At 37.0% G+C, this 72,089-nt stretch overlaps 1 pseudogene; it reads right to left on the reverse strand.

Annotated features, from left to right (window-relative positions):
• Positions 1-2,611: 2,611 nt before the first annotated feature.
• Positions 2,612-53,749, reverse strand: LOC126696161 (LRR receptor-like serine/threonine-protein kinase FLS2; annotated as a pseudogene).
• Between the last annotated feature and the right edge of the window lie 18,340 nt (positions 53,750-72,089).

Consider the following 72,089-nt stretch of genomic DNA (forward strand, 5'->3'; position numbering starts at 1 on the left):
TAAGCAATCCTAAATGCACAATTAATGCATGAGCCTGGACTCACTAAGTAAGGGTCCAACCCATTCTTCAACTCCTTCAAAACCTCTATGTCCCCCTAAAATGTTTTTGATTCTGCTGTAAACGAATATCGGTAGGTGAAAGGAGAAGAAAGGGGAATTTTTAGGTAATAATTGTGCAATAATTGTTTAAAGATTTAGTTGAGCAATTATTGTGGTCAATGGTAAGCTTCAAAAAAAGGCTCCAACTAAGGATGATCAAACCCATTGGGTAATGGGTATCCGACCCTACCCAACCCGAAAGTTTCAGCCGATATTATTTATTTAGTTTTTAATGAGTATAACATAATGAGGTTGGATTTTATCCAAACTCGAACAAAAAAAAAAAAAAAAAAAAAAAAACACAAACACACACACACACACAAAAACACAAAAACAAAAACAAAAACAAAACAAAATAACACAAAACGAATTTGAAGCTGGAGAATACATAATCAGATAGAGGAAGTCATGGACAACACATACTAGTATACTATTGGACTACATGCTATGCAATTATTAAAAAAAATATGTATTATAATACCACTTCCTATTTTGTATAGAGGAAGTCATATACCATTCATTAAGAATATATATAATTAATAGCAACTTCCTATTAATCAAGAATACATACCCTCTAAATGTGTCATTAATTTTTAAAAATCAGGAAAAATCTGAAATTTATAGATTTCTAAATTTGTTCGTATAAAGATCTTTCCTTGAAATTCAAAATTTATAGATTTCTAACTTTGTTTGGCCAAAGCTCTCTCCTATATATACATGTATGGAGAAGAACATCAACAGTAAGGGTGCAAAAGTAAACAAAAAAAAAAAAAAAAAAAAAGCTTAGCAATTTTATACACAAAGACATAAGAGATGGAGAAATATTCCATCAAGTTGGCTTTTTTAATTGCCCTCTTAGTTCTTGGCTCTTGTAAGAATCTCATCCTATATTTTTACTTAATTTTTTTTTCTTATATGTATATAGTACTATATGGCCTTATGGTTCTTGCAAATAATTATAAACTTTGAAATAATTCAGTATTTTAAATAGGTTTGGTACCTCTAATATGATATAAATTTATGTAAAAATTAAGAAATATATACTTCTATTCATCACAAAAAATGAATGGTAATTTTAATGTTTTATATATATATATATATATATATATGCAAAATTATTCATTATTCAAGTCTGTGTCATAGGATAAAAAATTTTAATTCATTCACTCAAGTAAAATTTAGATTCCCTCTTACTCACATTATTCTACATTTAGGTAAACAATTTTGTATACAATTATTTCATCTTTATTCATTTAAGAGAGAAAATGAACATTAGTGTTTCTAACAAAGATTTGAAAAATGCATAATATTTGGATTAAAAAAAATTAACATTAGTTATCATTCACATAAGTGATTAATTTTTTGGATTTTATTTATTCATTTTTTTTTTTAATGTACAACGATACCTTGTTTTATATATATATATATAACTAGTATAGTGGCACCATTTTATAATTTTAATGATTTTAAATGTTTCCTAGTTAAATAAAATTTATATAATGCAATCATTAACAAATACAATAATTGCAGGTTTTAAGTTGGATGTTGATGGACTTAAACAAGTTAAATGCAATACTGTTAAAGAGTGCAGTGATCCACGATATTGTTATTGCCACCAGGTTTTGAAGTTGTGTTTCTGTGATCCCCCCGCTAAACAAGAATTTGTAGATAAAGTCTTCAATAATCACTTGGAAGGACAAAATGAAAACTTGTTGCATTAACTTCAACCCTTTAAGTTGTATTTCGGAATAAATTGTAATTCTCAAGATATCCTATTATACAAGAAAAATAAATCAAGGATCCTGTTAATAAATGTAATAAGGGCACAATTAAAGATTAGTAAATCTTCAATTATTCAAAAAGCTAAAAAATTAGCATTAAACTCTATATATTTGCACATTTTCTTCCATACTCTTTTACTTTAAATCATTGACATAATATGATGAAATTTGTTGATTTATACGATATAAGTTTTTATCTATACTAGGATCATGCATGTTCTAGAGAACGATCAAGCTAATTTCCCTAACAACCCCTCCCCCCTCCAAAATGGTAGATATATGAAATTGAATCATCAATTTCAAGTATCGTTGTTCAAAATAACAAGAAAACTTTAGTTTAAAAAGTGTTGTTCAAACACGTGTTTAAAGTATTCATAATGCAAAAAATGTGTTTGGCACCTTGTTTTAAATAACATATTTTAAAATATAAAAAAGGATAATTATGTTTGGTATGTGTTTGCTTTTTTTTTTTTTAAAATCTTACAAGCAAAGTAAAAGCATATTTATTTTATTGGAAGAGAGAGAAACTCCCTCGTTACCAATGCACACCCTTTCCTTCTCTCTTTTCTTTTCTCCTCTATTGCTCCATGTTTCTTTTCTTTTCTTTTTTGTGTCCTCAAAACCCATTGCTCGACCCTCTCTCTCGATGGTTCTAGAAAATAAAACGCGGTTGAAATTTCAAAGGTGAGAAATTTCTTGGGTTTTGTTTTCACTATTGACATGCCATTTTCTCATTGATTTTTCAAATAAAATCTCTTCACTGATACAGGAAAAGAAACCATGTGAAATTTCAAAACGAGCTGTGAGATGTGGAACTTTTTCATGGGTTCTGATTGAGTGGAAAATATCCTTACTTGTTCAGTTTGTTCTTTTGTTCTCCTTGTTGACATGCCCTTTCCCCTTAATTTTTTGCTTAGATTGATAGCTATGAGCTCGCTTTGTGTGCCTAAAGAAGCTGGGGCTTGTATGGAGGAGAACTGGTTGAATGAGAGAGTGAGTTGTTGCAGTTATAGGAGGTCGTAGAGAAGGGATGGTACTGAGCCACTGAGTCGATTGTGACTTATATTGATTACTTGTAAATAACCCAAAGTTCTGAAATTCTCTGGGATTATTGTTCCTTCTAAGCTATTGTTTCTCATGGAGATTTGAACCAACGAAGATGGAAAAACCCACGGGATTTTGCCAGAGATGGCATTGTTGCTAGCATCTAAAAAGGAAAACTTTTTCAAAGAACCCAATTTAGGAAACTTGCATGTGAGCTTGTTTGATTGGAGTTCGAGTCTTTTTAAGCTCACAAGGTTGTTGAAACTCGCTGGAATTTCTCCCTCCAGCTTGTTGTTATCGAGGTAAAGCTCCACAAGCTCAGTGAGTGAGCTAATCAAGATGGGTATTTTGTCGGAGAACGAGTTCATTGAGAGACCGAGTCACTGCAGACGAGTCAGGTTAGGGAGTGAGTCAGGAAATGGATTAAAGAAGAAGTTGTTGGAGCTGTCAAGGGTGTAAGTAAGGGAGGTTCCAAGAAATGTGATAGGCCAAGAATGTATTGGTCCCTTGTGATGAATTAACCAATTAATTTAGCCAAGTGAATTAATTAAGTTAATTAACATGCAAAATGCGTGGTAGCACAAACAAATCACCAAATAACTAAATACAGCGGAAATTAAATTGACATGGTGATTTCTTTACGAATGGGGAAAACCTACACGACAAAAACCCCACCAGGTAATTTTAAAGTCACCATTCCCGAGAATCCACTATTATCAAAACATATGGTTACAAGTAAGTGAATCACAGTACCTTATTCCAACCTACAGTTGAACCTTTACCCCAATACCCAATTAGACTTATTCGGTAGTGACAATCTCTCCTTTTAATGAGCGGATCCTAGTACGCGACTTAATCACCAACTTCAGAAGAATGTTGGCTGAAAAGTTCTTTACTTCATCACACGATGAAGATCATGAAAGCTCCTTGGTCACAAAACCCTACAGTGCACAAACACAGTAGCTTCTTCAAGAGAAAGATGAACTTGGGAAAAGTTTTGTCTCTGTTCACAATTTGCATAAACAAGACTTTGCTTCACACTTGTGCAACTTGTATAACCTTTGATGGCCTTTAAAATAATCCTTATATATCTTTAGGGTTGTGAAAAAAGAAAGTCTAAATACATATTCATGGATTGGATGTAAAACAGCTCTGAAAAACTGAGTCTCATAAACCTCGATAGATAGCCATCAATCGAGCTAGCTGTCGAGCCACGGGCTTCAACAGCTTTTAAACCTTGATAAATGCTAGCTGTCGAGTTTTAAATTCCAGCACTTTCTTACTTGATTCTTGGACAGACTTGCATAGTTTTAACACTTGAATTTGAAACCTTGTTCCTTGAAGTATTAATCACATCCTAGATCTATCCAATTACAAGTAAAGTGCATTTTGTCAAAGGATTAGCCAATTACATAAAATAGTGACATATGGTCCTAACTTTGAATCACATATGTCTTAACAAAACGGAAGAGAGTGAACTGTTGTAACCCGCCTGGTCTTGACCGTGTTCGGCGAATCAGCTCGTTTCTGAGACATTGAGGTCGAAACGAAACCCACAAATGAACCAGTTGCTGAAGAGGTTGTTGCATGGGTAAACATTGACGTCCCAGGAGTTAGTGTCTATTTGGGAGTCTCGAAACTGGATCTCGCGACTAGCAAGTCGCCAGAATGGCACACGTGAGAAGCATACAGGGGGAGCTGAAGGGTCACACTAGCTGTTGCACTACAGGACAAAACTTCTGGTCTGGCCAGGCAGTTAGTTCATGACTCAAACTCGCGACTCATTCCAGTCGCGAGCTCGAGTTGCCAGAATGCCCTGTTTGGTTGTAATTGACTCTTCGCATTCCTCATACACCCTGCTATAATACCCTTATACCCATGAAATGTAGAGAGCTTCCAAAGAGAATTTTGGATGAGAAACCTTAGTGAAAAACAAGATTGACTCATCCACAATCTTCATCTTTTGATTCTCTAAATTCGTCTACTCTCACCCTCTCTATTGATATATCCTTGAGAGGTACATTAGCCAAATCCTTATCTCACCATACCCATATCTGTGAGAAGCTATTTTGGTGCTTGGGAAGTAGTTTAGAAGGAAGCAATTCAATTTGGTTGATGCAATGGGCTATTGCGGGATCTGGTAAGATAGGGAAGACAAGGTTCGGTGTAACCCTGTTGGAGCAAGAAGCTCAGAGGGCTTAGGTGAATTGAGTAGATTAGGCTTAGAGGGTCTTCTACTATTCATGTATCCCAACTTCATTCTCTAGTGGATTATTGACCGCTTGGAGGGCGACGGAGAGGTTTTACGCCAAGTACATTGGTTTCCTCTTCGATAAAACATTGCCGTGTTATATTTGTGTTTGCATCTCTCTTCCCTTTCTCTTTACCTTTTAATTACTATTGTGATTGTGATTAATTATGGTTTAAAGTGTTTTACACGTTTTGGTTTAGCTTATATTCATATTCCGCACATATATTGTTTGATTATAAGGTTGTATTGATAATTTGTGTAAGGTTGAATTTATTCAACCATCTAATTGGCTTTATTCCGTGCCAAATTTGCTTGTAATTCAGCATTTAGTAACCCTGTATTTAGGTGGGTTTTTTGTAAGGGTAGTGAGTGAGATAGAGTGAAGTTTGCTCAAGAGTGTACAAGAAAACAGAGACTCGCGGCTGGGACTCGCAGATGGACTCGCGGCTGCAAGCCGCCAGAAACTGCACACGTGCCAAGCATGCTGGAAGATGAACAGTCATGCTAGTTGGAGCACTACAGGACAAAATAGGACAACTGGCCATACGGTTAACTCGCGACTGGATCTCGCGACTTGGTCAAGCCACGAGGTCAAGCCGCGAGCCACCCCTGTTTTGTAAAATCTAACGTTTCACATTCCTCTCCCACTCCAGTATAAATACCCCTTTAACCCACGATTGAAAGAGAGCTTCCGGAGAGAATTTTGAGAGAGAAACCCTAAAGAAAAACCAGATTGCTTCACCTACAATCTATACCTTAGAGTCTCTTCAAATTCCCTTACTCTCTTCCTCTCCATTGTCAAATCCTTGAGAGGCATTATACCAAACCTAGTTCTCACCATTATCATCTCTGTGAGACAGTTGTTTGGAGTTCTGGGAAGCAGTTAGGAAGGAGCCAATCTTCATTGGTTGATGCTACGGTCTAGTAGCGGAATCCGGGAAGCTAGAAAAGAAAAAGGTTCGGCGCAACCTCGTTGGAGCAAGAAGCTTGGAGGGCTTAGGTGCACTGGGTAGATTAGGCTTGGAGGGTCTATTGCTGTCCTTGTATCCCAACTATATTTTCTAGTGGATTGATTACCGCTAGGAGGGCGGCGGAGAGGTTTTTCGCTGAGGACTTCGGTTTCCTCTTCGATAACACATCGCGTGTTGTCTTTGTGTTTGCATCTTCCTTCCTCTCTATCTTTGCCTTTACATTATCTGCTGTGGTTTTATTTTGTTATGGCTTAGATAGTTTATAACCAATTTCATATTATAGCATGTGTTAAGTTTCCGCACACTAGTTGTTTGACATATTGCTTGAGTTGGTTAAGTTGTATTTTGGGGTCTAAACGTTCAAAGGTGTTTTATACACGTTTTTGAACTTTCAATTCGTATCAGAGCGGGTACACTTGTTGTGGTTTTATTACCTAAGTGTGATCCTAGACCCCTGAGTTGTGATTGTTGTTTTGGGTTATACCATGCTGAATTGTAGCTTAAGTGTTTGTGAAAATGACTCTATGCATATGTCTGAAAGGTGTCTTACTGATGATCTTGTAGAGTTATTAAAAACTAAGAAACATGCTAGAGTTATTGTTCACATGCTGGAATATCTTGAAAATCAGAATCTTGTCTTACACAGTAGCATATCTGAGTCTAAATCATTGATTAAGAAATATAAAAGAAAGAATAGAATGTTGTGTGAGATGATTGAGAATCTGAAAATGAAAAATCAATCTAAAAGAAGCAGGAAAACTGATGATGAGTGTGTGTTTGAAGGTCAAGAATGTCTGTCACATGTGAACCTATTTGTGCATACCTCATTGAAGGTGTTCAATGCATGTTTGTGGTATCTTGACAGTGGGTGTTCTCGCCATATGACAGGGGATAAGTCACTGTTTAAGTCACTCAAAGAAAAGGTTGGTGACTATGTGACCTTTGGTGATGGAAGCCATGCTCAAGTCCTAGGCAAAGGAACCATTGAGATACCCAGTTTGCCTCTGTTGAAAGATGTGCTGTTCATAAAAGGGCTGAAGGCGAATTTGCTGAGCATCACTCAAATTTGTGATGACGATTTCCTGGTACAATTTTCTAAGAAAGGATGTTTGATCATCAATGAAGAGGGGATTCAGGTTTTGGAAGGAAATCGGACTACAGATAATTGTTATGGAATAGTTCCCACGGCACCAATATCGTGTAGAAGTGCTCGGGTGGATATGTTGGAGCTGTGGCATCACAGATTTGGGCATGCCAACTTCAAACAAGTAGCAAAAGTCTCCAAACTTGAAGAAGTCGAGGGACTTCCTAAGTTTGGAAAAGTGAAGAAGACCGTTTGTGGTGCATGTCAAATGGGGAAGCAAACTAAGGCAAGTCATCACAAGGTAAATGTGATAGCCACCTCTCGGTGCTTGGAGTTACTTCATGTTGATCTGATGGGGCCCACCAGAACTGAAAGCCTAGGGGGGAAGAGATACATTATGGTCATTGTGGATGACTACTCAAGATACACTTGGGTTGAATTCCTTAGAGAAAAATCAAAAGCTTGTGAGAGGTTGGAGATTCTGTGCAAGAAACTACAAAACGAAAAGGGGATACCGATAGCCAAAGTTAGAAGTGATCATGGAAGGGAATTTGAGAATGCAAGATTCGAGTCCTTCTGTGAGAAGAATGGAATTAAAAGAGAGTTTTCAGCTCCCAAAACTCCACAACAAAATGGAGTGGTAGAGAGAAAAAATCGTGTGATTCAGGAGATGGCGAGAGTCATGTTGCTTAACAAGCAAATACCTCAAAAATTTTGGGGAGAAGCTGTCAACACCTCGTGTCACATTGGAAATAGGATTTTCTTTCGAGTTGGTACAAAGAAGACTGCATATGAGATATGGAATGGGAAGAAGCCTAAAGTGAAGTATTTCCGGGTTTTTGGAAGTAAATGCTATATCTTAAATGATCGAGAAAATCTTGGGAAGTTTGATGCAAGAAGTGATGAGGGTATTTTTCTTGGCTACTCTACTACAAGTCGAGCGTATAGAGTGTTTAACAAGAGAACAAAGGCTGTGATGGAATCCATAAATGTCAAGATTGATGATGCCTTACCTAAGGTGGAAATGATTGATGATGTAGAAGGACCGAGCACCGAAGAGCCTGATGTTGAGGTAGAAGCTTTGGATATAGAAGGTGAAGAACCCATACCAGAAGTAGAATCGACTCCCATCAACTCAAGAATGGAAACGAGATCGATGTCTAGAACTTCAAGTCCTCTTACTCCTCCAGAAGTTCATCCTCCTATCTCTCGTAGTGATGAAGTTTCCACTTCAAAAAGGCCATCTTCAAGAGTTGTCAAGAATCATCCGGAAAGTAATATCATAGGATCACTTGACGACGGTCTTCGCCTCAGGAAAGGAAATATTCTGCTAGCCAATCATGTAACATATCACTGTTATCTTGCACAGTTTGAACCAAAAAGGGGTTGAAGAGGCTCTTCAAGATGAGAATTGGGTTGAGTCAATGCATGAAGAGCTGAATTAGTTTGTGAGGAATGATGTGTGGGAACTTGCTCCACGGCCTGAGAACGTTCATGTTATAGGCACAAAGTGGATTTTTAAAAACAAAACTGATGAAGATGGAGAGGTAATTCGAAACAAGTCTCGGTTAGTGGCTCAAGGATACACACAAGTAGAAGGAGTGGATTTTGATGAATCATTTGCTCCGGTGGCAAGACTCGAATCCATTCGAATCCTCATGTCCATTGCGTGCACTTTGAATTTCAAGCTTTATCAAATGGATGTTAAGTGCGCTTTTCTGAATGGGTATCTAAATGAAAAAGTATTTGTTGAGCAACCAAAAGGATTTGAGGATCCTCATTTCCCAGATCATGTATTAAGATTGAAGAAAGCACTTTATGGTTTAAAACAAGCGCCTAGAGCCTGGTACGATCGTCTTACACATTATCTTCTAGATAGAGGTTTCAAGAGAGGGTACGCCGATCGAACTCTGTTTGTCAAAAATGATGAAGATTATCTCCTTGTGGCACAAGTCTATGTTGATGACATAGTGTTTGGGGCAACTATCGATGATCGTGCTACTGAATTTTCTGAGGAGATGAAGAAGGAGTTTGAGATGAGCATGGTGGGGGAGCTCACATTCTTCTTGGGTCTTCAAGTCAAACAACAGAAGGAGGGTATATTTGTATCTCAAGAGAAGTATGCCAGAAACATTGTCAAGAAGTTTGGACTAGACTCCAAAAAACATGCCTCCACTCCCATGAGCTATTCCACTAAACTGAATGTGGATTCGTCGAGAGTTGAAGTAAGTCCCACATTGTATAGGAGCATCATAGGAAGTTTGCTCTACCTTACAGCCAGTAGACCGGACATTGCTTTCAGTGTGGGCGTTTGTGCCAGGTACCAAGCTAATCCGAAGGAATCTCATCTGACTGCTGCTAAACGAATCATTCGATATGTGAATGGTACTGCAAACTATGGTCTGTGGTATTCAAAAGACTCAAATGCTTGTCTTGCTGGGTATTCAGATGCTGACTGGGCTGGCAGTGTAGACGATCGGAAAAGCACTTCAGGCGGCTGTTTTTATCTTGGTAACAATCTTGTTTCGTGGATGAGCAAGAAGCAGAATTCAATGTCTCTATCTACTGCAGAAGCAGAATACATCGCTGCTGGAAGTTGCTGCACTCAGCTTCTTTGGATGAAGAAATTACTTCATGACTATGGAATTCCTCAAGAAACGATGTGTGTCTTCTGTGACAACACCAGTGCCATCAATCTTTCCAAGAATCCTGTTCAGCATTCAAAATCCAAACACATAGAGATACGTTACCATTTCATTCGGGATTTGGTAGAGGAAAGAGTTGTGTGTCTTGAGTTCATACACACCGACAATCAAAAGGCGGATATCTTCACCAAGCCTCTCGATGGTCAACGGTTTGAATCACTCCGTAAGACCATTGGTGTTGGTACAATTCCTTGACTCTCTTGTGTGTTGTGTGCTTCACATATTTATAATATGATAAATCTGTCTGTGTTGGGGCACACACCTTTCTGATTAGCTTTTTGTGCAACATGTTTCTTGTTTGTTTGGACATTTGTGAATACTGTTGCTTCTTTTTATGTTTGTTCAATCATTTTTGTTTCTTGTGTCAAAAATCCAAAAATCACATAAAAAAATTAGAAAATCAAAAAGTTTGATTGACTTTGTTGAGTTTTTGTCTCAAAACTTGTTTTGCCTTGTACCTTTGTGCTAATGGCTTTGTGCATTTTCGAGCATTACTTGTTTTCATGCACTTATATCACTGTGGGAAAAATCTTGAATTCTATGTGATTGTTGTAAATAGATCTTCAAACTTGTCATGAATGATTAGTGAATGGTTATGTTGATCTTGAGACATGCATAGACTTGTGTCTATATATCTTCCCACTTTTTATTTTTATTTTTGCTAAAAAGAGCTCACCAAATGTAAATCTCCAAATGAAAAGAGATATTGAGCTGCAAAAGCCTGTCGCACATTCTAGTATTTGACTAGGAAAAAGGGTAAGCGACCTCATATTCAAGTGAATGTTAATTCAAAAAGGCCAAAGGCCTGTTCTTTAAAGTGAATTGTCATATCTCACTCTCACAATGAGAGATGATTTCCTCAAAAAGATCAAATGTTATGTTTGAAAGTGGAGTCAAATGAAAAGCTCCAAGTTATGTTATCAAGATGTGTGGGAGGTCATATATACATATTTCTATAATTGAGATTGGTCACATGATCTAGTGCTAATTGTGTATGCCTTGGTTGAATTGATCATTGAAGCTTCACAATAGACGAAGGACTATCTCATTATTGGTATCCACACACAACACACAAGTTTATGTTCCATAAATGCCATATTCATTTGTGTGATTGTACTTGATAAAATGTGTTTTCACATGCTCAATCTTTGTTAATTCAAGCACAAAAAGATTTTTGAGTGTTTTAGGTGTTTTTGGAAAGTATTTTTTTTGTAAAATCTGAAAATTTCAAAAATACTGTTTTGCCCTGTTTTGGCGGCTCAGTCGCGGGTATGTCAAGTCGCGAGACTCAGTCGCATCTTCGCTGGTCATTTTTGGCGACTTGTTCGCGAGTGGAAGGTCCAGTCGTGAGGTTCACTCAGAGATTTTCGCGGCTCAGCTCGCGACTCACTCGCGGGTAGACCTTCCAGTCGCGAAAAACACTTAGAAATTTTTTTTAACTTTTTGTCCTTGAGTGTTTTGGCGGCTTGATCTGGCGACTTTTTGGCGACTCGTTTCAGTCGCGAAAATCGCGTGTCTTGGATAAACAGGGGTAGTTTTCAAACTTTTTATTTTTCCCTCAATCTTTTTGTGACTGTTCATTGTCTTTCTCATCTGCTCTTACACATTGTCATCGTACCTCCATTTTCGATCTCCAATACTTGTCTCTTTTCAGCTCAAAATCGTCGATTAACAGGTATGGTTTTCTGTCCTGCACTCTATTTTACTTGTTGTTATGGTTTTCCCTCTGGTTCATTCACATTTGATTGTGATTTTGTGATGGGTTTTTAGCTCAACTATTATTCTTTGTTCTAGCTTCACTTGGATGCTTGTGTTTCTGTGTTTGAGCTAGTTTATGTTGGTGGCTGTGTTCTTCATCATATGCTTAGCTAGGGTTAGCTATTTTTGTCTGATCTGCTGTTGATATCATGTTTCACTATGATCCTGTGTGGTATCTTGTTGATGTGTTGTTGAATTTGGTCCTTTTTCAGCTGATTATGTGGTTGTTTTTGGTCTCCCTATACTGTGTAGTCCTAATTTGGGCCTTTGGTGTCCCTCATTGCTATTTTCTGACCATTCTCATTAAGCTATTAGGGTTTCTTCATTGTCCCTAAAATTCCACTAACCCACTGCTAATTTAGTTTGTTGGATTGTGTTCTGTCATTTCCTTTGTTCATAATGCAGATTAGTCATGTCGCCTTTCAAGAAAGCTGCTGTGAAAGGAGGTAGTTCCAAAGGGAAGGAACCAGTAATTGATGTTGATGATTATCCACCTCAGCCAAAAGGGACTCGCTCTTCCTCAAGGAGATTCGATCCCAACAAGTTCAGATCTTATGTAGCCTATCAATCTTATGAGAATTTCTTTCTACATGCCACACCATTACTAGAAAGAGCCTTGGATCAGTCCTCACTTCATGACACTGACATTCCGAAATGGTTTGCTCACAAGGATTGGAATTACCTGCTATCTGATCCGGATGACGTGTATGAAGAGTTAGTAAAAGAATTTTATGCTAACGCAATTGTGGAGGGAGATGAACTTAAGTGCTGGGTTCGGAACAAGAGCTTTTCTGTCTCTCCCACATATCTGGCAGAAATTCTTCACATCAACAGACCCATTTTCCGACATTCACCGGTCTATGATGATCTCTGTCCTGATGAGGAGCTTCTCAAAGAAAGTCTTGGTCAAGACTTGGAGTTCTCACCCAATGGCAAATCCATCAGTGTTTCCTCCCTTTCTCCAAAGCTGAGAGTGCTTACAATTGTGATGTTTCACAATTTGTACCCTTTATCAAGCACTGGGTATATGAACCTCGGACGTGCTTTGTTTCTTCATGATCTAATCTCTGATGAGGAAATAGACATCTGTGCTCATATCTTTCATGTTCTGCGCAAAACGGTTCTTCGAAATGAGTCTCGGATATGTGTTCCTTTCTGCAGTCTTATTTCACGGATTTTGAAGCTCAAGGGAATTTATCCAACGGCTGATGAAACTCCTCTCTCCAAACCAAGTCCAATCAACATGCGTACATTCAATGCAAGCGTTGGACATAGTCGGAAGAGAGCCAAACCAGAATCGTCTGCATCTCACAGTGACTCTCAGTTTAGCACTCTCTCCCTAGATGAGAAACTTGGTCGCATTGTTTCCTCTGTCCACGAGTTGAACACAAAGGTGTCTGGACTCACAGCTTCTCTACACCATCACAGCACTCAATGGGATATGAAGCTTACTTCTCTTCAAGCCCAATTGGATCAAATTCAGAGAAAGCTGGAAGAGGATGACTAGCCTATTCCATGACAAAAAGGGGGAGTGATGGGCATTATCAAAGGGGGAGAATATTACTTAAGGGGGAGTGTCTTTACTTTCTTTTTCAGTTTTATTTGTTTTCTTTAAGTTGATATATTGTGTTTTGTAAACTGTTATTCAGGATGTTTTTGGTTTGTACCCATGTGCTTTTGTAAGCTTTTAGGGTTAATATTTTATGCATAGTTTGTAGGCTTTATGGTATGTACCTTGCTTAGTGCAGCCTTTATGCTATGTTGAAATCAGTACTTTAATCTAAATGTTCTGCATTTTGGTTTATGTACTGTCACTCTTGTGCCCTTGTAGGATTGTTCCTAGATGCATATGCCTTGTGTGCTATGCATTGGTTGAGTGTTGAGCATACAAGTGTCTTGCCTTGTGCTTGTTAACTTGTATGTCCTTCTGTTCATTCCAAGTGTGAATGAGCACTGTGATCACTACCTTATGGTGTTCACTTGGTTGATCAAGCCATGGTTTGTTTATTAACTCCATCTTTGCTTGATCACATATTGCCTGTTTCATATGCATTTATAATTTTCTGCTTACAATGATCATGGTGTATTGTTGTGTTTCAGGAGTATTATGTTCATATGATTCAAGTGCTTCACAGCTTCTAGAGTTAGGTGTGAGTGAGTTTTGTTCAACTGTTCCCAACTCACATGTTAAGTCTAGAGTCTGTTTTAGGGTTTTGTCACGGAATAGCCAAAAGGGGAGATTGTAAGGTTGAATTTATTCAACCATCTAATTGGCTTTATTCCGTGCCAAATTTGCTTGTAATTCAGCATTTAGTAACCCTGTATTTAGGTGGGTTTGTTGTAAGGGTAGTGAGTGAGATAGAGTGAAGTTTGCTCAAGAGTGTGCAAGAAAACAGAGACTCGCGCCTGGGACTCGCGGCTGCAAGCCGCCAGAAACTACACACGTGCCAAGCATGCTGGAAGATGAACAGTCATGCTAGCTGGAGCACTACAGGACAAAACAGGACAACTGGCCGTACGATTAACTCGCGACTGGATCTCGCGACTTGGTCAAGCCGCGAGGTCAAGCCGCGAGCCACCCCTGTTTTGTAAAATCTGACGTTTCACATTCCTCTCCCACTCCAGTATAAATACCCCTTTAACCCACGACTGAAAGAGAGCTTCCGGAGAGAATTTTGAGAGAGAAACCCTAAAGAAAAACCAGATTGCTTCACCCACAATCTATACCTTAGAGTCTCTTCAAATTCCCTTACTCTCTTCCTCTCCATTGTCAAATCCTTGAGTGGCATTATACCAAACCTGGTTCTCAACATTATCATCTCTGTGAGACAATTGTTTGGAGTTCTGGGAAGCAGTTAGGAAGGAGCCAATCTTCATTGGTTGATGCTACGGTCTAGTAGCGGAATCCAGGAAGCTAGAAAAGAAAAAGCTTCGGCGCAATCTCGTTGGAGCAAGAAGCTTGGAGGGCTTAGGTGCACTGGGTAGATTAGGCTTGGAGGGTCTATTGCTGTCCTTGTATCCCAACTGTATTTTCTAGTGGATTGATTACCGCTTGGACGGCGGCGGAGAGGTTTTTCGCCGAGGACTTCGGTTTCCTCTTCGATAACACATCGCGTGTTGTCTTTGTGTTTGCATATTCCTTCCTCTCTATCTTTGCCTTTACATTATCTGTTGTGGTTTTATTTTGTTATGGCTTAGATAGTTTATAACCAATTTCATATTATAGCATGTGTTAAGTTTCCGCACACTAGTTGTTTGACAGATTGCTTGAGTTGGTTAAGTTGTATTTTGGGGTCTAAACGTTCAAAGGTGTTTTATACACGTTTTTGAACTTTCAATTTGTAAATTGGGGGTCTAAACGTTCATTGGTGTTTTCTACACTATATGAACATTCAGGAGCGAAGGTTCAACTGTAGGTTGGTATTTCGGAATAGGCCAAGGTAGTTGGTAAGATTCCTTATACTTGTAACCACTTGATTGTTGATTAGTGGATTCTTGGGAGTGATGCCCTTAAAATCAGTCGCTAGGGTTTTTGCCTTGCGAGGTTTTCCCCATTTAATAATAAATCACCATGTCTAATTTATTTTCTGCTGCACTTAGTATTTTTGGTGATTTATTGGTGCATTCATGAGTTGCATACAATTGAACCTAATTAATCAACTTGGGTAATTGAATTAATTAACGGGATTAAGCTATCTTAACCCAACAAATGGTATCAGAGCAAGCACACTCTTTGTTGTGTGATCTATTGACTCCTGTTGTTATGGATCGTGGGCAATCCCTAATTGTTCCTCCTTTATTTGGTGGTAGTAACTATGCATATTGGAAAGTAAGCATAAGAGCCTTTTTTCTGTCTTTAGATGAGAAAGTATGGCTTGCAGTTGACGTAGGTTGGACGTAGCCTGAAGAGCCACCAGCCATTTGGGATGATGCAAAGATCAAAGCTACAAATTTTAACAGTAAAGCACTGAATGTTTTGTTTAGTGCTGTGACCAATGAAGAATTCAAGTAGATCTCTTCCACTGACAATACGAAAGAAGCATGGACTATTCTTCAAAAACATCTCTTTCTATAGACTTTCCATCACATATGATAGAATCTATTATAGATTGCTATCGAGACACTACCACATGTGTTAAGCTCATCTTTCCTTCAACTATCACGCACATTCTCACTCACTTGCACGTCACCATTCCTTTTTCTCCTCTCTTCTATGTCATGGGTGCCATGAGCAAGGAGTCTATTCGAAGGAGTGCAGTGTAGCTTGCTGTGAAACGGCCTTGTGTGGAGCCTTGAGATGTAGCCCCTACAAACCCTGCAGCCCTTTCCTCTCAATCCCCTTCATCATTTGCCCCTTCTTCCTCATTTAGGGCACCTGTCTCCCTTGTGGAAGTCATGGAGCAACTTCAGCATATGCATGCTGATTTTGGTAGTCATCTTGACCATCTATCCGATGAGATGTGTCAAATGAACATCAAAATCGGTCACATCGCTTGACCACTAGTCTCGCCGTGGTGGTTTTGCACCCTCATCTTCACCTGAGCATGTTGAGGAGTCCTCTTCTTTGGATGGTGGAGATGATGATGGTGATGATGCTTCTGGCTCTGAGTATGATGATGAGATGACGAACTCTCAGTTATACACCCTTTGTCACTTGTGACAAAAAGGGGGAGTAGTTTGATAGATGAGAGTAGTCTTGTTGCTAGGGGGAGAGCTCGCATAGGATATACTAGATAGTGGGATAGTGTTTTGAGGGATGTAGTGAGGTTTTGGTGTCTTTCTTTTCTCATTACATGTACCATGGTGTTGTGACGACTTTTGTTACATACATTGTATTCTTTGATATATATAAATATATATCAATATAATTACCCATTTGGTAATTGCCCCCTATTCCCAACAAAAGAGACTTAGTTAACAGACTTAGCAAAGCAGTTGTTTTCAGTAAGTTTAACATCAAGAGTGGTTTTTGGCAGATACAAATCAGAGAGTTTGATAGGTACAAGACAGCCCTCACCACACCCTTTGGCCATTACGAATGGAATGTAATGCCCTTTGGTCTTAAGAATGCACCTTCTGAATTCCAAAACATCATGAATCAGATTTTCAATCCATTCTCCAGTCATATCAATGTGTACATTGATAATGTACTTATTTTCTCAGAATCCCTAAACCAACATTGGAAGCATCTTAGAACATTCTTCCAAACCATCAAACATAATGGTCTTGTTGTTTCAGCTCCAAAGATCAAACTCTTCCAAACCAGTGTTCGATTCTTAGGCTTTGATATAAGACATGGTGTCATCAAACCCATAGATAGAGTCATTCAGTTTGCAGAAAAGTTTCCAGATGAGATCCTAGAAAAGACCCAACTTCAAAGGTTCCTAGGATCCCTCAATTACATTTCTGATTTCTATCAAAATCTTAGGCAACAATGCAAGCCTCTTTTTGATAGACTTCGAACCAATCCTCCTCCTTGGACACCCACACATACATTGGTTGTTCAACAAATCGAAAAATATGTCAAAACACTCCCTTGTCTAGGAATCCCCTTTGAAAATTCCTTCAAGGTCGTCCAGACAGATGCCTCTGATTTATATATATATGAGTTGATATATGTTTTCTTTACCTTTGTCTCACATGTGTTGTTTCTTATTGTATACAACTTGTCTATGTTTCACACTTGATCTTGTTTAATCATTTCAGATAAGACAGGTTGCAAGTTTATCATGCCATGATCTCTCTATTTATAAAGTTTTCAAGAGTTCATTGTAGGGCTAGACTTTTGTACTTTTGTAAATTATGGGATAGTTGTGTTAGACTTCTCTCATAATTGCTTTTTGTGGTTTTATCATGGATTTCCAAAGGGGGAGATTGTTAGAGTCATATTTTATTGTAATTGGCTAATCCTTTGACAAAATGCACTTTACTTGTAATTGGGTAGATATAAGATGGGTTTATTACTTCAAAAAATATGTTGTTCAAGTCAAGTATTAAAGACATGAAGATTGATCCAAAAAACAAGTGAAGAAAAGATGTTCACTAAGTCTCGACAGATAGCTCGATAGAAGCCTGCTATCAAGACTTAATGTGAAGCTTGATAAATAGCTCGACAGTAGCTCGATCTATCAAGAACTATGATTTTAGAATTTCCAAATCTGAAATTCGGCCCAATCTTATGTAGTTGTTTAGGGTCTCTTATCTCATAACCCTAGACATATTTAAGGCTAATTTTAAGAGTCATCACACATGAATATAAAGACCAAGATAATTATTTTCTCTGTGTGAAGCTACTGCATTTGTGCGCCATAGGATTTTGTAACCAAGTGCTTCCCGATCTTCATTATTGATGAAGTGAAGAACTTTGCAGTCAATAACATCTGTTCAAATTGCTGGAGTTAGTCACGTACTCGGATCCATGCAAAGGGTTAGTCACAAATTGGAGGTTTGTGCATCAAAGGAAAAGAAGGCTACTACAAGATCAAGTCCAATTGGGTATTGGAGTGATGGTTCAACTGTAGGTTGGTATTTCAAGATAGGCTACGGTAATTGGTGTTAGGTTCTAAAGTCTTAGGATTTTATGTATTTAGAACTCTAATTTGTTTTGTTGGAAAACCATGATAAAAATAATGTGTTTAGAAGTGTTTTAGTCTAGCTCAAAGTTGTTCTTTTATGTAAAGTTGGAATCGAGTTAAAGCAGGAAAGCATTGTGCCTTTCGGCCTGGCTCGATCGATCGAAAGACAGGCTCAATCGATCAAAGCTCAGGTAGAATGATTTTCTGCAGATTTGTTCAACTCAGCCCTAAGTTTTTTAACACATTTTTAGGGTTTCTTATTTTTCCTAAGTATAAAAGGCAAACCCTAGCCACGTTTTAGTGTTGCTCATAATTGCGGTTTGTGTAAATCTCTTGTGAGATCTAAAGGAGCTTTCCTTTACACAAACTTAGGTTTTTCTAGGAGAAGATTTATCTACGCCTTGATGATCAATTCAGTTACTGCCATTGAACCTTAAAGAAAACACAAGCAGGTGTGCTTGTATCTGGTGGTGAATCCAAGAAAGAAGGAGTTTGTGGATTCGAAACTTGCACGTGGTTTTGCCAGTAAGTTCTACTGGTTGGTAGCAATAAGAAGTCGAGCGTGGGGGCCTGTAAGTCTTATTGTATGAACTTCAATTCTTTCAAGATAGTGGATTCAAGTTTACCTTGAGAATAGCTAGGTCAAATCTTCCCCAGGTTTTTACCGGTTTGGTTTCTTGAGTGATCATATCTTGTATTATTTATTTTCCGCTGCTTTGCATGATTTGATCTTTGTAATTGTGATAACCTAGACTTGTTTAATTATGTTAGGTTCTAAAGTTTAGGACTTTGTGTATTTAGAACTCTAATTTGTATTGTTGGCAAACCATGATCAAAACAGTGTGTTTAGAAGTGTTTAAAGCTAGCTCAAAGTTGTGTGTCAATGTAAAGTTGGAATCGAGTGTAAAGTAGAAAGCACTGTGGCTTTCGGCCAGGCTCGATCGATCGAAGCTTAGGCTCGACCGATCGAAGTTCGGGCAGATCGCTTTTCTGCAGATTTTTCCAACTCAACCCTAGTTGTTTTAAAACGTTTTTAGGGTTTCTTATTTGTCCTAAGTATAAAAGGCAAACCCTAGCCACGTTTTAGTGTTGCTCATATTGCGGTTTGTGTAAATCTCTTGTGAGATCTAGAGGAGTTTTCCTTTACACCAACTTAGGGTTTTCAAGGAGGAGATATTTTCTACACCTTGATGATCAAAACAGTTGCTGCCATTAAAGCTTAAAGAATACACAAGCGGGGGTGCTTGTAGCTGGTGGGATTCCAAGAAAGAAGGAGTCCGTGGATTCGGAGCTTGCACGTGGTCGTGTCAGTAAGTTCTACTGGTTGGTAGCATTAGGAAGTCAAGCAGGGGTGCTTGTAAGTCCTTTTGTATGAACTTCGATTCTTTCAAGATAGTGGATTTAAGTTTACCTTGAGGATAGCTAGGTCAAATCTTCCGCAGGTTTTTACCGGTTTAGTTTCTTGGGTGATCATATCGTGTGTTATTTTTTTTCCGCTGCTTTGCATGATTTGATCTTTATTATTATGATAACCTAGACTTGTTTAATTGGACTAAGTAACAACTTGGCTAATTACCTAGGTTTAATCAATTGTTTAAGGGGTCTAAAAACTGTCAAGTGGTATCAGAGCGGGTAGCTTTTTTGTCGTTGATCCTTTGATCACTGAGCTGATCCTTGACCCCTGTTGTCATGGAACACGGACACTCTCTAGTTATTCCTCCTCACTTTAATGGGAATAATTATGCTTACTGGAAAGTAAGGATGAAAGCTTTCCTGAAATCCATTGATGAGAGGGTGTGGAATTCCGTTGAATACGAATGGGAGAAGCCCACTACTCCTGTTAGTGAGTGGCAAACTTCTCAGAAAGAAGCAGCTTCGTTTAATAGCAAGGCTATGAATGCGATTTTTAACGCTGTTTCTATGGAGGAATTTAAGAGAATCTCGAATGTTGAGATCGCTCATACTGCTTGGAATATCCTCCAGACTGTGCATGAAGGCACAAAGGCTGTCAAAATAAATAAATTGCAGTAATTGACTTCTAAATTTGAAAGCATTAGGATGTCTGATGATGAATCTTTTGATGAATTCTATGCTAAACTGAATGATATTGTTAATTCTGCATTTAACTTGGGTGAAATCTATGATCAACCTAAAATTGTTAGGAAGATTCTTAGATCTTTGACTAAGGACTTTAGACCCAAGGTGACTGCCATTACTGAAAGCAAGGATGTGGACTCCATCCCTGTTGATGAGCTTGTAGGATCTCTTCAATCCTATGAGTTGGATCTACCCAAAACTACCAAATCCAAATCAATGGCTCTTAAGTCAGTTGATGATGTTGATAGTAGTGGATTTGATGATGAGTTCTCTGCTACAGAGATTGCCTATCTTGCCAAGAACTTTAGAAACTTTCTCAAGAATAACAATAGAAAGGCAAGAGGCACAAACACTGCTGAACCTAGAAATTTTAGGAAGCATGATCCCACTAAGGTTAATAACAATGATAAACCTAGAGAAAGAGTAGGTCAAACTTCCAATAATTTTTTGGGCTCTCAATGTTTTGGATGTCAAGGGTATGGACAGATGAAATCTGAATGTCCAACCTATTTGAAGTCTATGGGTAAGGCTATGGCTGTAACCCTTAGTGATGGTGAAAGTTCTGATCATGATTCTGATTGTGATGAGGATGGAAACTTCATTACTTTAACTGCTACTGCTGTAGTTGATGAGAGCATATCTGTTGAAGAGAACCCTTCTGATGGGGAACTCTCTGAAGATGCAGATCTTCAAGAGGCTTATAACAAACTTTGCAAAGTTGCTGCAAAGGATGCTATGAATGTGGAACTTGGCCTAAAGAAAATTGAATCTCTTGAGCTTGAAAAGAAAAATTTGCTTGGTAAATTGTTTGATGCTAATGATCTTTTGAACAATGTGAAAACTGAAAACATGCTTTTGCTTGATAAAGTTAAATCTTTGGAACTTGATTTATCTGTTGCTAGATCTGCTAGTTCTAAACTTGATCAAATGCTGAGTGTTCAAAAGTCATCTTCTGACAAAACTGGTTTAGGTTATGTTGATAGCATCTGTGTGTCCGCTCCCCATTCCACTAAATTTGTTCCTTCATCTTCTTCTTCTGAACCTTCAGTGAGTGAGATAGTGAGTGAAACTGTCAAACCCCCTGTGAATGAGGTTGCTAAACCCTTAGAAGGTTCATCATCTAGGAAGATTAGGGTTGATCTAAAAGAATCTAAGCCTAAGAATCCTACCCTAACTAAGGACAAGACACATGATAAACCTGCATGGGTTTGTCACTTTTGTGGAAAGACTGGACACATACGTCTAAATTGCTACAAGCTGCAAGCTGCTAAGAAAGCAAACAAACCAAAAGTACCTGTGCCTCAAGCACTTGATCCTATCGTACTTATTGGTGATTTAGTAAAGGCTTTAAACCTTTATTCCAATCCTGGAGTTGGTAATCATTCTCAAGTGAATAAGAACTCCAATACTCGTGGTGCATCTAAAAAGTTTTAGATGCAAAAGACTCGACCTAACTGAGTCTTTCTGACTTGGTCCTTGTGCTTCATTGCTCTACCCTTTGTGACCATTGTTCTTTGGTTGTGTTTTTTTTTTGTCTCTAGGATTTGCATATCATAACATTCATGCATTTCATTCTAGGTGTTTTTATTTGTATTAAATATATATATATATATATATATATATAAAAAGGGAAAAAGGAAGCACATTTTGTTTTGCACTATTCTTCTTGGTTTTTGAGAACAAGGTTGGTCAATTTATTTTCACATAACATGTCTTTTGTACCTTATTTAGCTTTGATGAGCTTATTTATTGCACTTTACTAGTTGAAGATTTGTAGTGTATGTTGCGTGGGAAAGATGTGTATGGTTTTTGATTACTATGTCTTAATCATGAAGTCACATGTTTTTAAATGTTGGACTTGAACATTTAGAGAAAGACATAAATAACCATCTCACCACTGTTCACTAGCCAATCATGAACACCTTAATGCATATCATAAGATTTTGTGCTCGAGAAAGTGTAGCACATGCACAAAAAGAACATAAGGTGAAGCCTCGGTAAAAGTGCTTAATTCTTAAAATCTAATTGGTGTGTACTATTAGGCTTGATGCCAAACTCACATAAACTTAAAATTGGAATGTATATTATGAGGCATAAATACAAGAAACTTACATGATTGCAAGCTTATGATCTAGGAGATGTGGGAGTTATATGATGTAACTCTTCAGGTGATAGTCTCTTTTAAATTCTTTGTGATGAATTTTGTAGACTTTGTGATTAATTGCTATTCACATATCACCTCACATGTATCTCAAGTCTTTGCTAGTTGCACACACTACACGAGTTACTCTTTGCTAAACATTGTACATGTTATCGTGTGTGTTTATGGTCTGACCAACCGAGTTTTTTGCAATCACTTTGAATTATGTGCAAACTAAATTTGTTGCTTGAAAATTTGTGGAGAATGCAAAATTTTGTTTTTGGGAATATTGGGCTTAAAATTCTTGTTTGGAAAATCATATCATCTCATACTCATGCATTTTTGGTCTTAAATTTTAATGCTTTGAGTTAAATCAGCTTGTTTTTCAAAAATTGTGTTTTTCCTGAAAAATATGGTGAGCCTCTGCCTGATTCGATCGGTCCATTCTATTTTTCGACCGATTGAAATTTTTAAAATTTTAAAATTTTTGAGAAAGGGAGTCTTTGTCTGTTTCGACTGGTCGAGGCTGATTTTCGACCGATCGAAACTCGTGTATCAGGTTTTTTAAAATGCTGAATTGGACTTTTTCAAAGTCACTATTCAAACTTTTTCAAGCTTTTCTCTCTCTCCGCGTTGGCTCTTGGCTCCACCATCAAATTTTTGTCGTTTTCCTTCAAGATTTTTGCAAGGTTTTTGTCCTTAGAAGCCGGTAAGACCCTTTTGCCCTTCTTTTTCAAGTTTATTTCTTGTTTTCATGCATTTTTCATGCATTCTCATGGCTATTTTCGGCATCTTCAAAATTATTGGGGTTTTTGATGATTCAAGCCTATTCTTGTGTAATTGATCAATGGGTTTTTGTGCCATGATGTTATATTGATGTTCCCTATAGTTTAATTTGATCAATTTTGTGGTTTTTGAAAAATTGAAAATTCTAGGGTTTTGAATTTGATCCGAATTGGGGATTTTGTCAAATTGTCTTAAATTGATGAAATTGGTTTCTCCAATTGATGTATTTGGTCATTATTTTTGTTATTATATCATGTATAATGATCAATTCGTCAATTTTTTAAAATTGATCAAGTGGTTTCTATATTTTGGGGTTTTTGTGTTAAAAACCTTTATGTGCTAGCCAATTTTGTAATTTGAATCTTTTTGACTTAATTCACTGCATTAGCACATGCATCATGACATTTAAACTTGTTCATGCATCATATAGATTTTGATTCTATTTTTTTGTTTTTGTGCTAACTTGCAGTCTGCCCTTGGTTTTTGGTTTGTGGTTTTTGTTCTTTCGCTCTGTGTTTTGATCCTTATCTTTGCACCATGCCTAGGAAAACTAGAGCTCATAGAACCACTTCCACTTCCTCTGAGTCTCCACCTAGAGTAGAGCTGTTTAAGAATGATAAGTGTAGAGAAGCCTATGACACCTTGAACTGTAGGCGTAAGATCTAGTTTGAGCAAGCTGTTGTGTTAGATGCGCTTGATCCGGCCATTAGGGCCAATTTTGAGTCTAGGGGTTGGTTGCCTCGCGTAGAGATAGATCATCCACCTCCGACCGCCCTGATTAGAGAGTTCTACTCGAACCTCTCTTGCCACATCTATGATTCCAACACCCTAGTTAGGAGTTGGATACGAGGTGTAGAGTTCACCATTACCCCTCGGGTGGTGGCTGAGGCTCTTGGGGTGCCGGTTGTTCGGGATGCTGACTACCCTATGATGAGTCACCCTCTTTAGATGTTGTCATGTCTTACATCACTGGGTCATCTATCCAGTGGGGTTCTGATCCTTAGATCACGTCCGCTGAGCTTATCGAGACTGCCTATCTCTTCTTTAGGATTGCGTGTCATTCCTTGTGGCCTATCTCTCACTTCCACACCATCCCTTTAGAGCGATGTGTGTTTTTGTACGCCTTTGCTTCTGGAGCATCCATCAGTTTTCCTCACTTGTTCCTTTGTTCTTTGAATGAGGTTCATAGGAGTTCTGCCGTAGGGCATGTGCTGATTCATCCTATTTTCATTCATAGGATTCTGCTCTATTTAGGTCTAGATGGTTTTCCGTCGAGTGAGCCTGTTTATGTGATAGCTCCCATAGGTGCCACTTTTCTTCGTCAGAGGGCTCCTCAGTTGAGAGTTCCTCCTTCTCGTCCTAGAGGTGCATCATCTAGCAATGTTGCCCCTCCTCCATCTTCTATAGGAACAGCTGCTGCTGAGACTTCAGGTGCTGCTGCTGATGCTGATGTTGATGCTGCTGTTCCTCCACCGACTGCTACGGATGATTCAGACATTCATCGCACGTTGGATCATATCTTGACCGTTCAGGCGGCTCAAGGATAGATTTTGGTGGACGTACTTGATGAGATCCGTGCCTTGCATGCGGAGTTGGCACAGTTTAGACCACCTCCCTTTTGATGATGGATATCTTGTTTGCCCTTTGGCATTCCGTCACAAAAAGGGGGAGTACTTGTAGGTTTTTGTTTTCAGGGGGAGACTTTTTGTTTTTGGTTGGAGCTTGCGGAGTTTTCGATTGTATCTAGGTGCTTCACTGTGTACTTAACATTTGAAAGTTCAAATATGTGTATAAACACCCTTGAACGTTTAGACCCCCAAATTACAACTTAACCAATTCAAGCATTATGTCAAACAACTAGTTTGCGGAAAATTAACATAAGCTATAATACGAAATTAAAAAAAAAAAAAAAAAAAAAAAAAAAAAAAAAAAAAACTATCTAAGCCAAATTAAAATCACAACCCACAGTAGATAAAAAGGCAAAGATAAAAGGGAAGGAAAATGCAAACACAAAGACAACACGCGATGTGTTATCGAAAAGGAAAACGAAGCCCTCAGCGTAAAACCTCCCCGCCGCCCTCCAAGCGGTAAACAATCTACTAGAAAATATAGTTGGGATACATGGACAACAATAGACCCTCCAAGCCTAATCTACCCAGTGCAACTAAGCCCTCCAAGCTTCTTGCTCCAACGAGGTTGCGCCGAACCTTTTTCTTTTCTAGCTTCCCGGATTCCGCTACTAGACCGTAGCATCAACCAATGTAGATTGGTTCCTTCCTAACTGCTTCCCAGAAATCCAAACAGCTCTCTCACAGTGATGAATTTGGTGAGAACAAGGTTTGGTAAAATGCCTCTCAAGGATTTGACAATGGAGAGGAAGAGAGTTGAGGAATTTGAAGAGATTCTAATGTATAGATTGTGGGTGAATCAATCTTGTTTTTCTTTAGGGTTTCTCTCTTAAAATTCTCTTTGGAAGCTCTCTTACATTTGTGGGTAAAAGGGATATTTATACTGGAGTGAGAGAGGAATGTGAAACGTCAGGATTTACAAAACAAGGGTGGCTCGCGGCTTGACCTCGCGACTTGACTGAGTTGCGAGATCCAGTCGCGAGATAACCATATGCCCAGTTGTCCTGTTTTGTTCTGTAGTGCTCCAGCTAGCATGACTGTTCACCTTCTGGCATGCTTGGCACGTGTGTTGCGTTTGGCGGCTTGCAGCCGCGAGTCACCCGTGAGGCCAAGCCACGAGTCTCTGTTTTCTTGCACACTCTTGAGCAAACTTCACTCTATCTCACTCACTACCCTTACAATAAACCCACCTAAATACAGGGTTACTAAATGCTGAAATACAAGCAAATTTGGCACGGAATAAAACCAATAAAATGGTTGATTAAATTCAACCTTACAATCTCCCCCTTTGGCTATTCTGTGACAAAACCCTAAAACAGACTCTAGACTTAACATGTGAGTTGGGAACAGTTGAACAAAACTTACTCACACCTAACTCTAGAAGCTGTGAAGCACTTGAATCATAAGAACATGAAACTCCTGAAACATAACAATACACCATGATCATTGTATGCAGAAAAAACATGAAATGCATATGAAACAAGCTTAAGGTGATCAAGCAAAGATGAAGTGAAGATTCAAATCAAGGCTTGATCAACCAAGTAATCACCACAAGGTAGTGATCACAGTGCTCATTCACACTTGGAATGAACACTTGAACATACAACTTAACAAGAACAAGGCAAGATACTTGTATGCTCAACACTCAACCAATGCATAATACACTAAGTATATGTATCTAGGAACAATCCTACAAGGGCACAAGACTGATAGTACATAAATCAAAATGCAAGAAATTTAGATAGAAGTACTGATTTCAACATAGCATAAAAGGCTGCATTAAGCAAGGTACAAACCATAAAGCCTGCAGACTATGCATAAAAACATTAACCCTAAAAGCTTACATAAGCACATGGGTAAAAACAGGTACAAAACACAATATATCAACTTAAACTGAATAAAATATAACAACTTAAACTGAAGAAGAATGCAAAAAACACTCCCCCTTAGGTAATATCCTCCCCCTCTGATCAGGCCTATCACTCCCCCTTTTTGTCATGGAATAGGCTATACATCCTCTTCTAGCCTTCTCTGAATTTGATCCAATTGAGTTTGAAGTGAAGTAAGCTTCATATCCCATCGAGTGCTGTGATGGTGTAGAGTAGATGTGAGACCAGACATCTTTGTATTCAACTCGTGTATAGAGGATACAATGTGATCAAGTTTTTCATCAAGGGAGAGAGTGATGAAATGAGAGCCATTGTGAGATGCGGAAGTTTCTGGTTTGGCTCTCTTTCGACTATGTCCAATGCTTGCATTGAATGTACGCATGTTGATTGGACTCGGTTTCGAGAGAGGAGATTCATCTGCCGTTGGATAAATTCCCTTGAGCTTCAAGATCCTTGAAATGAGACAGCAGAAAGGAATGCATGTTCGGGACTCAGTTTGTAGAACCGTTTTGCGCAAAACATGAAAGATATGAGCACAGATGTCAATTTCTACATCAGAGATTAGATCATAAAGAAACAAAGCACGTCCGAGGTTCATATACCCAGTGCTTGATAAAGGGTACAAATTATGAAACATCACAATTGTAAGCACACTCAGTTTTGGAGGAAGAGAGGAAACACTGATGGATTTTCCATTGGGTGAGAACTCCAAGTCTTGTCCAAGACTTTCCTTGAGAAGCTCCTCATCAGGACAAAGATCATCATAAGCCGATGAGTGTCGGAATATTGGTCTGTTGATGTGAAGGATTTCTGCCAAATATGCAGGAGAGACTGAAAAGCTCTTTTTCCTAACCCAGCACTTAAGTTCATCTTCTTCCACAATCGCGTTGGCATAAAATTCGTTTACCAAATCTTCATACGCGTCATCCAGATTAGAGAAAAGGTAATTCCAGTCCTTGTGAGCAAACCATTTCGGAATGTCAGTGTCATAAAGTGATGATTGATCCACAGTTCTTTCTAGTAATGGTGTAGCATTTTGGAAATAATTCTCATGAGACTGATAGGCTTCATAGGATCTGAACTTGTTGGGATCGAATCTCTTTGATGAAGAACGAGTCTCTTTTGCTTGAGGTGGATAGTCATCAACATCAATGACGTGTTCCTTCCCTTTGGAACTGCCTCCTTTCACAGTTGTTTTCTTGAATGGTGACATGTCTAGTCTGAATCATGAATAGAGGAAATGACAGAACACAATCCAACAGACATTATTAGCAGTGGGTTAGTGGTAATTTAGGGATAATGAAGAAACCCTAATAGCTAGATGAAAATGACCAGAAAATAGCAATGAGGGACAAAAATGGCCCAAATGTAGCTACACAGTAAAGTGGGTCAGATTAAAACCACACAATCAGCTTAGAAAGACACACAGTCAACACAGGAATATTTTGAATCAACACATCAACAACAGATCAGACAAGATGAGAAACCAACAAATAACAAACCCTAGCTAATCACATGATGAAGAACAAAACCAACAACTTAATAAAGCTCAAAACTGAAACAATAGTTTCCACAGGCTAAGCATGGACAAAGAGTAACTGCCGAACTAAAAACCCATCTCAAAATCACAAACAAATGCGAATAATCAAAGGGGAAAAATACAAAATCAAGTAGAAAGGAGTTCAAGAATGAAAACCCATACCTGTTACTTGAAGATTTTGAGCAGAAAATATGCAACAATGGAGTTTGGAAATGGGAGCACGGAGTGTTTGGGAAGGAGACAGTTGAGAGAGAAGATGAACAGTCGCAAAAGTTCGAGGGAAAACTAAAAAAGATTTAAAAACTGCCCCTATTTTTGCCAAACACGCGTTTTTCGCGACTGAAGTGAGTCGCCACAAAATCGCCAGTTCAAGCCCCCAAAACACTCAAAGACAAAAGTTTGAAAAAAAATTTCTAAGTGTTTTTCGCGACTGGAAGGTCTACCCGCGAGAGAGTCGCGAGCTGAGCCGCCAAAATCTCTGAGTAACCCTCGTGACTAGACCTTCCACTCCCGAACAAGTCGCCAAAAATGACCCGCGAAGACGCGACTGAGGCTCGTGACTTGACTTACCTGCGACTGAGTCGCCAAAACAGGGCAAAAAAAAGGATTTTTGAAATTTTCAGATTTTTTAAACAAAATACTTTCCAAAAACACCTAAAACACTCAAAAATCTTTTTGTGCTTGAATTAACAAAGATTGAGCATGTGAAAACACATTTCATCAAGTACAATCACACAAATGATTATGGCATTTATTGAACATAAACTTGTGTGTTGTGTGTGGATATTAACAATGAGATAGTCCTTAGTCTAATGTGAAATTTCAATGATCAATTCAACCAAGACATACAGAATTAGCACTAGATCATGTGATCCATCTCAATTATAGAAATATGTATATATGACCTCCCACAAAACTTGATAACATATTTTGGAGCTTTACATTTGACTCCACTTTCAATCATAACATTTGATCATTTTGATCTTTTGAGACAATCACCTCTCATTGTGAGAGTGATATTTGATATTTCACTTTAATGAACTAGCCTTTGGCTTTTTGAATAAACAATCACTTTAATTTTAGGTCGCTTACCCTTTTTCCTAGTCGAATACTAGAGTGTGCGACAGGTTTTTGCAGCTCAATATCTCTTTTCATTTGGAGATTTACATTTGGTGAGCTCTTTTTAGCAAAAACAAAAATAAAGAGTGGGAAGATATATAGACACAAGTCTATGCATGTCTCAAGATCATCATAACCATTCACTAATCATTCATGACAAGTTTGAAGATCTATTTACAACAATCACATAGATTTCAAGATTTCTCCCACAGTGATATGAGTGCAAAGAAACAAGCAATGCTCGAAAATGCACAAAGCCATTAGCACAAAGGTATAAGGCAAAACAAGTTTTGAGACAAAAGCTCAACAATGTCAATCAAACTTTTTGATTTTCTAATTTTTTTATGTGATTTTTGGATTTTTGACATAAAAGAAGAAAAAGATTGATCAAAAATAAAAAGAAAAACAAAAATATGCACAAGAAGGCAAACAAACAACCATCAACATAAACAACAAGCAATCAATCAAACATCGTCACCAAGCATAGGAAGTATTAATGCATGGACATGTTGTAATGTTTATGCATGAGTACCCTTTTTCACCCACACGTCACTTGCGTTTGGGGTGATTTCCTTATAGGATTGGGTACGAGAGTTAGGGCTTTCAAACCTTCGTGAGAAGCTTTCCAAGCAGTTTGTGAATACACCAATCATCTTCATCACGTTCATCATTCCTGGATCACCATTTTGATCTATAGATTGTTCACCTGCCCAATTTCTTCTATCATTTCTAGGTCCTCGTGACCTTTGAGGAGTTGCACTATTCTTTACTCTCAGCTTTTGGCAATTTGGTCGAGTATGCTCTTGAAGTCCGCAATGATGACACACATAAGTTGATCTAGGACCTCTTTGTGGTCGTGGACGAGACTTGGCACGAGATTCAGACCTGCCCACATACTGATTGCGGGGATTCAACAACCGTTGGTTCTCCACATTCTTCTTCTCCTCCATCTTGAGCTTCTCAACAGTAAGGTCAACTTCAACTGGATCTTTAGCCTTTACAAACTTCACTTCTTTAGTGACAGTTCCAGATGAGCTACTTCTTCCGGTATATCCCAATCCGAATTTGTCTGAAAAACTCTTTTGAGATGAAATAACATCATCTAGCTTCTTGGTGGTGACCCTCTTTATTTTAGCATTTGCTTACACAACTTCTTGCTCAAGAAATCTCACTTTTGTGTAAGCTTCTGATAGCTCACCATTCAGTGTTTCTATCTCACATTTGGCCTCCCTATATCCTCCTATGCCTTCTTCATTTTTCTCATAGCAGCCTTGGCCACCCTTGTGTACTCACCCGACTTCTCCAGGAGTGAGTTATAATTCTCTTGAAGATTGGCTGTACTTTCATCTTCTTCAGCATCTGATTCTTCAACAATTCCCAGTGATTCTTCGTCAATATGTTCTCCAAGGTCTCGTACAAGCAGATTCAACTCATCTGAAAACTCAACATGAGCAATAGTCATAAAAGCTGAGTAGTTCCCCCTCTCCATCACAGCTTTCCTCAGATTCTGAGTCAGATGAATCTGAGTCACTCAATGTTGTGGCATACACTTTGCCTTTCGATTTCAAGTAATTCGGACATTCTTTCTTAAAGTGTTCATGCCCATTACATTCGAAACAAGTGACACCTTGTGTAGGTTGGGATTCTTTTCCATCTTTCTTTTTGAATTCCCTTTTCTCCCTTCCTGAACTTTGGAATTTTCCTTTATCACCAAATTTGCCATTATTTTTGAATTTCAAGAATTTTCTGAAATTTTTAACAAGGTATGCAACATCTTTGTCAACCACATCTTCTCCCGATGAGTCATGATCTTCCACCTTCTCATTAATGGTCTTAAGAGCAAGAGATTTACTCTTCCGTTGATTGGGCAGCGACATCTCATAAGTTTGAAGAGAACCAACCAGCTCCTGGACTTTGATGTCATCAAGGTCCTTGCTCTCTTCAATCGCTGTCACTTTAGCACGAAAACTTTCCGGCAAAGATCGAAGGATTTTCCTTACAATTTTAGAGTCCTCCGTTTTCTCTCCCAAATTGAACTTGCTGACAATTACTTCATTCAGCTTGCTATAGAAAGAGTCAAAGGACTCATCCTCACTCATTTTTAACTCCTCAAACTGAGTGGTTAGCATCTGCAGCTTGGTGTCTTTTACCTTCTTCGTGCCTTCGTACGTGGTCTCCAATATCTCCTATGCTTCTTTAGCAATGGTAATGTGAGAGATCCTGTGAAATTCATCTCGAGACACACCACAGAAAATAGCATTGAGTGCTTTACTGTTAGCATTAGATGAAGCGAGTGGTGCCTTATCCCATGTGGATTTGGCTGCCTCAGGTCTGGTCCAACCAATCTCAACAGCATCCCAAACAGATTCATCAATTGAGCAAAGAAAAGCTCTCATGCAAACCTTCCAAAAAGCATAATTACTACCATCAAAATATGGAGGTGCATTTAGGGATTGAGACCAATCCATCTCAAAAGAGAGTTAAGGATCACACAATGGTATTGAAACCAATAAAAGTGTATCCGCTCTGATACCAATTGAAAGTTCAAATATGTGTATAAACACCCTTGAACGTTTAGACCCCCAAATTACAACTTAACCAGTTCAAGCATTATGTCAAACAACTAGTGTGCGGAAAATTAACATAAGCTATAATATGGAATTAAAAAAAAAAAAAAAACTATCTAAGCCAAATTAAAATCACAATCCACAGCAGATAAAAAGGCAAAGATAAAAGGGAAGGAAGATGCAAACACAAAGACAACATTCGATGTGTTATCGAAGAGGAAACCGAAGCCCTCGGCGTAAAACCTCTCCGCCGCCCTCCAAGCGGTAAACAATCCACTAGAAAATATAGTTGGGATACATGGACAGCAATAGACCCTTTAAGCCTAATCTACCCAGTGCACCTAAGCCCTCCAAACTTCTTGCTCCAACGAGGTTGCGCTAAACCTTTTTCTTTTCTAGCTTCCCGGATTCCGCTACTAGACCGTAGCATCAACCAATGTAGATTGGTTCCTTCCTAACTACTTCCCAGAAATCCAAATAGCTCTCTCACAGTGATGAATTTGGTGAGAACAAGGTTTGGTAAAATGCCTCTCAAGGATTTGACAATGGAGAGGAAGAGAGTTGAGAAATTTGAAGAGACTCTAATATATAGATTGTGGGTGAATCAATCTTGTTTTTCTTTAGGGTTTCTCTCTTAAAATTCTCTCTGGAAGCTCTCTTACATTTGTGGGTAAAAGAGGTATTTATACTGAAGTGAGAGAGGAATGTGAAACGTTAGGATTTACAAAACAAGGGTGGCTCGCGGCTTGACCTCGCGACTTGACTGAGTAGCGAGATCCAGTCGCGAGATAACCGTATGGCCAGTTGTCCTGTTTTGTCCTGTAGTGCTCCAGCTAGCATGACTGTTCACCTTCTGGCATGCTTGGCACGTGTGCTGCGTCTGGCAGCTTGCAGCCGCGTGTCACCCGCGAGGCCAAGCCGCGAGTCTTTGTTTTCTTGCACACTCTTAAGCAAACTTCACTCTATCTCACTCACTACCCTTACAACAAACCCACCTAAATACAGGGTTACTAAATGCTGAAATACAAGCAAATTTGGCACGGAATAAAGCCAATAAAAATGGTTGATTAAATTCAACCTTACAACATTTTTAGCTCTTACCTTGTTTTCGATGGGATATTCATGTTAGGAGGAGTTTTATGTTTTTTGTTGGTACTTTATTTGTTTCTACTTTATTTGTTTCTTGTTTCAAACTGCTTATTGATTTATATTTATGAGTTATTCATTGATATATGTCTTTATTTGTGTGTTGTTTGAAATCAAGAAGTTATTTTGTTTACTTGTATTATTTCCACACATGCAGTTATGCATTTTGTTTAGTGTTTAAGGAAATATACAGGTTGATTCAATTGAGCTGCTGTCTACACTTGCAACTGATGGATAGTAGTTAGGATTGAATTTGGTTTATGAGCATTATTTTGTAAAGGGCTTTTCATTTTGTAAACTTTGAGCTTCTATGTTGTGTTTTGTCACGGATTGCCAAAGGGGGAGTTTGTTAGGTTCTAAAGTTTAGGACTTTGTGTATTAAGAACTCTAATTTGTATTGTTGGCAAACCATGATCAAAACAATGTGTTTAGAAGTGTTTAAAGCTAGCTCAAAGTTGTATGTCAATGTAAAGTTGGAATCGAGTGTAAGGCAGAAAGCACTGTGGCTTTCGGCCAGGCTCGATCGATCGAAGCTTAGGCTCGCCGATCGAAGTTTGGGCAGATCGCTTTTCTGCAGATTTTTCCAACTCAACCCTAGTTGTTTTAAAACGTTTTTAGGGTTTCTTATTTGTCCTAAGTATAAAAGGCAAACCCTAGCCACGTTTTAGTGTTGCTTATATTGCGATTTGTGTAAATCTCTTGTGAGAGGAGCTTTCCTTTACACAAACTTAGGGTTTTCAAGGAGAAGATATTTTCTACACCTTGATGATCAAAACAATTGCTGCCATTAAAGCTTAAAGAATACACAAGCGGGGGTGCTTGTAGCTGGTGGGAATCCAAGAAAGAAGGAGTCTGTGGATTCGGAGCTTGCAAGTGGTCGTGTCAGTAAGTTCTACTAGTTGGTAGCATTAGGAAGTCAAGCGGGGGTGCTTGTAAGTCCCTTTGTATGAACTTCGATTCTTTCAAGATAGTGGATTCAAGTTTACCGTGAGGATAGCTAGGTCAAATCCTCCCCAGGTTTTTACCAGTTTGGTTTTCTGGGTGATCATATTGTGTGTTATTTATTTTCCGTTGCTTTGCATGATTTGATCTTTATTATTGTGATAACCTAGACTTGTTTAATTGGACTAAGTAACAACTTGGCTAATTACCTAGGTTTAATAAATTGTTTAAGGGGTCTAAAAACTGTCAAATTGGACTAAGTAACAACTTGGTTAATTACCTAGGTTAAAATCAATTGTTTAAGGGGTCTAAAAACTATCAGTTGGTAAAATTCCTTATACTTGTAACCACTTGATTCTTAATTAGTGGATTCTTGGAAGTGGTGACCTTAAAATCACCTGATGGGGTTTTTGCCTTGCGAGGTTTTTCCCATTTGTTAACAAATCACCGTGTCTAATTTATTTTCCACTACACTCAGTATTTTTGGTGATTTGTTGGTGCTTTCACGATTTGCATAAAATTGAACCTAATTAATCAACTTGGATAATTGAATTAATTAACCGAGGTCAAACTATTTTAACCCAATAAATGAGACCTATGAATAGTAGCAAAAATAAGTTGAATACTTAAAAAATCTGGCTTTTAAGCAATCCTAAACGCACAATTAATGCATGAGCCTGGACTCACTAAGTTAGGGTCCAACCGATTCTTCAGCTCCTTCAAAACCTCTATATCCCCCTAAAATGTTTTTGATTCTGCTGTAAACGAATATCGGTAGGTGAAAGGAGAAGAAAGGGGAATTTTTAGGTAATAATTGTTTAAAGATTTAGTTGAGCAATTATTGGGGTCAATGGTAAGCTTCAAAAAAAGGGCTCCAACTAAGGATGATCAAACCCATTGGGTAATGGGTATCCGACCCTACCCAACCCGAAAGTTTCAGCCGATATTATTTATTTAGTTTTTAATGAGTATAACATAATCAGGTTGGATTTTATCCAAACTCGAAAAAAAAAAAAAAAAAAAAAAAAAAAAAAAAAAAAAAAAAAAAAAAAAAAAAAAAAAAAAAAAAACACACACACACACACACACACACACACACAAAAACACAAAAACAAAAACAAAAACAGAACAAAATAACACAAAACGAATTTGAAGCTGGAGAATACATAATCAGATAGAGGAAGTCATGGACAACACATACTAGTATACTACTGGTCTACATGCTATGCAATTATTAAAAAAAATATGTATTATAATACCACTTCCTATTTTGTATAGAGGAAGTCATATACCATTCATTAAGAATATATATAATTAATAGCAACTTCCTATTAATCAAGAATACATACCCTCTAAATGTGTCATTAATTTTTAGAAATCAAGAAAAATCTGATATTTATAGATTTCTAAATTTGTTCGTATAAAGATCTTTCCTTGAAATTCAAAATTTATAGATTTCTAATTTTGTTTGGCCAAAGCTCTCTCCTATATATACATGTATGTAGAAGAACATCAACAGTAAGGGTGCAAAAGTAAACCAAAAAAAAAAAAAGCTTAGCAATTGTATACACAAAGACATAAGAGATGGAGAAATATTCCATCAAGTTGGCTTTTTTAATTGCCCTCTTAGTTCTTGGCTCTTGTAAGAATCTCATCCTATATTTTTACTTAATTTTTTTTTTTCTTATATGTATATAGTACTATATGGCCTTATTGTTCTTGCAAATAATTATAAACTTTGAAATAATTCAGTATTTTAAATAGGTTTGGTACCTCTAATATGATATAAATTTATGTAAAAATTAAGAAATATATACTTCTATTCATCACAAAAAATGAATGGTAATTTTAATGTTTTATATATATATATATATGCAAATTTATTCATTATTCAAGTCTGTGTCATAGGATAAAAAATTTTAATTCATTCACTCAAGTAAAATTTAGATTCGCTCTTACTCACATTATTCTACATTTAGGTTAACAATTTTGTATACAATTATTTAATCTTTATTCATTTAAGAGAGAAAATAAACATTACAGTTTCTAACAAAGATTTGAAAAATGCATAATATTTGGATTAAAAAAATTAACATTAGTTATCATCCACATAAGTGATTAATTTTTTGGATTTTATTTATTCATTTTTTTTTTTATGTACAACGATACCTTGTTTTATATATATATAACTAGTATAGTGGCACCATTTTATAATTTTAATGATTTTAAATGTTTCCTAGTTAAATAAAATTTATATAATGCAATCATTAACAAATACAATAATTGCAGGTTTTAAGTTGGATGTTGAAGGACTTAAACAAGTTAAATGCAATACTGTTAAAGAGTGCAGTGATCCACGATATTGTTATTGCCACCAGGTTTTGAAGTTGTGTTTCTGTGATCCCCCCGCTAAACAAGAATTTGTAGATAAAGTCTTCAATAATCACTTGGAAGGACAAAATGAAAACTTGTTGCATTAACTTCAACCCTTTAAGTTGTATTTCGGAATAAATTGTAATTCTCAGGATATCCTATTATACAAGAAAAATAAATCAAGGATCCTGTTAATAAATGTAATAAGGGCACAATTAAAGATTAGTAAATCTTCAATTATTCAAAAAGCTAAAAAATTAGCATAAAACTCTATATATTTGCACATTTTCTTCCGTACTCTTTTACTTTAAATCATTGACATAATATGATGAAATTTGTTGATTTATACGATATAAGTTTTTATCTATTCTAGGGTCATGCATGTTCTAGAGAACGATCAAGCTAATTTCTCTAACAACACCTCCCCCCTCCAAAGTGGTAGATATATGAAATTGAATCATCAAGTTCAAGTATCGTTGTTCAAAATAACGAGAAAACTATAGTTTAAAAAGTGTTGTTAAAACACGTGTTTAAAGTATTCATAATGCAAAAAAGGTGTTTGTTACCCTGTTTCAAATAACATATTTTAAAATATAAAAAAGGATAATTATGTTTGGTATGTGTCTGCTTTTTTTTAAAAAATCTTACAAGCAAAGTAAAAGCATATTTATTTTATTGGAAGAGAGAGAAACTCCCTCATTACCAATGCACACCCTTTCCTTCTCTCTTTTCTTTTCTCCTCTATTGCTCCATCTTTCTTTTCTTTTCTTTTTTGTGTCCTCAAAACCCATTGGTCAACCCTCTCTCTCGATGCTTCTAGAAATTAAAACCCGGTTGAAATTTCAAAGGCGAGAAATTTCTTGGGTTTAGTTTTCACTATTGACATGCCATTTTCTCATTGATTTTTGAAATAAAATCTCTTCACTGATACAGGAAAAGAAACCATGTGAAATTTCAAAACTAGCTGTGAGATGTGGAACTTTTTCATTGGTTCTGATTGAGTGGAAAATATCCTTACTTGTTCAGTTTGTTCTTTTGTTTAATCAATTGTTTAAGGGGTCTAAAAACTGTCAAATTGGACTAAGTAACAACTTGGTTAATTACCTAGGTTAAAATCAATTGTTTAAGGGGTCTAAAAACTATCAGTTGGTAAAATTCCTTATACTTGTAACCGCTTGATTGTTAATTAGTGGATTCTTGGGAGTGGTGACCTTAAAATCACCTGGTGGGGTTTCTGCCTTGCGATGTTTTTCCCATTTGTTAACAAATCACTGTGTCTAATTTATTTTCCGCTGCACTTAGTATTTTTGGTGATTTGTTGGTGCTTTCACGATTTGCATAAAATTGAACCTAATTAATCAACTTGGGTAATTGAATTAATTAACCGGGGTCAAACTATCTTAACCCAACAAATGAGACCTATGAATAGTAGCAAAAATAAGCTGAATACTTAAAAAATATGGCTTTTAAGCAATCCTAAACGCACAATTAATGCATGAGCCTGGACTCACTAAGTTAGGGTCCAACCCGTTCTTCAGCTCCTTCAAAACCTCTATATCACCCTATAATGTTTTTGATTCTACTGTAAACGAATATTGACAGGTGAAAGGTTTAGGTAATAATTGTTTAATGATTCAGTTGATCAATTATTGCGGTCAATGGTAAGCTTCAAAAAAATGGGCTCCAATTAGGGATGACCAAACCCGTTGGGTAATGGGTATCCGACCCTACCCAACCCAAAAGTTTTCACCGATATTATTTATTTAATTTTTAATGAGTATAACATAATCAGGTTGGATTTTATCCAAAAAAAAAAAAAAAACACAAAAACAAAAACAAAAACAAAACAAAATAACACAAAACAAATCTGAAGCTAGAGAATACATAATCAGATAGAGGAAGTCATGGACAACACATACTAGTATACTACTGGCCTACATGCTATGCAATTATTAAAAAAAATATGTATTATAATAGCACTTCCTATTTTGTATAGAGGAAGTCATACACCATTTATTAAGAATATATATAATTAATAATAACTTCCTATTAATCAAGAATACATACCCTCTAAATGTGTCATTAATTTTTAGAAATCAAGAAAAATCTGAAATTCATAGATTTCTAAATTTGTTCATATAAAGATCTTTCCTTGAAATTCAAAATTTATAGATTTCTAATTTTGTTTGGCCAAAGATCTCTCCTATATATACATGTATGCAGAAGAACATCAACAGTAAGGGTGCAAAAGTAAACACACACACACACACACACACACAAAAAAGAAAAAAAATAAAAAAAGAGCTTAGCAATTGTATACACAAAGACATAAGAGATGGAGAAATATTCCTTCAAGTTGGCTTTTATAATTGCCCTTTTATTTCTTGGCTCCTGTATGAATCTCATCCTATATTTTTACTTAAATTTTTTTTTTCTTATATGTATATAGTACTATATGACCTTATTGTCCATGCAAATAATTATAAACTTTGAAATAATTCAGTATTTTAAATAGGTTTGGTACCTCTAGTATGATATAACTTTTTGTAAAAATTAAGAAATATATACTTCTATTCATCGCAAAAAATGAATGGTAATTTTAATGTTTTATATATATATATATATATGCAAAATTATTCAGTATTCAAGTTTGTGTCATAGGATAAAAAATTTTAATTCATTCACTCAAGTAAAATTGAGATTCCCTCTTACACACATTATTCTACATTTAAATAAACAATTTTGTATACAATTATTTAATCTTTACTCATTTAAGAGAGTAAATGAACATTAGTGTTTCTAACAAAGATTAGAAAAATGCATAATATTTGGATTAAAAAAATTTACATTAGTTATCATTCACATAAGTGATTAATTTTTTCGATTTTATTTATTCATTTGTTTTTTTTTATGTACAACGATACCTTGTTTTATATATATATATAACTAGTATAGTGGTACCATTTTATAATTTTAATGATTTTAAATGTTTCCTAGTTAAATAAAATTTATATAATGCAATCATTAACAAATACAATAATTGCAGGTTCTAAGTGGGATGTTGAAGGACTTAAACAAGTTAAATGCAATACTGTTAAAGAGTGCAGTGATCCACGATATTGTTATTGCCACCATGTTTTGAAGTTGTGTTTCTGTGATCCCCCCGCTAAACAAGAATTTGTAGATAAAGTCTTCAATAATCACTTGGAAGGACAAAATGAAAACTTATTGCATTAACTTCAACCCTTTAAGTTGTATTTCGGAATAAATTGTAATTCTCAGGATATCCTATTATACAAGAAAAATAAATCAAGGATCCTGTTAATAAATGTAATAAGGGCACAATTAAAGATTAGTAAATCTTCAATTATTCAGAAAGCTAAAAAATTAGCACTAAACTCTATATTTGCACATTTTCTTCCATACTCTTTTACTTTAAATCATTGACATAATATGATGAAATTTGTTGATTTATACAATATAAGTTTTTATCTATTCTAGGGTCATGCATGTTCTAGAGAACGATCAAGCTAATTTCTCTAACAACACCTACCCCCTCCAAAGTGGTAGATATATGAAATTGAATCATCAAGTTCAAGTATCGTTGTTCAAAATAACGAGAAAACTATAGTTTAAAAAGTGTTGTTAAAACTCGTGTTTAAAGTATTCATAATGCAAAAAAGGTGTTTGGAACCCTGTTTCAAATAACATGTTTTAAAATATAAAAAAGGATAATTATGTTTGGTATGTGTCTGCTTTTTTAAAAAAAATCTTACAAGCAAAGTAAAAGCATATTTATTTTATTGGAAGACAGAGAAACTCCCTCGTTACCAATGCACACCCTTTCCTTCTCTCTTTTCTTTTCTCCTCTATTGCTCCATCTTTCTTTTCTTTTCTTTTTTGTGTCCTCAAAACCCATTGCTCGACCCTCTCTCTCGATGGTTCTAGAAATTAAAACCCGGTTGAAATTTCAAAGGCGAGAAATTTCTTGGGTTTTGTTTTCACTATTGACATGCCATTTTCTCATTGATTTTTGAAATAAAATCTCTTCACTGATACAGGAAAAGAAACCATGTGAAATTTCAAAACTAGCTGTGAGATGTGGAACTTTTTCATTGGTTCTGATTGAGTGAAAAATATCCTTACTTGTTCAGTTTGTTCTTTTGTTTAATCAATTGTTTAAGGGGTCTAAAAACTGTCAAATTGGACTAAGTAACAACTTGGTTAATTACCTAGGTTAAAATCAATTGTTTAAGGGGTCTAAAAACTATCTGTTGGTAAAATTCCTTATACTTGTAACCACTTGATTGTTAATTAGTGGATTCTTGGGAGTGGTGACCTTAAAATCACCTGGTGGGGTTTTTGCCTTGCGAGGTTTTTCCCATTTGTTAACAAATCACTGTGTCTAATTTATTTTCCGCTGCACTTAGTATTTTTGGTGATTTGTTGGTGCTTTCACGATTTGCATAAAATTGAACCTAATTAATCAACTTGGGTAATTGAATTAATTAACCGGGGTCAAACTATCTTAACCCAACAAATGAGAACTATGAATAGTAGCAAACATAAGTTGAATACTTAAAAAATATGGCTTTTAAGCAATCCTAAACGCACGATTAATGCATGAGCTTGGACTTACTAAGTTAGGGTCCAACCCGTTCTTCAGCTCCTTCAAAACCTCTATATCACCCTATAATGTTTTTGATTCTGCTGTAAACGAATATTGATAGGTGAAAGGTGAAGAAAGGGGAATTTTTAGGTAATAATTGTGCAATAATTGTTTAATGATTCAGTTGAGCAATTATTGCGGTCAATGGTAAGCTTCAAAAAAATGGGCTCCAATTAGGGATGACCAAACCCGTGGGGTAATGGGTATCCGACCCTACCCAACCCAAAAGTTTTCGCCGATATTATTTATTTAATTTTTAATGAGTATAACATAATCAGGTTGGATTTTATCCAAAAAAAAAAAAAAAAAAAACACAAAAACAAAAACAAAAACAAAATAAAATAACACAAAACAAATCTGAAGCTGGAGAATACATAATCAGATAGAGGAAGTCATGGACAACACATACTAGTATACTACTGGACTACATGCTATGCAATTATTAAAAAAAATATGTATTATAATAGCACTTCCTATTTTGTATAGAGGAAGTCATATACCATTTATTAAGAATATATATAATTAATAACAACTTCCTATTAATCAAGAATACATACCCTCTAAATGTGTCATTAATTTTTAGAAATCAAGAAAAATCTGAAATTCATAGATTTCTAAATTTGTTCGTATAAAGATCTTTCCTTGAAATTCAAAATTTATAGATTTCTAATTTTGTTTGGCCAAAGATGTCTCCTATATATACATGTATGCAGAAGAACATCAACAGTAAGGGTGCAAAAGTAAACACACACACACACACACACACACATAAAAAGAAAAAAAGAAAAAAAAAAGAGCTTAGCAATTGTATACACAAAGACATAAGAGATGGAGAAATATTCCTTCAAGTTGGCTTTTATAATTGCCCTCTTATTTCTTGGCTCCTGTATGAATCTCATCCTATATTTTTACTTAATTTTTTTTTTCTTATATGTATATAGTACTATATGACCTTATTGTCCTTGCAAATAATTATAAACTTTGAAATAATTCAGTATTTTAAATAGGTTTGGTACCTCTAGTATGATATAAATTTTTGTAAAAATTAAGAAATATATACTTCTATTCATCGCAAAAAATGAATGGTAATTTTACTGTTTTATATATATATATATATATATGCAAAATTAATCAGTATTCAAGTCTGTGTCATAGGATAAAAAGTTTTAATTCATTCACTCAAGTAAAATTGAGATTCCCTCTTACTCACATTATTCTACATTTAAATAAACAATTTTGTATACAATTATTTAATCTTTACTCATTTAAGAGAGTAAATGAACATTAGTGTTTCTAACAAAGATTAGAAAAATGCATAATATTTGGATTAAAAAAATTAACATTAGTTATCATTCACATAAGTGATTAATTTTTTCGATTTTATTTATTCATTTTTTTTTTATGTACAACGATACCTTGTTTTATATATATATATAACTAGTATAGTGGCACCATTTTATAATTTTAATGATTTTAAATGTTTCCTAGTTAAATAAAATTTATATAATGCAATCATTAACAAATACAATAATTGCTGGTTCTAAGTGGGATGTTGAAGGACTTAAACAAGTTAAATGCAATACTGTTAAAGAGTGCAGTGATCCACGATATTGTTATTGCCACCAGGTTTTGAAGTTGTGTTTTTGTGATCCCCCCGCTAAACAAGAATTTGTAGATAAAGTCTTCAATAATCACTTGGAAGGACAAAATGAAAACTTGTTGCATTAACTTCAACCCTTTAAGTTGTATTTCGGAATAAATTGTAATTCTCAGGATATCCTATTATACAAGAAAAATAAATCAAGGATCCTGTTAATAAATGTAATAAGGGCACAATTAAAGATTAGTAAATCTTCAATTATTCAAAAAGCTAAAAAATTAGCATTAAACTCTATATTTGCACATTTTCTTCCATACTCTTTTACTTTAAATCATTGACATAATATGATGAAATTTGTTGATTTATACAATATAAGTTTTTATCTATTCTAGGGTCATGCATGTTCTAGAGAACAATCAAGCTAATTTCTCTAACAACACCTCCCCCCTCCAAAGTGGTAGATATATGAAATTGAATCATCAAGTTCAAGTATCGTTGTTCAAAATAACGAGAAAACTATAGTTTAAAAAGTGTTGTTAAAACACGTGTTTAAAGTATTCATAATGCAAAAAAGGTGTTTGGTACCCTGTTTCAAATAACATATTTTAAAATATAAAAAAGGATAATTATGTTTGGTATGTGTTTGCTTTTTTAAAAAAATTTTACAAGCACAGTAAAAGCATATTTATTTTATTGGAAGAGAGGGAAACTCCCTCATTACCAATGCACACCCTTTCCTTCTCTCTTTTCTTTTCTCCTCTATTGCTCCATCTTTCTTTTCTTTTCTTTTTTGTGTCCTCAAAACCCATTGCTCGACCCTCTCTCTCGATGGTTCTAGAAAATAAAACCCAGGTGAAATTTCATAGGTGAGAAATTTCATGGGTTTTGTTTTCACTATTGACATGCCATTTTCTCATTGATTTTTCAAATAATATCTCTTCACTGATACAGGAAACGAAACCATGTGAAATTTCAAAACGAGCTGTGAGATGTGGAACTTTTTCATGGGTTCTGATTGAGTGGAAAATATCCTTACTTGTTCAGTTTGTTCTTTTGTTCTCCTTGTTGACATGCCCTTTCCTCTTAAATTTTTTTAAATAAAAAGATCTTCACTAATACAAGAAGAAAAAATCGTTAGAATTTTAAGAAGAGCTATGAGATGTGGAAATTTTCTTGGATTCTATTTGTTTAGATCGATGGAAGAAATCATTGACTTGAGACATTAAGGGAAGCAAGTGTGAATTGAAGGAGATAGTGAGAGAAAAAAGTGCTAGAGACGTGACAGAGAGAGAAGACTGTTTAAGTGTTTTCTAATCAAGTGGGACCTTTGGGTTTCAGTTAGCTCAACTGGTAAAGTCTCTGATGGTTGAATAAGAAATCTGGGGTTGAATCCCCGCTGACACCAAAAACCAATTGGTGTCTTGGTCTGATGATAAAAGAGCTATTATTAGAAATGGACGCCATAGGTTAAAACTTTCTAAAAAAAAAATCAAGTAGTTCCCATGGTTTTTAACAAGGTACACAACATGTTATGTAAAGATAATAGGCCAACCTTGATTACAAATCCATGATATGTAATACAAAACACAAAAATCTTTTTGGTTTAAAAAAAAAATTATGACCAAAACTAAAAGCACACATTATGTATATGATTAAAAATGCAATGTATGATAGTGCTTAACTAAGCTATAAAGGGTACATAAACAAGAAATATCAATTTCTTAATTAATCATTGAGTACATGTACAAACTAGTACATACTCATACAAAATCAGAAATAGTTTAGTACTTATATAACACATATTATTTAAGTTTCTCCACAATGTCAAGCATGTTATAAATCAAGAAAGAGATATCATAATTCATGTAATCCTCAAAACAAATAAAACAAGACACAAAATAAAATATTTTTGTCTTTTTGAAATTTTTCAATGTTTTTGGATTTTAAAAAAATAAATAAATAAAGCAACCTAAGAAAATAAAACAACCAAAAATTAAAAGAAAACATGTCCACAATTAATTGAAAGAATTAAATCAGGGACAAGTCAGCAATACTCACCTTAGCAACTTTTTTCTCACCCATATAGCACGAGTCTTCGGCTTTGTAGGTGAAAATCTATGAGAAGCAGAGTGTATTTGAGGGATTACACCAATCCTCTGAGAAAGATTGAAATCCTGCAAATTCCTTTCACAAGCCTCAAAAAGATCAACTGAAACAATAGTGTCCATTTTATTCAAATCATGACAATAAAAAGTAGTAAGACACTTAAAATTATCCATGATAACAGGAATCAATGATCAACTCTTAGATCAAAAGATCTAACACAAGAGCTAACCTACTCTGATACCACTTGTACGTTTTTAGATCCCTTAAAACACAACTAGATTAACTTAGTTAATTAGCCAAGTGATTACTTAGTCAAATTATTCAAATCTAGGTTAATACAAATAGATCATATCATTGTAAAGTATGGAAAATAAATAACACAAAGATATGATAACCCAAGAAAACCAAACTGGTAAAAAACCTGGGGAGGATTTAACCTTGCTATCCTCAAGGTAAAATAGATCCACTATGAAAGAATTGAAGTTTACACAATAGTGACTTAGACCATTAACATCCTATTGTTACCTCGAGTAGGAAACTTACTACCACAACCACGTGACAGACCTGTGTTCAGTGACTACTTATTTCTTGGATTCATAGTAAGCACAAGTACTCCCACTTGTGTATCTTAAGCTCATTATGCAGCAACCGAATCAATCATCAAGCTCTTGACATAATCTTGATTCTTGATAACCCTAAGTATATGTGAAGGCGAACACCTCTAGATCTCATAAGTGATTCACATACACAGCATAAACAAACCACAACAAAATATGGCTAGGTTTTTCCTTTTATACTTAAGACAAAACATAAAACCCTACACATCAAACGGGCTTGGGATGAGTTGGAAAATTCTGCAGAAAAACAATTTGCACGAGCTGAGTAGCAAAGCATAGATGATACTAAATAAAACTCAAAGCACCATAAAGAAATGATAAATCAAGCATAAAGTAAAACAAGGTTTTCTCATAAAAGAATGTCTTCTCCCCCTTGGTATATGCATCTCCCCTATGATTTTCTCCCCCTACAAATGTGCACGAGGTAGAATTACTCCCCCTAAGAGTGTGCACATGAGCCATATAGAAATGATGACACAAACCTGTATACTCTTCGGTATACTCTCCCCCTTTTTGTCACAAATAGACAAAACAATCAAGAGGAAAGAGGGAAAGAAAAGAAGATATGAACAAGGGTAAAGATGATGCATGAGGGGTGCAAGATAAATGAGAAAATGAAGCTCAAACGAAAGACAAAACAAAAAAATGCTACAAAGCATAGAGTAAACATGACATGCGAAGGATGATGGAACATGATATAGACCTAGGCATGAAAAAGGCACAAGAACATGTTATGTGTGCTAAAATGTCTAAAAGGACTTAACTAGCATAAGTGAATGTAAAAACATGTCAAGTGTTAGAGTGTGTGCAACAAAGTGCATCTAGTGTGCAGGTTAGGGAAATAGTCGCGAAACTCTCTATACAAAGTTTAAAAACATGAAATTTGGACCATTTAACTCCTAGTTGAACTTACATATGAAATGGGTCACGAAAACACCCAGAAAACATGTTTTTCACACAAAAAAAACTTGAAAAACTTTGAAAAACATGGGTGATACAAATCACTTCCAAAAGCAAACAAAAAGAACAAAAATCTTTTTAGTTTGAGATTGCTACTATAAATTCAAAAAAAAGGGACAATGATGACAAAGACAATCGGGATGATCATTGCACAAAAGAAGGGACAATGATGACAAAGTACCTATCAATGATCAACTGAAAAGGAAAAATCTTTTTAGTTTGAGATTGCTCAAAGACAACCAGGAAAATCCTGATGAAGACAAATATAAATTCAAAAGAAGGGACAATGATGACAAAGTACCTATCAATGATCAACAGAAAAGGAAAAAACTTAAGACAAAGTGACCTTATTTTTTGGCTTTGAACATGTTTATTTTAGAAGTTGATGTAAAAACTTTTATGTTTAGGAATTATTTAGGACTTGCAGGTTAGGGATTTTGTTTAAAGTGTAGGTTTTTGGGGTTTGGAATATTTTAAGCTTTGGTTTAGAGTTTGGGCTTTTGGATTTTTTGTAATGTCTTGGTTTAACGAAATGGTTGAATTTTTGGTAATTTTGGTTAATGGGCCAATGGTGGGTTGTGGGGAATTGTGACTGAGCCAATGCATGGTTGCCTACGTACCCCATTGATGGAAAGATCAGGTCATCACATAGTTCATTGATAATGATGATTTTTTTTTTATTTGCCTTAATTTTTGCCTAGGTCGCCCTTTCGGGTTTTCAACCTAGCAGGCTCTCTCACTTTTTCTTTTTCTTTTTTACTCTCCTTTTGCATAGATTGCCCTTTTAGGTTTTCAACCTATCTTCTTCTTTTTTTTTTTTGGTCAAACCTAGGAAAGGAAATAACATAATTTACAACCAACTCAGACGTGGTATTTCTTCAATTGATCCATGTTGGTTGGCTAAGTAAAAGGGTTTGCATCCAAATCCATTAATCTTACTGCTCCCCCAGAGTATATCTACTTGATAAATGTATGGGCCTGCCCAATTTTGCTTGAACTTACCGTTTTCAACTTGAACCGAGGCTTGGATTTCCTTCAACACTAAATCCTCCAACTTCAAATCTCTGGTTCTCACTTTCTTGTCAAAAGCTTTCCTAAGCCTACTCTTGTAACCTTGAATATGATACAAGGTTTTGAGTCTCTTTTCATCTAACATGCACAACTGATCATGTCTACTTTGCAACCAAGCTGCTTCAGGGATTTCACTTTCCAGTACTGTCTTTTGTGAATGGACACTCATCTCAATGGGTAGGACTGCTTCCATCCCATACACCAATGAATAAGGAGTGGCTCCTGTGGAAGATCGAATTGATGCTCTATGCCCCTAGAGTGCATAGGGCAACTGTAGGTGCCAGTCCTTGTAGTTCTTTATACTTTTCTTCAAGATTCACCCTATATTTTTATTAGTAGCCTCAACTGCTCCATTGGTTTGAGGACGGTAAGGTGAAGACTTGTGGTGCTGAATGTTGAACTATCGTAACAGCTTCTCTGTTTCTCCCTTAAAATGCAACCCATTGTTTGAGATGATTTCATGTGGTACACCATATCTGCAAATGATATTGGTCTGGATGAATTAAGCAACTTTCTTTGAATTTAGAACCTTGTATGAGGCAACTTCTACCCATTTAGTAATGTAGTCAATGGCTACGAGTATGAATTCATGGCAATTGGATGTTGTTGGGTGAATCTTCCCAATAATGTCTATTCCCCATGTAGAGAATGGTCAGGGTGACGTCATAGTATGTAGTGGCATGGGTGGCATATATTTCAGATCCCCGTGGACTTGGCATTGATGGCACTTTCGAACATGAGATGCACAGTCGCTTCCATGGTAATCTAGTAATAACCCTGTCTCATTATCATCCTGGGCAACATGTGTGCATTCATGTGTGGCCCATAGCTTGACTTGTGAACCTCTTCAATCTGTGCTTCCTTAGTAGTTACACAAAGGAGATGAATTCCATCATATGATCTTCTGTAAAGCCTCTCGCCACAAATAATGTAATTAGTAGACAACCTCTGGATGGTCAATTGGTCATTCTTATTTGTAGATAGTGGGTATGATCCATCCTTGAGGTATTGTAGGATGTCTAAATACCATTCACCTTCCCCATCTTTCTTTGGTACCGAAACCACATTAGCTAACCATTATGGATAGTTGACTACTCTTAGGAATCCTGTATTGTACTATTTTTCTACTTCTTCTTTGATCTTGAAAGTCCACTTTGGCTTCATTCTCACTTAGTTTTAAGTTAGAGTAAAATCAATCAAGCCGTAACTTCATTCTTGAAAGTCTTGGTTGCTAGAGAGTTGTATTGTTGCTCATATTGCTGTTTGTGTAAATCTCTTGTGAGATCTAGAGGAGCTTTCCTTTACACAAACTTAGGGTTTTTAAGGAGGAGATTTTATCTACACCTTAATGATCAACTCAGTTGCTGTCATTGAAGCTTAAAGAAACACAAGCGGGTGTGCTTGTATTTGGTGGTGAATCCAAGAAAGAAGGAGTCCGTGGATTCGGAGCTTGCACGTGGTCATATCAGTAAGTTCTACTGGTGGGTAGCAATAAGAAGTCGAGCGTGGGGACTTGTAAGTCTTATTGTATGAACTTTGATTCTTTCAAGATAGTGGATTCAGGTTTACCTTGAGGATAACTAGGTTAAATCCTCCCCAAGTTTTTACCGATTTGGTTTCCTAGGTGATCATATCTTTGTGTTATTTATCTTTCCGCTGTTTTGCATAATATGATTGTTGTGATTGTGATACCCTGGATTTGTTAAATTGGACTAAGTAACAACTTGGCTAATTACCTAGGATAATCCAATTGTGTTTTTAAGGGGTCTAAAAACTAACAAGTGGTATCAAAGCAGGTTGCTCTTTTGTTTTAGATATTTTGATCTAAGAGCTGATCCTTGACCCTTGTTGTCATGGATAATTTGAAATTTCTTTCTGATCATGTTTCTGCTCATGCTTCTGTTGATTTTATTGATGTCTGTGAAACTCTTCGTATGGAATTATTAGAATCTATGAAAATTGCTAAGAAATTCAAGGAAGAGTTAAAATTGGCTAATCTTGAAAAAGAGGAATTGATTTTTAGATTAGATGAATCTAATAAAAAGAATGAATTTTTGGGAAATCAAATTTCCTCTCAAGATGAGAAGATGAAAAGTTTGGAACAAGAGTTAGTTGAATCTAAAGCTAAAATTGAAAATTTGGCTAGTACCAAGCCTGCTGTTGTTAACAAAAGTGTTTCTGATTCCTTTAAGCCTAAAATTGAGAAAGTTTATATCCCTCCTTTCAAGAGGAATAATAAAGAAAAGACTTATTTTGCTAGGTTAGACAAAGTTAAAAGTTCTGATGTAGACGCTGAAGTTTCTAAACTTATGTCTAAACCTACTGTTAAAGAGCATAATAAATCTGTTTTTGTGCCTACCTACCACCTTGGTGGTGTTGTTGGTCATATTAGACCAAATTGTTCTTTGTTGAGGCAAGAACCAAAGCCTGTGACCAGAAACCCCACTAGGAATACTAATGTTCCTAAATTTGTTCCTGTCTGCCACTTTTGTGGTATCCATGGTCACATTCGTCCTAATTGTCATAAATTGAAATTTAAGCATTCTGTATATCAATCTAGGATATGTGATGATATTTCTCCTGCCATAAGTCCATATAAATTGTTTCATATGTTTTTGAAAAATTTGAGCTTGTTGGCTTGTGAAAGGAATTTGCAGGATTTTAGTCTTTCTCAGAAGATTGGTGTAATCCCTCAAATACATTCTGCTTCTCATGGATTTTCACCTACAAAGCCGAAGACTCGTGCTATATGAGTGAGAAAAAATTCTTTAAGGTGAGTGTTGCTGACTTGTCCCTGATTTAATTCTTTCAATTGTTTGTGGACATGTCTTGTTTTTGTTTTTGGTTGTTTTTTTTTTTTTTTTAAAATCCAAAAACATTGAAAATTTTCAAAAAGACAAAAATATTTTATTTTGTGTCTTGTTTTATTTTTTCTTGAGGATTATATGAATTATGATATCTCTCTCTTGATTTAGAACATGCTTGACATTGTGGAGAAACTTGGATAGTATGTGTTATATATGTGCGAATCTATTTTTGATTTTGTATGAGTATGTACTAGTCTGTACATGTACTCATGGATTAATTAAGAAATTGATATTTCTTGTTTGTGTACCCTCTATAGCTTAGTTAAGCACTGTCATGCATTGCATTTGCATTATTCATTTAGCATAATGTGTACTTTTTGTTTTTGGTCATAATTTTTTTTACCAAAAAGATTCTTGTGTTTTGTATTTCACATCTTGGATTTATAATCAAGGATTGGCCATATTATCTTTACATAACATGTTTATGTACTTTGTTTAGCTTGGATGGGCTTCTTTTATTGCACTTTACTAGTTTGAGCTTTGTAGTGCATGTTGTGTGGGAGATGTTTATAGTTTTTGATCACTTTGTCTTGATCTTGAAGTCACATGTCTTTGACTGTTGGACTTGAACCTTTTGAGAAAAGCATAAATAACCATCTCATCACTGTTTACTAGCCAATCATGAACACCTTAGTGCATATCGTAAAATTTTGTGCTCGAGAAAGTGTAGCATATGCACAAAAAGAACATAAGGTGTAGCCTCGGTTTAAACAAATAAAATTGGTGTGTACATTATCCCGGCAATTTTAATAAGTTTTTGATCAAATAAAAATTGGTGTGTACAATATGAGGCAAATCAAGAAACTTACATGATTGCAAGCTTGTTTTCTAGGAGATGTGGGAGCTATATGATGTAACTCTTTAGGTTTTTGAGAACCACTATATAAAGGAAACCCTAAGCCACGTTTTTGAGACTAAAGAGAGAGAGATTAGAGTGTCTCTTGTGCCTCTTTTGGTTTTATGGTTTTGTACCCAAACCTCTCTAAAGTCTTGGTTGCTAGAGAGTTGTATTGTTGCTCATATTGCTATTTGTGTAAATCTCTTGTGAGATCTAGAGGAGCTTTCCTTTACACAAACTTAGGGTTTTCAAAGAGGAGATTTTATCTACACCTTGACGATCAACTCAGTTGCTACCATTGAAACTTAAAGAAACACAAGCGGGTGTGCTTGTATCTGGTGGTGAATCCAAGAAAGAAGGAATCTGTGGATTCGGAGCTTGCACGTGGTCATGTCAGTAAGTTCTACTGGTGGGTAGCAATAAGAAGTCGAGCGTGGGGGCTTGTAAGTTTTATTGTATGAACTTCGATTCTTTCAAGATAGTGGATTCAGGTTTACCTTGAGGATAGCTAGGTTAAATCCTCCCCAGGTTTATATCGATTTTGTTTCTTGGGTGATCATATCTTTGTGTTATTTATCTTTCCGCTGCTTTGCATGATATGATTGTTGTGATTGTGATAACCTAGATTTGTTAAATTGGACTAAGTAACAACTTGGCTAATTACCTAAGTTAATCCAATTGTGTTTTTAAGGGGTCTAAAAACCATCACATTGTACCTGCACATGTATCAAGAGTAGCAAAGAATATTGCGTGTTGTGTGTAAAAAACATCGCAAGATTGCATAAGTGTATACATGTTATGACGATTTGATAAATAAGAAAATCACTTTAACTCACACACAATCATAACTGCTTAATGGAGACTATCACCTTCGAGATACATCCTATAACTCCCACATCTTCTAGAATACACACTTGCAATCATATTTAAAGCATTTTTGATATTTTTGCTTTTTATTTTCTTTGCATATATTTATTTAAGCAGATCATGCATGGACATATAAGAGATAGAAAAGAAAATACCTAATGATGGTAAGCATTTGACATTCCAATTTTGCTATGCCGAAGCACACAAATGTCATTGACACTGCACTTTTACTATGCTGAAGCATACAAGTGTCATAATATGATTGGCGGGCAACAGTGGTGAGATGGTTATTTATGCCTTTCTCTTAGGATTTTTTAGTCATTCTCGTCAAAAAGAGTGATACGAGTGTTAAGTACAGGAGATAACTTAATCTTACTCATCACAAACAAGAGCCACAAAACTCACTTGCTTAGTTGTGCATAGAGTTCACATCTAAGCTACAAAAGATACAAAGTTTAGAAGACTTTGTTTCAATGGCCATCCAAGGTACACAAGTACCAATGTACACAAAACACACACTTTTTTTGTATTTTTCTCTTTTTATTTTGAAAAACAAACAAAATAAAGACTAAACAACCAAACAAAAATAGACAAACAACATGAAAGCATGAAAGAAATATGCATATGCATGAAGGCATGATAGAAGGGTGTAAATGCATGACAGCATGATTCCAAAAGAAAATAAGAAATCAAGCACAGAGCGTCCTACTTTAGATAGAAAAAATTAAAGCAGAGGACAAACATAAAAGACAATTAAGTCTTAGGCTCCTTTCTCACCCACACAGCACGAGTCTTTGGCCGTGAAGATGAAAAGGCACATGTCCTAGTATGTCTACTAAAGGACATAGAAGAATTAGAATTCTCCTGAAATTGAGTTAAAAAGCTCAAAGCTTTTAATAACTCTCCAAACAAAGGTGTAGGTCCTTGAGAGGAAACCTGTGATCGTTTGGACACTTGCTTATGAGGATACAACTTAAAGCAATTAGGATGAATGTGACTAGAAACACCACAATGGTGACAAACATGAGGTCTAACAAAGGATTTAGAATTAGCCAAAATAGTTTTGGATTTCATACCTTTATCACCTTTCTCATATTGGGGCACAAAGATAGTCCTTGATCCAGAAGCCGTGGAAGAGGAGGGGCTAGAGGAAACAGCATATCCTAATCCAGTCTTATCAGAACTAGGCTTGTAAGCACTCAAGACCTCATTAAGCTTTGCACTAGACCTCCTCTTTATTTGAGTTCTAGCTTGACTGAGCTCAACCTTGAGATTCTTAACCTTCTCTTCTAATGAGGTGTTCTCCATAATAAAAGTCTCAACTAACCTTGTAATCTCATCTAGTTTGACTAACAAATCAGCTTTTTCAGTCTTTACCTCATTAAGCTCTTTTCTACAAAGATGAAAAGTCTTCTCATATTTTATAAATTCAGTGCATAGCTTATTATAGGCTTCTTGAACGGTCATCTTTTTGGGTACTTCATTATCAAAAGAATCCTCACTATCACTAGCACTCTCCACAATCACCTTATCGGTTGAGGCAGCATAAGCCATAACGTGACTACATTCACCCATATAGTCATCATAAGAGTCATTCTCAATATCACTCCAGGTAGCAACCAACTCTTTATCTTTTGACTCCTTGGTCTTTTCCTTCATGAGATAGTTTGGGTACTCTATCCTTATATGACCAAAACCTTTGCACTCATGGCATTGGATGAGGGGTTTCTCATTCTTGCCCTTCCTAAAGGATTTAGATTTCCTAGGAGGTTTACCCTTATCCATTTTCCTGAACTAAAGAAGCTTGATAATCTCATTAGTTATGAAGGTTAGATCCTCGTCCTCATCATCATCTTTATCTTCATCTTCACTTTCATCTTCATCTTCAAAGTCCTTGAAGCTTCCTTAATGGCAGTGATCTTGGCATGGAATCTTTCAGGTAAGGACCTAAGGATTTTCCTAACAATTTTGGATTCCCCAATAGATTCTCCAAGATTGAAAGCAAAATTCACAATATCCTTAAGTTTAGCATAGAACTCATCAAAGGTCTCATTCTCCTCCATCCTTATTTCTTCAAAACTACTAGTGAGTCTTTGAAGCTTCACAGTCTTTACTGCTTTGGTACCTTCATAGGTGATCTCAAGAATGGTCCATGCTTCCTTAGTAACTTCTATGGATGATATTTTCTAGAATTCCTCATTGGTCACCCTAAAAAAAAAAGCATTCAAGGCCTTACTATTGAAAGTTTCCGCTATGATTGTTGCATCATCCCAATCTACCGGTGCTTCCTTTGGCATAATCTAGCCAACTTCAATAGCTTGCCATACCTATTCACCTAGAGCCTGCAAAAAAACTTTCATACGAACTTTCCAGTACACATAATTAGTTCCATCAAATAAAGGAGGAATCAAAAAAGATTGCCCATGATCCATGATAACGAGGGTCAAGGATCACACTCAGGAAATTAATCCAATCAGAGTGTACCCGCTTTGATACCACTTGTTGGGAAATTTAAACCCCGATTGATAAAATTAACAAGTTTTAAACTCAAGTTGTTAATTAGATTTATTATGAATAAAACTTGTTAAAAAAAACAAACATCATTATCATGTCAAAATCATGCAGCGGAAAAATAAATAAGACAAGATATGATGACCTAGGAAAACCAATGAAACAAACTAATTTCATAGTAAAAAACCTGGGGGGAAACCTTCCCGAAAAGCAATCCACTATAGTAAAGAGAAGTTTCAGATCTAGTACAAAACCTTTGTCCTTAGACTCTACAATCCCCATAGATGAACTCACGCAGAAACATTTTACCACTTCAGAACCTCTGAACTCTTCAATATATGAACGCCACCCTGTTTGTTGCACGGATCCCAATACGTGATTAACTCCTTTGTACGAATCCCAGTACATGACTTACTCACCAACTTGAAGAAGGATGTTGGCTGCAAAGTTCTTCACTACATCAACACAATGAAGATCAAGAAGCACTTGGTTACAAAACCCTAAGGCGCAAAGACGCATTAGCTTCTTTCAGAGAGAATAAGGCATCGGTCACCTTTTGCATATGTTCTACTTGTATTCTCTTATGTGATGGCCTCTAAAATAAGCCTTATATAGGTCTAGGGTTGTGAGAAAAGAAACCCTAAACAAATACAAAAACTTGGGCTGAAAATTAGATCTGAAAATCTGAATTCCCGTAATCTCGATCGATCGGGAGGTGTCAAGCTTTAAATTTCGATAGATACATCTATCGAGAAGCTGTTGAGGAGACAAGAGCTTTCTCGATCGATCCACCTAGCTATTAAGAGGTGTCGAGATTGCGATATCTCTCAACTGAAGAGCTTGATAGATAGCCTAGCTGTCGAGAGGTGTCGAGCAGCTGTCGAGCTATCTGTCCGTAGGTGTCAAGCTATTTGTCCAGCTTTATTGAACAGCTTTTCTTTACTTATTTCTTGGTCCAATCTTCATGGGTTTAATACTAGACTTGAACAACATGTTTCTTGAAGTATTAAACACATTGGTACTCAATGAACCAAGAAATTCCCATCATCCAAAAAGGACATTGGACAACCAAAGTGCCATAAAGGAAGTTGTCAACGCCCAACACAAAACAGAGAACCACTAGGGCCTTCGTTGACCACCCACCGTGGTGATGCTCCCATGTGCACAGGTCCCATTGGAGGCCCCTCTCGATGATTGTGAAATTGTTCATGCGGAGCTTTGGGTGCTCTCTCCTCGGTGGAGGAGGGTATTTGCCTACCTTTGGAGGTGTGATAGGAATCATGGCCAAATTTTAAGGGAATTACCAAAGGTAAGTGAAGTTGCCACCAATCATTGGGTTTTTCTAAGGTGTGATTGGTCACCTGTTTCTAATTGATTTTATTACCAATCCTAAGCTAAGAAAAAGGACATTCTTCCTAATCTAATGTGGATGGCAAAAAAATCTTGATTCTTGAGTATAGAAGTTTGGTTATATGTGGGGAAGGTATTAGACACCCCACAACGCCTGTCCAAGGACAGTCCTTTGTTTTGATAAAACCTTAATTTTTGGAGATTGGCAGTAAAAACATGATTTTGGCATTGGCTTTCGGGGCTTTGCATGCATAGGGCCTTTGAGGTTTGGCTTTTAAATGGGTGTGGTCCCAATCTATGCTTTCTTAAGGCATTCGGGCAAAGTACCAGCTTTCCACAGTAAAAATCCGACGACATGTCACCTCACTTTTGCAATGGAAATTAGGCATGGCTTCTCCTTAGGTGACATGGACTGTGACAATCATACTGAAAGGGGCAAGCAGGTATATATATACATACATCATGCACAATGCAAGCACACAGAGCAGGAAAGTAAATGCCTAGCATACAAACATGGATGAAAATGAATCCAAGCATATAAGCATGTGAAGACCAGGATCTAACCATATAGCATGGAAATACATACATGAACACATAGATCCAAGCAAGGTATTACCAACAACATCATAAAAGAATGTGAGCATGTAACCCTAACATCAACATAAAGCAAAAAGAGGAATAAAGTATAGGAAAACATGGCATAAAGCATAAAGCATGTAGGCAAGACAAATAGACATGTAAACAAGCATAGAAACATGTGGATCTAGCCATACAACACGTGGGAAAGACAGATCTAGGCACAAACACATGGTATGAGACACAGAAGCATGTGGATCTAACATAAAAAACATAAGAAAGAGAAGATCTAAGCATAGAAAGCATGGCATAAAGCATAAAGCATGTAGATCAAGACAAATAACATATAAACAAGCATGGAAAAACATGGATCTAAACTAAGAACATGCTAGGAGCAAGATAAACCAAGAAACATGCTAAGGAAAGTAATAAATCATGTTATTAAAGAAAAAATAAGTTAGAAAAAGCTTGGAAAAAGCTTTGGAAAGAAAGGGGTGTGGATTGTAGCTAAAAAGCTATATCTACACCCCTAAACCTTAAGTCCAAGGTATGGAACCAAGGAGAGGAAGATTAAGGGTAAGAACAATACCTTGTGTTTTTGGTGAAGAGAAAAGAATCAAGAATCTTTGGTGTATTTTTTTGTGTGTTTTTCGTGGAGAGATGTGTTGGGAAGAGAGGAAAAATGCCCAAAAAAACCCAAACAGATCCCAAAAACCCAAATTTTCGGTTCTGGTCCAATCTGGGGTGCCAGGGGCTATTTATAGCCCTTGGCACACTTTCTGAGGCACAGTGCACCTTCAGGGTGCACCGGGTTGACTCGGCGGCCTAGCAAGTTGCGCGGGGCTGATGTCATCGTGACATCGACAAATTTGTCCTATTGTACTTTTTGGTTCCAACTTTGGACGTGCATTTGGAGGTGTTCCCAAACTCGGATTGAGGCAATCTTTGTGTCCCTGGAAAGGTACGTAGGCGATCTTTGTGCTCCCAAAGGGTTCGTAGCTTTGACTTCAATACCAAAACCAATTTTATGGCCTACAAACTAGAGGGAATCAAGGCTCTGAGGAATGTGAAGATCAAGTGGGACTTCCTTCGTGCTGATGTGAAATTCTGGGATCCCAAATATCATGTGTTTCAGTTTAACATTGCTAAACTCTATCTGACAATTGAAGAATTTTTTGCTATCTTGGGCTATGATCCAAGCAAAAAATCTGTAGCGGTTTCTTGTGATCCCAGGCATAAGGAATCTTATCTGATGCTCTTGGTCTTCCTACTTCCATTATTGATAGTATGATTGAAGGTCATATGGTGAATCTTCATGCCATTATCTCTCGGTTGATAGACAAACGCACCTATGGAGTGACCGACAATATGCAGAAAAAAGTTTGGTTTGGCTTTATGCTTCATGGGAGAACTTTTGCTTTACTCTGGAAGACGCGGCTTTGTGGATGCTCAAGCTATAAGTGTTGTGAATCAAATTAAGAATGGTGATAATCTTGTTTCTTTGGTCTTGGCAGAAATTCTTCAAGGACTAGATGCTGTATTTCGTGGTGGAGAATCTTAAAACTTCTCAGGGAGTCCTTTGACTTTGCAAGTATGGTTGTTGGAGCGACTAGACATGATTGCGAAGCCTATAACCGGTAATTATGGGCCTGGCAGTTTTCTTAGCTGGGCTGTAATCAAGATTGAATGCCAAACTGAGAGTGATTGGGTGAAATTCTTAGACAAGAAATCCAGTACCTTAATTCAATGGGACTATTATTGGTGGAAGTGCCCACCCCCTCTACTGAGGTCTCTAGGATTGGACCACATCTTCCTCGTTGGGTTATGGAGGGCAACTTTTTACAAGGGAGATAGACTCTTGAGGCAATTCAAATATGAGCAAGGAATGCCTGGAGGCAAAAGAAGAAGACCTTTCTCTCCTGTGGACACAAATCTTACTTCTGTACAAAACATGCTATTGGGTTTAGAGATGGCTGACTGGGTGGACCAATCTTTTGTCAAGGTTCATTTTCATAAGATGGCTACAGAGTACTCTAACTAGTTGGTGATCAAGATAGTTGACAAGGAAGCTGAGATGATTGCTATGAGAAAACAATTCCTCAAAGACAACCGGGAAAATCCTGATAAAGACAACAATAAATTCAAAAGAAGGGACAATGATGACAAAGTACCTATCAATGATCAACAGAAAAGGAAAAAACTTAAGACAAAGTGACCTTCTTATTTTTTGGCTTTTAACATGTTTATTTTAGAAGTTGATGTAAAAACTCTTATGTTTAGGAATTATTAAGGACTTGTAGGTTAGAGATTTTGTTTAAAGTGTACGCTTTTAGGGTTTGGAATTTTTTACGGTTTGGTCTAGAGTTTGGGCTTTTGGATTTTTTAATGTCATGGTTTAATGGAATGGTTGAATTTTTGGTAATTTTGGTTAATGGGCCAATGGTGGGTTGTGGGGAATTGTGACCAAGCCAATGCATGGTTGCCTATGTACCCTCTTGATGGAATGATTATGTCATCACATAGTTCATTGATAATGATGATTTTTTTTATTTGCCTTAACTTTTGCCTAGGTCGCCCTTTTGGGTTTTCTACCTAATAGGTTCTCTCACTCTTTTTTTTTTACTCTCCTTTTGCATAGATTGGCCTTTCAGGTTTTCAACCTATCTTCTTCTTCTTCTTCTTCTTCTTCTTTTTTTTTTTTTTTTTTTTTTTTTTTTTTTTTTTTTGTTAAACCTAGGAAGGGAAATAATATAATTTACAACCAACTCAGACGTGGTATTTCTTCAATTGATCCATGTTGGTTGGCTCAATAAAAGGGTTTGCATCCAAATCCATCAATCTTACTACTCCCCCAAAGTATATCTGCTTGATAATGTATGGGCCTGCCCAGTTTTGCTTGAACTTCCCATTTGCATCTTGAACCGAGGCTCGGATTTCCCTCAACACTAAATCCTCCAACTTCAAATCTCCGGTTCTCACTTTCTTATCAAAAGCTTTCATAAGCATTCTTTTGTAACCTTGAATATGATACAAGGCTTTGAGTCTCTTTTCATCTAACATGCATAACTGATCATGGCTGCTTTGCACCAAGCTGCTTTAGGGATTTCACTTTCCAATATTTTCCTTAGCAAATGGACACTCATCTTAATGGGTAGGACTGCTTCCATCCCATACACCAATGAATAAGGAGTGGCTCCTGTGGAAGATCGAATTGATGTTCTATGCCCCTAGAGTGCATAGGGTAACTGTAGGTGCTAGTACTTGTAATTCTTTGTGCTCTTCTTCAAGATTCACCCTATATTTTTATTAGCAGCCTCAACTACATTATTGGTTTTAGAATAGTAAGGTGAAGACTTTGGTGCTGAATGTTGAACTATTGTAACAACTTCTCTGTTTCTCCCTTAAAATGCAACCCATTGTTTGAGATGATTTCATATGGTACACCATATCTGCTAATGATATTAGTCTGGATGAATTGAGTAACTTTCTTTGAATTTAGAACCTTGTATGAGGCAGCTTCTACCCATTTAGTAAAGAAGTCAATGGCTATGAGTATGAATTCATGGCCATTGGATGTTGTTGGGTAAATCTTCCCAATAATGTCTATTCCCAATGTAGAGAATGGTCAAGGTGATGTCATAGTATGCAGTGGCATGGGTGGCATATATTTCAGATCTCTATGGACTTGGCATTAATGGCTCTTTCAAACATGAGACGCATAATCGCCTTCCATGGTAATCCAGTAGTAATCCTATCTCATTATCTTCCTAGGCAATATGTGTGCATTCATGTGTGGCCCATAACTTGACTTGTGAACCTCTTCAATTATCTGTTGTGCTTCCTTAGTAGTTACACAAAGGAGATGAATTCCATTGTATGATCTTCTGTAAAACCTTTCGCCACAAATAATGTAATTAGTAGACAACCTCCGGATGGTCAATTAGTCATTCTTATCTGTAGATAATAGGTATGATCCATCCTTGAGGTATTGTAGGATGTTTGAATACCATTCACCTTCCCCATCTTTCTTCAGTACTGAAACCACATTAACTAACCACTCTGGATAGTTGACTACTCTCAGGAATCTTGTATTGTACTATTTTTCTACTTCTTCTTTGATATTGAGAGTCCACTCTGGCTTCATTCTTCTCAATTTCATCTTGACTGGCTTCATGGTTGGATTTGTTGGGATGCAATGTCGTTCTATATCGGTATCAATCCCAGGCATGTCCTCATATGACCAAGCAAAGATCTCTTTGAACTCTGTCAACAATGCTACTAATGCATCTTTCTCTGAAGTGGTTAGGGTATTGCCCACTTGGATCATTTTGGGGTCATCATCAGTTCCCAGGTTAATGGGTTGGGTTTTTTCTTTCATAGGTTCTAGGTATCCATGTTTTAATTCCTTATTATTAAGAGTTTCTTTACCAATTTTAGAAATAAAAACATTCAAAGCCAGCAAATAAGCAGAATCAGAAATCATATTAAAAGGGAAAGAGTTTTTAGCAAAATCTACCAACTCAACAGACTCAACTGGAAAACTATCACAAACAAATTTAAGAAGAATAGAAACACTAGCAGAAATAGACTCAATAGGAATGAAAACAATGTTCTTGGCAGGAGTGATTGGCTCGGCGGTCTTGATCTTCTTGGCAAAAGTGACTAACTTGATGGTCTTGATCTTCCTTACAGAGTCCTCCATAGGGTGGGCGGCTTCCTCCCACACCCAGTTCTTCAACTCGGTCATGGCTTCCACAATGGCAGGTGGCTTCTAGTAAGCTCTTTCTTCCCTCAGCATCAGTACTATGGGATCTACATCCGTATTATCTGTAACTTCTTCTTCAACCTCCATGTCTGTAGGATTGTCGATCATAAAAGCATCCTGGCACTCTACGCTATTCATCCATTCATCAATGGGTTGAGGGAGATGCTTTGACTCACTTTCTTCCATTCTTTCCTCATTACATTCATCATTCTCAAGTGTCATAATTCTAAGACCGTGGACCATCAGTTTTTGATCTAGAGCGACTAGCTTGGCATCTATGTCATCCTCCTCTCCAGTATGTGGGGTTGGTGAACTTGGTTCGGAATCATAATACGACCCCAATTCTGGAACCTCTCTTCCATGCTTGTCATACCTAGGGCCAGACCTTGAACTAACATTAGTGATATCGCTCCAATTTGAAAGGTGCCTATAGGGATATTTATCATGATACATTTGGTTGGCTTGTGTATTCTCCTTTATTACATTCTTTAACACATTTATCAATTTGTATTGATCACTATCAGTGTCACTCCACCTATTAACTTCAGCATCATCTTCTATATCATGATCATAATAATCCATATCACTATCATATTCCTCATAGAATAGGTCTGCATCTTCATCTTCTCTATCATTAGCGGGTTCACCCAATCATCACCGATGTACGGGCTATCATAACTTCTACTACAGTTGTCATCACTATTGGTGCAGCTATCATCATCATCATGTCCACTATCATTGCTACTACCATCACTATTACTATCACTCTTGTCTTTACTTCCATCTTCATCATCACTAAGGGCTGCTCCCCTTTCCTCATCTTTATCACTAGTTCTTCCTATGTCATCATGAAGCACTCGGGTACGTCATAGATCAAGTCAAACGGGTCTTTCTTATTTCCTTCTTCGATCATCAGGAAATTAATCCTCGGTCCTTTCCCAAAGTTGTGATTGGGCAAAGGATTGTTAGTGATGTTAGGCTTTGTAAGCAGCGCAATCACTTTGTTGTCTATTAAGTCTTGAATTGCATGACGAAGGGTGAAACAATGGTCAGTGTCATGACTAGGGTCTTAGATCTAAGGGTTTCAATAACCCTTTTGCTTTTAGCTTATCAAACACTTGGCTTATGGACATGTACAACTCATGAAATTCTCTCTTGGGTCTAGGCCCTTGGAGTACTTGCACAGGTGCAATGGGTGCAATCAATTGATAAGGATCACTTTTATAGATGTTGGAGATTTTGGCAGCTTAGAATTAGACCCTACATTCTTTCTAAACCTTGGAAGGTCATTAATCTTTATAGTGCCATTGTTTATAGCATCCTCAATTTGGGTTCCAGCAGCAATTAAAACTTTAAAACTGGGAAAATACTATGCAAACAAATACCTGTGGTATACAGGTAATAAATTCTTTACAACCATGGCTAATTGTTCTTCCTCACTCGACCTACTCATCATCTGTGCGGCCTTAGCTCTACACTTGGTAATGAAAGTAGAGAAGGACTCTTTCGGCCCTTGCTTGGTAGTCTCAAGGTCTCTTCTTGTGATATCCACTTCTATATTGTACTTGTATTGCTTGTGAAACTTTCGGCAGATTTCCTCCTAACTTCTTGCTCATGCATTATCTAGGTTGAGGAACCACCTTAGAGAGACTCTAGTTAGTGTGTTTTGGAACATCTGAGCAAGTACTTCCTTGCCTAAGGGCTACGTAGCCCTCATATACATCTTTAGATGGGACTTTAGGCAACCGGTCCCATCAAACTTGTCTAGGGTTGTCATCTTGAACTTAGGTGGCAAACTTGCATTGGGGAACAGGGAGAGAGAATCGTAGTCCATAAGTTCCTCCATCTTATAGGCTCTTCTAATCATCTCCTCCATTCTATTCATCCTTTCATTGATCTTCTTCTCACTTTCTAGGGCTGGTGGATCATGATCAGTCTTGTCCCCCTCTTGATTACTTTTCGAATTCTGAAATTGTTGCATTATACGGTTCATGTCTTCCCTGAGCTGAATCTAACTAGCTACCATGGTGTCAAGTAGCTCTTGGGTGTTCATGGGTTCCTTTGTATTTAGGTGTTCTCCCTCTTCTGCCATATTGTTAGGAGATTTAAACTTCTTATGGCTTGAACTATCTTAGAGGTCAATGATGGGGTTGTGATGCTATAGCAATGAAGTCTCTTTCATCCAAGTCATTCTCCTTGATTAAATCATGGGTGAAAAATTGAGTGTCTACACAGTAGGAGTATGGTTCAGCAAATTGGAACAATCTTCCATGAACGAATCCGAACAGCTGAGTAACCTGTTTTTGTGCCACTTTGTTGGTGGGCAATCCCAAAAAAGGCCAGTGGATCATCTGCTCATGGTTAGGCAAGAGGAAGGGGAATCATTGAGATCATATTTGAAGTGATTTAACAGGGAAGTGCTAGAAGTGGACAAGGCCGACAATAAAGTACAACTAACTACATTCAAAGTCGGGTTGAAGTCCAAAGAGTTTGTAGTGGCGCTTATAAAAAGCCCTTTGGAGTCGATGATAGAGTTACTATTAAAAGCCCAGAAGTACATGAATGCAGAGGACGCTCTTGCTGCAATTAAAGTAAAAGAACCCTGGAAGGGCAGGATAGGTGCTCAAGATGTTCCCAAAGGGAAAAAGAGGGAAAGAAAAGATCACTCGTCCAACCACGATCGTGTTAAGTAGAGAGACGATAAGGCCCGAAGAATGGTAAATTTCACACCCCTAGTAATTCATGTTGACAAAATTTTGATGTAGATTAAGGACAACCACCCACTTAAATGGCCAAAGCCATTGAATTCTTTACCCAATGCTCGTAGCAAGAAGAAGTATTGCCATTTCCACTGAGATCACGGACATTACACAGACGAATGTAAAGACTTGGAAGAACAAATAGAAGAACTAATCCAAAAAGGAAAGTTACAGAAATTCATGAAGAAAGATACATCAGGACGATATAAGCAAGAACATTGAGCAAAATCAAAAGATAAGCCCAAGGACAAAGAAAAATAGCAAAATCATCCAAAGAATGCAATAGGAGAAATAAGAATGATTAATGAGGGTCTAACAGCAAGGACATCTTCAAGTCCCTCAAGAAGTCACAATAGAGACAGGTCAACAACGTTCACATGATACTGCCATCAAAGCATAGAAAAAGAGAAACCATGGACATGGTTTTCTCGGAGGAAGACGTTATAGGGGTGAAACAACCACATGACGACCCACTAATCATCATGCTTATGATAGAAGGATTCAACACTAGGCGAGTCCTTGTGGATAATGGGAGTTCTGCTGACATCATTTACCTTTTAGCTTTTTAGTAGCTGAAGGTAGGTCTATGGAAACTATCCATTCAAATCTCCCCTTATCAGTTTCAGCAGAGATAGTGTACCCGAAGGGAACAGTAACCCTATTGGTCATGACTGGTTCATACCCTCTCCAGGTGAACAAGCAACGTAATTTTCTGGTGTTTGATTGTCCCTCATCCTATAACGTAATCATAGGATGACCAACTCAACAATTGGAAAGTAGCAACATCGACATACTACCTGAAGGTGAAATTCCCAATAGAATATGAGGTAGGAGTAATCAAGGGAGACCAAGTTCTAGCTTACGAATGCTATCAAGCAGTACTAGCCTCAAAGGAGAACCACACATGGATGATTGAGGAGAAGAGTTCAAAAGCAGTGGAGGCACTAGAAACAATTAAGCTAGTAGAGGGGGAGTCGATGAAGGTAACAAATGTGGGGACAAGCCTTGACCCCTCGATGAAGGAAGAAATAGTCAAGTTCCTAAAGGAAAACTTATACATCTTTGCCTGGAGTCATGAAGATATGCTTGGCATATCCAAAGATGTTATTAAGCATCACCTAAATGTGAACCTCGAAAGAAAACTAGTCCAACAGAGGAGAATAATTTTGCACCGGAGCGAACATAGAGCCATAATGGATGAAGTAGACAAGCTGCTCTCAGCCAAGTTTATTCGAGAAGTTTACTACCCAGAGTGGTTGGCCAAGGTCATCATGGTAAAAAAGGGAGACCAAGTTCTAGCTCACGAATGCTATCAGGCAGTACTAGCCTCAAAGGAGAATCACACATGGATGATTGAGGAGAAGAGTTCAGAAGCAGTGAAGGCACTAGAAACAATTGAGCTAGTGGAAGGGAGCCGATGAAGGTAACAAATGTAGGGACAAGCCTTGACCCCTCGATGAAGGAAGAAATAGTCAAGTTCCTGAAGGAAAACTTATACATCTTTGCCTGAAGTCACAAAGACATGCCTGACATATCCAAAGATGTTATTAAGCATCACCTAAATGTGAACCTCGAAAGAAAACTAGTCCAACAAAGGAGAATGATTTTGGACCTGAGCGAACACAAAGCCATAATGGATGAAGTAGAGAAGCTGCTCACAGCCAAGTTTATTTGGGAAGTTTACTACCCGAAATGGTTGGCCAAGGTCATCATGGTAAAAAAGGGGAATGGAAAATACAGAATGTGTGTAGATTTCACTGACCTGAATAGTGCCTGTCCAAAAGACAGTTTCCCATTGCCAAGGATTGTCTAGCTCATCGACTTAATGGCAGGACATAAACTCCTAACGTTCATGGATGCTTTCACAAGATACAACCAAATCCAGATGTTAGTACAAGATTAGGATAAAATGACATTCATCACCAGTCAAGGATTGTACTATTACAAGGTCATGCCATTTAGACTGAAGAACGCAGGAGTTATATACTAGAGATTGGTAAACCAAATGCTCAATAAGCAAATTGGAAGGAACATGGAGGTTTATGTTACTGATCTTCTCATCAAGAGTAAGGAAGAAAGAAGTCATCTCGATGACCTTAGGGAAACCTTTGAAACACTAAGACAATACAAGATGAAGTTGAATCTGATGAAATGTGCATTTGGAGTCTCTTTTAGGAAATTCGCCAGATTCATGGTGTCCTAACGAGGAATTGAAGCTAACCCCGAAAAGGTGAAGGCCATACTAGAGATGTCATCACCCAAGACTTGCAAGAAGGTATAGAAACTGACAAGGAGAGTCGCGACTCTTAACATGTTTGTCTCTAAGGTAACGGACAAGTGTCTACCCTTCTTCAAGACTCACAAGCAGGCTTTTGCTTAGACGAACGACTGTGAAGCAGCATTCTAGGAGTTGAATGTTATCTAAGTAACCCGCCACTTCTAAGTCCATCTATAGAGGGTGAGGACCTATTCTTATATTTGGCGGTATCAGCCACTGTCGTAAGCGCTGCATTGATTTGGAAGGAATCTAAAATTCAACATCCAGTATACTACATCAGTCAAGCCTTTCAAGGAGTTGAGGCAAAATACCCATGCATGGAGAAGATCACCTTTGTCCTAATCATCGCTTCTCAGAAGTTACGTCCATACTTCCAGGCAAACCCTATTCTCGTGATAACTGAGTAACCAATCAAAAAGACGATGAACAAACTAGAAGTAGTAGGATGAATGGTGTAGTGGGTGATTGAATTAAGTCAGTTTGACATAGAATACAAACCCCAGACAGAGATAAAAGCTCAGGTATTAGCTGATTTTATTACTGAGTTTACCTTGCCAGAGGATGAAAATACGCAGGATACATCAACAGTAAAAAATAGAGGCGGAGTTGGAGTTGTTATTACTTCCCCAGAGGGGGGTATCCTCAAGTATGGGGTACAGCTCCAATTCCCCACCACCAATAATGAAGCCAAGTACGAGGCAATACTAAAGGGCTCAAAGTGGCAAAATCCCTAGGAGCCAGGAATGTACTTTTAAAAAAGTGACTTAAAGTTGGTGATAGGGCAAATCAATGATGAATATGAAGCAAAAGAAAATAGGATGCAAAGATAGTAATCGAAGAATTGGAGCAGCTGAATCCCATGCAAGTCCTATGGAGCCAAAACTTTAAAGCAGATGAAGTGGCTAGGTATGCATCGTCAGAGGATGGAACAAGCTTACCAGATTTAAAGTTGGAAGTACAAAAGTTCCCTAGAATCGAGGAACTCTACACGTCTTCAATACAAGGAAATGCCAGCTGGACAACCCCAATCCTGTCATACCTTAAGGATGGACAAATGCCTTTGGACTCAAACGAGGCAAGAAAAATTAAGAAGCGATCTACTAGATTCACACTCCCAAATGATGTACTCTACAAAGGGGCTTCTCACTCCCCTACCTAAGGTGCATTGAACAGGACAAAACTAGATATATCTTGGAAGAAGTTCACAAAGGTATATGTGGAGATCACTTGGGAGTAAGATCTCTAGTAGGAAAGATCATCAGGGTTGGTTATTTCTGGCCTAAGATGTAGAAAGAAGTGAAGGAATTCATTAGGAAATGTGATAGATGCCATAGGTATAGGAACGTCCAATGAATGCTAGGGGAGAAGATGACAACCATAGCTTCACCATGGCCATATGCACAATGGGGAATTGACATAGTGGGTCCCTTGCCCTAAGGTAAAAAACAAGTAAAGTTCTTACTTGTAGCAATTGACTATTTCATTAAATGGGTAGAAGCAGAGGCCCTAGCAACAATCACGGAGGTCAAAATATAAAACTTTGTGTGGAAAAACATAGTTTACAGGTTCGGTATACTGAGGGCGATCATCTCAAACAATGGCCACTAATTTGACAGCCAAGGCTTCAAGTCATTTTGCTTGGGCCTCAGAATCAAGAACCAATTCTCTTCACCAAGACACCCTCAAGCCAATGGATAAGGAAGCTTAGAAGATTTAGCATAGGAGACCTCGTCCTACAGAAGGTCACACTAGCGACAAAGGACCCAACACATGGCAAACTAGAACCAACACGGGAAGGCCCTTACAAAATCATCCACTACTCAAGACAAGGAAGCTACCATCTTGAGTCTATGGATAGTATCAAATTGCCTTGTCCATGGAATGTCAAACACCTTAAAAGGTATCATCAGTAGGCATCAAATTTTGTAATCATTGACAATTTTTTCTTTTGCTTTAAAGCAGCTCAATAAAATAATTATTCTATCAAACTCTTCATAAAACGTATTCAAATGATGAACCATCAAGTCAGTGATAAAAATCCTTAACCAAAAGGGATATAAATCACATGACGAGGTCAATGATGAAAATCCTTAACCAGAAAGGATGTAAATCACATGACGAGGCTAGTGATAAAAATTCTTAACCAAAAAAGGATATAAATCACATGACGAGGCCAGTGATGACAATCCTTAACCAAAAAGGATATAAATCACATGATGAGACCAGTGATGAAAGTCCTTAACCAAAATGACATAAATTCTCTTAAGGAGCATGCAACTCGCATAACGAAACAATACTCAATAGCAATGCAAGTCTTAGGATGAAGCAAAACTTTGAAACAAAAGGGTACAAAATCACCAACGAAGAGTATAAGTTATTTTAGAGAAGAACTCATGTCACATGATGACCAAATATGACTCATGCAAATCAAAAGACGATCCTAAAATATTACTCAGGAAAACAAACACGCAGCAGGCAAACAAGGCAAAGGAAAAAAAGGAAAATTAAATTTCTACATATAAATGAAATAGTGTTCAAAGCATATGAAGATATTGTTCAAAGCATATGAAAATATTGTTCAAAGCAAACTCCCAAAAACAGGGCAAATAGAGTATCTGAAAAAAGCTTAAAAATAAATAGGGCACCCAAAAAAAAAAAAATTAAAATAAAAAGAAGAGTTTAAACAACTGGGTTGTCTTGTCTAACAACAAGTCTAGAGCCGTCACCTGCAACTTCAGGCGCATCACCTTCAACAACAGCAACCTCATCAGCTTCCATTTCCTTATCCACCATCTCAAAGTCCAAACCTTCCAAGTCAACTCCAGGGTTATGCCTCATCAAATACCTCCTTAGAAGTTTAAAACCCTTGAAGCACCAACTAAATAGGATGCCATTATACTCGTCAATGGGCTGGAAGGCTTGCAGGGCCTTAGCTCCTGCAGAATTGTTCTCCTAATTAGCAGCTTGGAGTTGCTTATCTTTTTGCACTGTTAACAGCTTCTCTGCCCATAGATCATCAAACAAGGCCTTAATCTACTATCTTATCTTGTTCCCCCCTATCCATGATTGCTATCAGATCCTTCCTCAGCCTAGAACTATTGGCCTCCAACCCCTCAACTTTGGAACCAGCCATGACAACCTTTACCTTATTAGTTAGGTATTTAGTGCTAATGTGAATTGTTTCCCCCAACACCTGACAAGGAAAGGGAAAACCATTTTCATAAACGACTAATGAAGGGAAGAAAAGAAACACATGTAAATTCTTACAAAAGTGTATCTAGATGAAGAATACCTGAACGAGCTTGTGGATATGACGATTCATCCTTTTTCCCTTTTCACTACCTTGTGTCCTCTTTGGACAAGGGGTAATTTCCTTGAAAGAAATGACAAGGGAAGCAACCAGTATGGACAAGGTCGTCTCGACGACCTCCTTCGTCACCCTTAAGCCTTTTCTAACTAATACTAGATAAAGGTTCGTTCTTCCTAGCCCTCATCTTCACATACATCCCCTGGTTGAACTTGGATGTCATTGATATGCCAAAAATGTATTGACCCCTTGTAATGAATTACTTGATTAATTAGCCAAGTTTATTGATTAATCAAATTAACATGCAATTGTACGTGGCAACATAAACAAATCACCAATTAACTAAAGTATGCAGCGGAAAATAAATTGACATGGTAATTTGTTTACGAATGGGGAAAACTTACATGGCAAAAACCCCATCGGGTGGTTTTAAGGTCACCACTCCCGAGAATCCATTATTATCAAAACAAACGATTACAAGTAAAGGAATCCTAGTACCTTATTCCAACCTATAGTTGAACCCTTACCCCAATACCCCAATTGGACTTGTTCTGCAATGACAATCTCTCCTTTTCAATGCACGACTCCTAGTACGTGACTAACCAATTGCACAAATTCCAGTACGCGACTTGATCACCAACTTGAGAAGGATGTTGGCTGCAAAGTTCTTCAGTTCATAACACGATGAAGATCATGAAGTTGCTTGGTCACAAAACCCTAAGGGGCACAAACACAGCAACTTCTTCAAGAACTAAGGCAAACTAGATTTCTGATCACACTATTCTTCACACTTGTGGAATTGTGCTCTTGTGCAACTTGTATCACCTTTTACAGTCCTTAAAATAATCCTTATATATGTTTAAGGTTTTGAGAAAAGAAAGCCCAAACATACATTCACAGATTGGATGAAAATCAGCTTGAAAAACTGAACTTCATAAATCTCGACAGATAGGGTATCTATTGAGATCGCTTTCTAGCTTTGGGCTTCACAGCCTTTTAAACCTCGATAGATGGTAGCTGTCGAGTTTTAATGAATAGCATTTTCTCACTTGATTCTTGGACAGACTTCCATGACTTTAACATTTGAACTTGAAAACTTGTTTCTTGAAGTATTAAACATATCCTAGATCTACCCAATTACAAGTATCTGTCAAAGGATTATCCAATTACATAAAATAGTGATATATGTTCCTAATATTGAATCACATATGTCCTAACAGTCATCTTTGAAGCAAGCATCATAAGTAAAACATCAGGATAAGCTAACATGAGCATAAAAATTTCCATTACAAAACTTACTTTTCTCTTCTTTATTTATGGCTCGGAGAATGAAGAGGGAAGGTTCAAGACCCAAGAAATGGCGAGACAAGGTTCGAGGATCAAGGAGCTCATCAAAATCCTCAATGGTCCTTACGTAATTAGAAGTGACCTTGACATGCCCCTTATACCTACTTTTCAACTTTGGACGAGCTTTAGTTGTAAAAAAAGAAAAAAGAAAAAAAAAAAAAGGTTAGAACTAGGGTTGGATGATAAAAAGATCTTTACTAAAAGGTTACTTGCAAAAGATGACGCACCAAGTTTTGGGGTCCCCCATCTATGCTACAGCCTGGGAACATCACCCTAAAGGTTGTTAGAAAGGGTCTCCTAACCATTACCAGGCACAAAGAAATATCTGGACTTCCAATAATGGAACAATGAGGGGAGATCAACAATAAGCCTAGCTTTCCTATCCCAAGGTACAAGCTCATAATACCTAAATTCTTTCGACCCTTTTAAATGGTACAGGTAAACAAACTCGTCTAGCTAAATCATATCCCTGTCAGTAACGATCATCCATATCTCCATACAACTAATGACGATTCGTCATGAGTTTGGCATAAGTGCCCAGGAGCAATACCTAGATGGTGAATGAGCTCCCTTATAAAAGGATGAACGGGGAACCTAAGGCCACTTAAGAATGCAACCTCGTAGAAACACACCTCGCCAGGAACAAGGCACTGGCTTTTTCACCAAAACAAGGGAGGAGAATCCTAGTCTCATTAGGAAATTGAAATCTATCTCTAAACCTAAAAAGGGCATCCTCGTCTAAGAAGCACTCTTCCTTGAAAGCATGAAAAGCCCTAGATTTCGTTTTTGAAAAAGAAGGTTTTGAGGACGAAGGTACCGAAACAGTAGTATCAACCTCCACCTCCATAGAGTTATTGCTAGACTACAAACCCATTTCTTACTCACTAGACCTCACTTCAAACCCCACTCCTAATTCCACCGACATTTCTTGAAGGGATTGGAACCAATCCAAGGAATGACATAACAAGGGGTACAGGTCAGCCAAAACCAATCCTAAAGTACTACTCCTGGAGATGAAAAGCTCAACTTAGGGACAACCACCACCAAAAGACTCAAAGGAAGCCCTTAAACGAGCAAAGAAAAAAGAGATAGAGGGAGAAAGGCAC

This window comes from Quercus robur, chromosome 8 (genome assembly GCF_932294415.1).
Source record: "Quercus robur chromosome 8, dhQueRobu3.1, whole genome shotgun sequence".
Taxonomy (NCBI): domain Eukaryota; kingdom Viridiplantae; phylum Streptophyta; class Magnoliopsida; order Fagales; family Fagaceae; genus Quercus; species Quercus robur.